Raw genomic sequence first — 72089 nt, forward strand, 5'->3', positions numbered from 1 at the left:
CCACCAACGATACCGGCCATCGATGTCCGGTGCAGAGAGGGCCACAGAGTGGCTCTCTCTGCATCGGATGGCCAGAAAGTGTTATTGCAGGATGCCTCGATGTCGAGGCATCACTGCAATAACCGGAAAGCAGCTGGAAGCGAGCAGGATCGCTTCCAGCTGCTTTCCAGACTGAGGACGTGCAGGGTACGTCCTTGGTCGTTAACTGACATTTTTTAGAGGGCGTACCCTGCACGTCCTCGGTCGTTAAGGGGTTAAGCATTCGATATGGAAAGCTATGTAAGCATAATCAGGTTAAGAAATCCCACCCCTTGTGGAGGTAGTAAAGAAAAGTACTGAATTGTTAATTTTCAATTGCTCTGTCTAAGAATCAAACTGGGGTAAGTTAAGGAGGTCTGTGTGTGGTTTTAGTGATAAAGAATTTGTATATTTTAATTCTATTGTTTAACCCTTTGATGACATGGTTAAGTTGTCTACATCAGAACAACGTTCTGATGTAACAAATTGAAATCCCACAATTGTGCATGTGATCACGAGATTTCAATGATGGGGTCGAGTAAGGGTGGCGTCCATATGACCCTAGGCACACCCTCCAGACCGTGATAGCGTCTTGGAAGCGCTGTTGTCTTCAGGACAGCCAAACCGTTAGGACGTTCTATTTCGTCCTAACGGCGCTAAAACCCATTGCGGTTTGGACAGAATAGAACGTCATAACGGAGCTAAAAGTTTAAAATAAACACCAAATATTTTTAAAAATTCGGGTATTTGTTTCCACTAAGTACTGTGATTTGTTATACAAAGATAAGGTAATACAGTATTTGTGTGTGTGTTGAAAGTTGTAAGGTAAGGTGCACCAATTTCCCTGCAAGCTCAATCCAATTTAATGGGTTGTGATTCCAAATAACAAAACCAGCAATCTTGTATGTAAAAATAAAGCTAAAAGAGTATTGCGTTACACATTGTATTTAACATTGTTATGGAGCATACAAATTACACTGTCCCGATTCCCTTTAAATTCTAAGTTGATTGTTAAACAGTTATGGTTGCACATGTTGTCACTGAAAAAGGTTATAGTTTCTCTGCGAGTGACGTCACATTCAGACCTGCAGACTAGACCAACTCACCGCACTATGTTTCAAAGTCATTTCTCAGCAGCACCCAAAGTACAACGCTCATGTAAGTTACGTAGAATTACAGCGCATCTCACAGCACTGAATTGCAACTACACTCGGCTTCCGTACAACTGGTTGTGTAAGTTATTTTGCATAACCATAATGCATTGCGATGTTCATTTTTACGAAAAAGAGCTTATTAGTACGCTATATGTTATTAACATTTATACATGTTTACATTTTGCATGCAGTGATTTTCTGTTCATATTGTTTATAGATGATAGGTACTCACTAGGAAGTTTCTTAATTCTCACTCTCAGTCAAAATGTCCCTGTATACAGGTAGGATAGAGCCCTGTGGAAAGAATTACCAGAAATATGGCTTGTGGACTCTTGCCGAAATTTTTGTAAGCCTTCAATTAGGCAAGCAGGCTGATAATAATAATAATAATAATAATAATAAAATACTTAATTACTGTATATACAGATGTACAGTTGAAACCATTAACCAAATAATTATTTTCTTTTTACAAACTTACTGTCGTTTTAGAATTCTCTATAATGAATAAGGTGGACCGATTATTAACACATTCCCGAAACGCTTACATTATTTATCTTTAACTGCTTTCTTCTCTTCGTATTTAGTATGGAGAAGCATATTTAGGTAGTCAAAAGAGCAATAGAGGGGGGCGTGTCCTAGCAGCCGCCATGATCAGTCACAGAAAGATAGGCTCCTCATAAACTTGAGAAAATCGGTTATTAACCGCTATACATATCTACTTTTCCTTACTACAACAGAATATCCTGGTAGAGGAAACTTAGCTGGATCGATTGTTATTAAGCATTACCATCATTCCTACTGCTATTACCATAACTAAACTCAAGAGGAGCGTTTCAATTTTGGCGGCTTAGATGGAGAGAAAAAACATCTACAACACCCCTCCCTCGGTTTTCCGGGGTTAGCAGGTCTAAGCAGCAGGTCTCAGTTAATCGGAGTTGGAGCTCAATTTGGGGTCTACTTGGACAGTGTCTTGCATCACAGCTATCACTTGTGGCGAAGATTGGAGGACATCTTTGAACTTAACATGGAGGCTCTAGCAGCCGTGGATGCCTGGGAGCACACTATACGCACTGCGATTTCACAAAGCTATGAGCAGCTGCAGAACGACCTTCGCTCACTAATTTTAGCTGTTATGGCTCAGTGTGCCGCACCCTCCCTGGAACCTTCTGAGCGATGCCTTTGATCAGATGAGAACTCTCCTTACCCGGAGCCACCGGTAAAGATTGGATGTCCCCCTGCTTACTGCTTTAAGGCTTGTGAGGTTGCTGCGTCACAGCGCCCTACTCACAGTCACAGTCCTTTTGGCACAGAAACTGAGGCGGCTGGTCCGTCTAACATAATGGAGACATGGCCCATCACCAAAAAGAAACCAGTTATATACCGGGACTGTGGAAACCAAGGTGATCTAGTAATTTCTATTTTTGAACGTAACAGGTCTGATCTGCTGGTGCTGGGGAAATCTATCTTTATTCTGCAGCTAGAGACTTCCATTACCCCTAGAGAACCCAAATATGAAGGTGATCCTACACAGTATGCCTGCTCCAGTGTTGCAACAAGCTGGCTTGATCAGCTGGTCATTGTCCCTAACCACATAAGGTTGGGTATCGGCTAAAAATTAATAACGGACAAGGAGGTTCAGTCATCCAGCCTGAGACAAGATGGACGCTAGTGACTGTCTTTGGCTTACTTTGGATTGGGTGCTCCGTTCTACTATACTAAATGTTTCTTTGTGGTAATATAGCTCCACCTTGCCCCATACGTCCCTTAAAATTCTTCCATACCAGTTCAATGTTTAATACTAAGTTAAAGTGTGGTTTTATGTTTATTCTGTTTCTTGCCTTCTTACATGTCTATTGGAGTTTGATTATGGATATATACAATCCAACTCATTTTCCAACAAGGTTTGGGTATACAGCTATATGTATAATTATTTTTTATAGAGTTTACATAACATATGCCCCTGAATTGTTGCAGTAACTATGTTAGTGTTAAGGGGGACTTCATATACCTCACTAGTTATCTCTATCCTTAGTTGCTTATGTTTTGTGTCTTAAGAGGTTGTCAAATGTGGGCTCCCGAATTTAAGCATTGTTGTAAGGGGATTGAGGTGATCTGGCATCCTTCCGTGCTGCCTGCGGCCGAGGCGGTGTGGTGAGCTGGGAGGTCTTTTGTAGCTTCAATCAGTAGCGCCCTTGCTTCAGTTGGATCTTAATATGGTCCCTTTGCGGTTTTAGGTTCACTTCCCCACATATATTGCTTACAGCTAATACTCTGGATTTAGTATAATATGATCCTACATATTAGGTAATGTCACCAGTTATCGTAGCTCTTTTATCTCTATAGATCCTTGGAACCTAACCTTGTTTAAGAATTATTCTTATTTTCAACTCCATACTTTGGACAGATTTGGCGCTTGCATTATACCAGCTTTAAATAGCCGTTACAAACATATTTATTTAATGTAAACCTGCTGTGTGAATGGTATAGTATTCATGGGGTCTCCTTGTGGCATCATGTTTAGTTCAATTTGAGTGTATGAAGCGCTGATGTTAGCACAGAACTGGTTCAGTATGAGCCTAGTTATTGGGGAAAATAGCTAACTACCACAGTCCCTTTACTCCTACAGAAGTCTCTGCACCCTAACCGTGGTTAAGCACCTCTCTTAGTTTTAACCTTATATTACTGACAACCTTTGCGCTACACCAGCCTTAAACAGCTCCTAAAAACATATATATCTGGCATAAACCTGATGGGATGTAGTTACAGCATTAACGGGGTCTTAGTGTGGCATTAATGAATATTTAGCCTGCTGCTGTTATTATAGGTATAGTATAGTGTGAGCCTGCTTGTTAAGTAGTATAACTAGTTACCGCATTTAATTATATGGGAATTCTTGCAACCTAACCATGTTCAAGCACTTCTTCTTTTAGTATTAACTCCATGCTACTGACAACTTCAACGCCCACTCTATGTCAGTCTTGAATGGCCCCTATAGACTTGTAACCTTAGTTTATGATTGCTATGGGGAAGATATAGTGACCAGTTATCTCAGACTCCTTACCATTTTGTTATGTAAGTTTATCATAAGCTGCTTAGCCTGCTATATTTTTCTTTGTTTTATTATTTTTACTTATCCAGGTCCAAGAGTGACCATGTTGAACATTAGAGCGCCTCCCTGAGTCTTTCAATCTGCACGGGCCCATGAGTGGCCCCTTTAAACAATGGAGGGGCAATCATTCGCTATATAATTAATCAGAAAATGTGAGGTTTATCTTTAGTACCATCTGCATACCTGTGAAGCAACAGATTTGATTGTACATTGTGACAATACGATTTCTATGTTTCTTCTTTGTTTATGTATGTGATTTTTGTACTTCAATATGCTTGTTATTGCACATTCTTAACCTCAATAAAAATTATTTAAAAAAAAAAGAGCAATAGAGCACTATCTGGAGCTAACTGCTAATTAATGACTGCACAAGTCTCTCATAGTTGGCTCATCTGAAGTGTTCAGCTAGCTCCCAGTAGTGTATTGATGCTCCTTCAACAAAACAATGCCAAGAGAATGAAATAAATTAGTTAATAAAAGTAAATTAGAAAGTTGCCAAGAGAATGAAATAAATTAGTTAATAAAAGTAAATTAGAAAGTTGCTTAAAAGTCAAAGCTCTATCAAAATCATGAAAGAAATCATTAAAGGGACACTGAACCCAAATGTTTTCCTTTGTGATTCAGACAGAACATGCAATTTTAAGCAACTTTCTAATTTGCTCCTATTATCAATTTTCTTCATTCTCTTGCTATCTTTATTTGAAAAAGAAGACATCTAAGCTTTTTTTTGGTTCAGACTGTGGACAGCACTTTTTTATTGGTGGATAAATGTATCCACCAATCAGCAAGAACAACCCAGATTGTTCATCAAATATAGGCCAGCACCTAAACTTACATTCTTGCATTTCAAATAAAGATACCAAGAGAATGAAGACAATTTGATAATAGGAGTAAATTAGAAAGTTGCTTAAAATTGCATTCTCTATCTGAATCACAAATAAAAAAAAATTGGGTTCAGTGTCCCTTTAAGCATTCAATATAGAAAGCTATGTAAGCATAATCAGGTTAAGAAATCCCACCCCTTGTGGGGGTAGTAAAGAAAAGTACTGAATTGTTAATTTTCAATTGCTCTGTCTAAGTATCAAACTGGGGTAAGTTAAGGAGGTTCTGTGTGTGGTTTTAGTGATAAAGAATTTGTATATTTTAATTCTATTGTTTAACCCTTTGATGACATGGTTAATTTGTCTACATCAGAACAACGTTCTGATGTAAACAAATTGAAATCCCACAATCGTGCATGTGATCAAGAGATTTCAATGATGGGGTCGAGTAAGGGTGGCGTCCATATGACCCTAGGCACACCCTCCAGACCGTGATAGCGTCTTGGAAGCGTGTTAAAATAAACACCAAATATTTTTAAAAATTCTGGTATTTGTTTCCACTAAGTGCTGTGATTTGTTATACACAGATAAGGTAATACAGTATTTGTGTGTGTTGAAAGTTTTAAGGTAAGGTGCACCAATTTCCCTGCAAGCTCAATCCAATTTAATGGGTTGTGATTCCAAATAACAAAACCAGCAATCTTGTATGTAAAAATAAAGCTAAAAGAGTATTGCGTTACACATTGTATTCAACATTGTTAAGGAGCATCCAAATGACACTGTCCCGACTCCCTTTAAATTGTAAGTTGATCGTTAAACAGTTATGGTTGCACATGTTGTCACTGAAACAGGTTATAGTTTCTCTGCGAGTGACGTCACATTCAGACCTGCAGACTAGACCAACTCGCCGCTCTATGTATCAGAGCAATTTCTCACCAGCACCCAAAGCTTTCGCTTTGAGACAGATGGGCACGTACAAAGCTTGTTTCCTTATTTACAGATCCATAATTGTAATATAACCTCAATAAACATAAATGTCTTCAGTTCTCACTCTCAGGCTTGTAAGTTTCTGCAAGGGCACTCATTCATTTCTAATAATATTTCTAGTGTCTCCTACTGGAACGTGTGATAAAAGGGAAATGATACTCAAATATTACAGCACATGAAAGCAACGCAGCACTGCTGTGCAAAGCTGACTAGAAAATATCACTTGACTATGTCTACAGGGAGTGCAGAATTATTAGGCAAATGAGTATTTTGACCACATCATCCTCTTTATGCATGTTGTCTTACTCCAAGCTGTATAGGCTCGAAAGCCTACTACCAATTAAGCATATTAGGTGATGTGCATCTCTGTAATGATAAGGGGTGTGGTCTAATGACATCAACACCCTATATCAGGTGTGCATAATTATTAGGCAACTTCCTTTCCTTTGGCAAAATGGGTCAAAAGAAGGACTTGACAGGCTCAGAAAAGTCAAAAATAGTGAGATATCTTGCAGAGGGATGCAGCACTCTTAAAATTGCAAAGCTTCTGAAGCGTGATCATCGAGCAATCAAGCGTTTCATTCAAAATAATCAACAGGGTCGCAAGAAGCGTGTGGAAAAACCAAGGCGCAAAATAACTGCCCATGAACTGAGAAAAGTCAAGCGTGCAGCTGCCAAGATGCCACTTGCCACCAGTTTGGCCATATTTCAGAGCTGCAACATCACTGGAGTGCCCAAAAGCACAAGGTGTGCAATACTCAGAGACATGGCCAAGGTAAGAAAGGCTGAAAGACGACCACCACTGAACAAGACACACAAGCTAAAACGTCAAGACTGGGCCAAGAAATATCTCAAGACTGATTTTTCTAAGGTTTTATGGACTGATGAAATGAGAGTGAGTCTTGATGGGCCAGATGGATTGGTAAAGGGCAGAGAGCTCCAGTCCGACTCAGACGCCAGCAAGGTGGAGGTGGAGTACTGGTTTGGGCTGGTATCATCAAAGATGAGCTTGTGGGGCCTTTTTGGGTTGAGGATGGAGTCAAGCTCAACTCCCAGTCCTACTGCCAGTTTCTGGAAGACACCTTCTTCAAGCAGTGGTACAGGAAGAAGTCTGCATCCTTCAAGAAAAACATGATTTTCATGCAGGACAATGCTCCATCACACGCGTCCAAGTACTCCACATCGTGGCTGGCAAGAAAGGGTATAAAAGAAGAAAATCTAATGACATGGCCTCCTTGTTCACCTGATCTGAACCCCATTGAGAACCTGTGGTCCATCATCAAATGTGAGATTTACAAGGAGGGAAAACAGTACACCTCTCTGAACAGTGTCTGGGAGGCTGTGGTTGCTGCTGCACGCAATGTTGATGGTGAACAGATCAAAACACTGACAGAATCCATGGATGGCAGGCTTTTGAGTGTCCTTGCAAAGAAAGGTGGCTATATTGGTCACTGATTTGTTTTTGTTTTGTTTTTGAATGTCAGAAATGTATATTTGTGAATGTTGAGATGTTATATTGGTTTCACTGGTAAAAATAAATAATTGAAATGGGTATATATTTGTTTTTTGTTAAGTTGCCTAATAATTATGCACAGTAATAGTCACCTGCTCACACAGATATCCCCCTAAAATAGCTATAACTAAAAACAAACTAAAAACTACTTCCAAAACTATTCAGCTTTGATATTAATGAGTTTTTTGGGTTCATTGAGAACATGGTTGTTGTTCAATAATAAAATTAATCCTCAAAAATACAACTTGCCTAATAATTCTGCACTCCCCCCTGTATGTGAAAAAGCAATAGGTTTTACCTCCTAAATATTCACATCCCACTGTAGAGACTTTAAGCAGCCAGTCAGAATGCTTGTCCCAGGACTTGCAATGGAAGTTGCGTCTGTCATGTGCAGCACAGTCATGTTATTATCCTATTTAGTTTTATGTTATATTTAAAAATTAATTTAAAAAAGAAGCTTCTCATTAATAAAAATCTTTGTTCAAATATATTACAGATTTCTTAAATGCTCAGTTTTCACTCAATCTGCAGCTGAATAATTATTTACAAAACTCCCCCGTGGGACTCATTATGTGATCATGGGGAGCTACCTAGGTAGCTGCAGTATCCGCCATCTTTAAGCTCATATGCGGCTTGTGATGTTAACCTGTCAGCTACGTCGGGGGGTGTTAGGCTTAGGTTTATGGTTATGCTAGGTTTAGGTGTTAATATAGTTTAATTTAGCTTGTTGCGATGTGGGGGGCTGGTGGTTTAGGGGTTAATAAATGTAGTATAGTGGCAGCGATATCTGGAGCGGCAGATTAGGGGTTAATAATTTTATTTAGGTAGCGGCGATATCGGGAGCGGCAGATTAGGGTTAAATAACTGTAGGCAGGCGTCAGCAATGTTGGGGGCAGCAGATTAGGGGTGTTTAGACGTAGGGTTTATGTTAGGTTTAAACTGTATTTTTATTTCCCCATAGACATCAATGGGGCTGCGTTACGGAACTTTTGTGTCCGCGATCGCAGGTGTTTCTTTTTTTTGCTGGCTCTCCCGCTTGATGTCTATGGGGAAATCGTACACGAGCACATCTCAACAGCGCTCTGATTGTGTGCGTTATGGAGCTCAATGCAACCCAATCGCACGCAAAAGGCGTATGTTTGAAAACTTGTAATAGCAGTGCTATAGGAAATTAAATAACTTAACTTTTGTTGCATTCGTTAATTTCTCTATAGCGCTCAAAACTCGTAATCTAGCTGTATACGTTTTTAACATTTATTCATGTTTACATTTTCTGTTCATATTGTTTATAGATGAACGGTACTCACCTAGGAAGTTTCTTAATTCTCACTCTCAGTGCAAATGTCCCTGTATACAGCTAGGATAGAGCCTTTTGGAAAGAAACACTAGAAATATGGCTTGTGGACTTTTGCCACTGCTTGAACAGACTTCACTCACAGTAGTTCCACTGCAGGAACTGACTTCACACACTCCAGATCCACTGCAAGAACAGACTGCACTCACTCTAAATCCACTGAAGGAACGGACTACACTCACTCTAGTTCCACTGCAGGAACTGACTTCACACACTCCAGATCCACTGCAGTAACTGACTTCACACACTCCAGATCCATTGCAGGAACAGACTTCACTCACTCTAGTTCCAAAGCAGGAACAGACTGCACTCACTCTAAATCCACTGAAGGAACAGACTTCACTCACTCTAGTTCCACTGCAGGAACAGACATCACTCACTCTAAATCCACTGAAGGAACAGACTTCACTCACTCTAGCTACACTGCAGGAACAGACTGCACTCACTCTAAATCCACTACAGGAACTGACTTTCCATACTCTAAATCCACTGCAGGAACTGACTTCACACACTCCAAATCCACTGCAGGAACAGATTTCACACAATGCAGATCCACTGCAGGAAAGGACTTCACACACTCCAGATCCACTGCAGGAAGATACTTAACTCACTCTAAAACCACTGCAGGAACAGACTTCACTCACTCTAAATGCACTGCACGAACTGACTTTACACAGGCCAGATCCACTGCAGGAACAAACTTCACACACTCCTGATCCACTGCAGGAACAACCCTCACTCACTCTAGCTCCACTGCAGGAACGTACTTCACTCATTCCAGATCCACTGCAGGAACTGACTTCACACACCTCAGATCCACTGCAGGAACAGACTTCACACACTCCAGATCCACTGCAGGAACAGACTTCACACACTCCAGATCCACTGCAGGAACGGACTTCACACACTCTAGTTCCACTGCAGGAACGGACTTTAGACACACTAGTTCCACTGCAGCAATGGACTTCACAGTCTCTAGTTCCACTGCAGGAATGGACTTATGTGAGTCCTATCATGGGGAGCTACCTAGGTAGCTGCAGTAGCCGCCATCTTTAAGCTCATATGCGGCTTGTGATGTTAACCTGTCAGCTACGTCAGGGGGTGTTAGGCTTAGGTTTATGGTTATGTTAGGGTTAGGTTTAGGGGTTAATATAGTTTAATTTAGCTTGTTGCGATGTGGGGGGCTGGCGGTTTAGGGGTTAATAAATGTAGTATAGTGGCAGCGAAATCTGGAGCGGCAGATTAGGGGTTAATAATTTTATTTAGGTAGCGGCGATATCGGGAGCGGCAGATTAGGGTTAAATAACTGTAGGCAGGCGTCAGCAATGTTGGGGGCAGCAGATTAGGGGCGTTTAGACGTAGGGTTTATGTTAGGGTGTTAGGTTTAAACTGTATTTTTATTTCCCCATAGACATCAATGGGGCTGCGTTACGGAACTTTTGTGTCCGCGATCGCAGGTGTTTCTTTTTTTTGCTGGCTCTCCCGCTTGATGTCTATGGGGAAATCGTGCACGAGCACATCTCAGCAGCGCTCTAATTGTGTGCGGTATGGAGCTCAATGCAACCCAATCGCACGCAAAAGGAGTATGTTTGAAAACTTGTAATAGCAGTGCTATAGGAAATTAAATAACGTAACTTTTGTTGCATTCGTTAATTTCTCTATAGCGCTCAAAACTCGTAATCTAGCTGTATAAGTTTTTAACATTTATACATGTTTACATTTTCTGTTCATATTGTTTATAGGTGAACGGTACTCACCTAGGAAGTGTCTTAATTCTCACTCTCAGTGCAAATGTCCCTGTATACAGCTAGGATAGAGCCTTTTGGAAAGAAACACTAGAAATATGGCTTGTGGACTTTTGCCACTGCTTGAACAGACTTCACTCACAGTAGTTCCACTGCAGGAACTGACTTCACACACTCCAGATCCACTGCAAGAACAGACTGCACTCACTCTAAATCCACTGAAGGAACAGACTACACTCACTCTAGTTCCACTGCAGGAACTGACTTCACACACTCCAGATCCACTGCAGTAACTGACTTCACACACTCCAGATCCATTGCAGGAACAGACTTCACTCACTCTAGTTCCAAAGCAGGAACAGACTGCACTCACTCTAAATCCACTGAAGGAACAGACTTCACTCACTCTAGTTCCACTGCAGGAACAGACATCACTCACTCTAAATCCACTAAAGGAACAGACTACACTCACTCTAGTTCCACTGCAGGAACTGACTTCACACACTCCAGATCCACTGCAGTAACTGACTTCACACACTCCAGATCCATTGCAGGAACAGACTTCACTCACTCTAAATCCACTACAGGAACTGACTTTCCATACTCTAAATCCACTGCAGGAACTGACTTCCCACACTCCAAATCCACTGCAGGAACAGACTTCACACAATGCAGATCCACTGCAGGAAAGGACTTCACACACTCCAGATCCACTGCAGGAACAGACTGCACTCACTCTAAAACCACTGCAGGAACAGACTTCACTCACTCTATATGCACTGCACGAACTGACTTTACACAGGCCAGATCCACTGCAGGAACAAACTTCACACACTCCTGATCCACTGCAGGAACAACCCTCACTCACTCTAGCTCCACTGCAGGAATGTACTTCACTCATTCCAGATCCACTGCAGGAACTGACTTCACACACCCCAGATCCACTGCAGGAACAGACTTCACACACTCCAGATCCACTGCAGGAACAGACTTCACACACTCCAGATCCACTGCAGGAACGGACTTCACACACTCTAGTTCCACTGCAGGAACGGACTTTAGACACACTAGTTCCACTGCAGCAATGGACTTCACAGTCTCTAGTTCCACTGCAGGAATGGACTTCAGACACTCTAGTTCCACTGCAGGAATGCACTTCACAGACTCTAGTTCCACTGCAGGAATGAACTTCAGACACTCTAGTTCCACTGCATGAATGAACTTCAGACACTCTAGTTCCACTGCAGGAATGCACTTCACAGACTCTAGTTCCACTGCAGGAATGAACTTCAGACAGTCTAGTTCCACTGCAGGAATGAACTTCAGACACCCTAGTTCCACTGCAGAAATGGACTTCACAGACTCTTGTTCCACTGCAGGAATGGACTTCAGAAACTCCAAATGATAGTATTAATTTATTTAACATACTACTATAGAATAAAATTTGCATATTGCAGACAATATAGACAATATCTTGTCTTCAACAAATATGTCTAAAATCTAAATTTTGGAAATAGATCTACGTTATACGGTACACATGACAATGTACTGCATGACATACATACATACATATATATATATATATATATATATATATATATATATATATATATATACATATATATATATATATACACGTCTTTTTGGCGCAAGGGGTTAAGGGACAGTGTACTGTAAAATGTTCTCCCCTTTAAAGCGTTTGTAATGATCCATTTTACCTTCTGGAGTGTATCAAATTGTTTGCAAATAGTTCCTATACCTTTATGTTGGCATTTGAAATAGCTGAGTTTGATGACTGCGCTTCCGGTTGGGCGGGGCATAGGAGCGTGCGGGTGAGACTCAATGTTGGAGCCTCATAGAAACCGCCGAGATCAGCCCCAGAGCATAGAGACCTAGGCGGCATAAAGCCGTCGGCGCTACCCGCAGCAAAAGAAGCTGCAACTTAACAACAGGAGGAGTCAATCGGGCTCCCACGACGGGAAGCAGTGCTGCTGGTGAGGAGGAGAAAGATCTGAAGACCAGCTAAAGAGCACCACAGACGGCAGAAAGGGAGGCTTTCTTTTTCAGCTTGTGAATTTTGAAGTACGGATCCTCAAAACAGTGCAGGAGTACAACCAGAAAAGCAGTGGCCGGATTGAGGACACAGGAAAGCAAGAAAAGAAAAAGGTAAACACAGAGTAAAGGAAAAGAAAAGAAAACGTAACACCAGGTACTGCACATATTTATTGAATAAAAACTGTGATACAAAACTTTTTTCTTTTGGGCCAACTGCTTGAAATGGTTGAACAGACATTGAGGGTCAAAGTGTAATTGAGGGCATTGTTAAACAAAAATGCTGTTATGAATAAACCAATACAAGTTCATAACATGGAATAAAAAACACAGCAGCCTATAAAACAAATACTGAAAATAGGAAATAGGCACTGTGTAACTGCATTTATTACCACGGGGTAGATAAACAAAAGAGGGCAGGTACTAACTTCCTGCTAGGGAGAAAAACGGGAAAGAGAAAAAAGGTAAAACTTTTCTTCATCATCAGATCGCAAAACTCAGGCTAAGAAAGATATGGTAGCCAGTACTTAATATAAAAAGATATCAAGAGAAAACTAGATGGAAAAGTACACTATCCCTCTTAATATGCCTCCCAAGGGAAAAATTGCAGAGAAAAAGAAATCTGTGAATCTACAATTACAGACAAGTAATGTCTCAATGGAAAGCTCAAGCATAGAGCAGGGAGATTCTAACCCCATAACGGCTCATCTAACTGACCTATCAGGGAAGATAGATAAAATCCAGACAGGATTAAAATACGTTATGCAAGAACTGAGGCAAATAATAACCAAAATAACAGAAATGGAACAAAGAATTTCTGATACAGAAGATCTACAGAGATATCAAGAAAACAAAATAGAGAAGATTCTGGAGGAAAACAAAATATTAACAACAAAAATAGAGGAACTAGAAAATCGCTCACGATTAAACAACCTAAGAGTTGTAGGTTTACCAGAATCGTTCCAATCTGAAAAATTAATGGAGTTTGCTGAGAACATATTACCACAGCTATTAAATTTAACAGGAGATTTCAGTGCAGAAAGGGCACACCGACTGGGGATAAAAAGAGATGACAACAATGTAAGGAGACCCAGAGTGGTAATAATAAAATACCTGAACTTTAAATCAAAGATGGAGATACTGAGAACATGCAGGAACCAAGGAAACCTACAATACAACAACAGCAAGCTCTTATTATTCCAAGACTATACAGCAGAGGTATCAAAGAATAGGAAGCAATTTTCAGCAATATGCTCCAAGCTGGTTGAGGAAAAGAGGCCCTTTGCACTGATGCATCCCGCGAAGCTGAAAATATTTACAGGACACAGTTCAATAACTTTTAATAGTCCAGAAGAAGCACAGAAATATATAGAAAATGAAGAAACAAAGAAGAAAGCTAAAGCAGCAGAGCCAACACCAAGAAGATAGAAAATGTTTTAATTAAAATTTAAATCTCTCCTGTAGAACTGCTGGGAGGCGGAGAGAGGGGGAGAATATATAGTTTTGTGCCATAAAATAATTTTAATTTTTTTTTTCTGGTTTTTACTACCCATTGTTTTTTTTTTGGGTAGCACTAGGGCACTATAGATTTACTTAAAAAAATTTCATCTTTTTGTCTATATAATTTTTTTTTCTCACCCACTGTTTATTGGGTAATATTAGAGTACCACGGACACACTTATTATACTTATTTTTTTTTTATTTTTTTTTTGGTTTTTACTACCCACTGTTTTTTGGGTAGCACTAGAGTATCACAAATTAACTTAATTCTTTTATTTTTTTTACTACCCAATGTTTTATGGGTAGCACCACTAGAGCACCCAGATATATTTAAATTTATACACATATAAATATATATATTTTTTTTCTTCATCATTTTGGGTTGCACTAGAGTGCCATAGGCACAAATATTTTGAATATATGATAATATGTTGTTGATGCAATTGAATATTAGAGTATGATACAGAGATTGACATGCTAAGAGTTAATGTAATTGAAATGAATGACAAGGTAAAAAAGGTTAAGATACATGACTCCTAGCTTGATAAAAATTCTGCACTTTTTTTTTTCTCTCACATTATTCACTGTTTTTTGGGTTGTACTAGACTGCCACAGATATAAGTATATTGAATACATGATAATATGATGTTGTTGTAATTGAATATAAGGCTATGATATAGAGATTGATACACGTTAAGAGCTAATTTACTTGAATTTTTTTTTCCTATGGCTATTAAGCTATATATAAAAATGAGAGGAATAAAAAAAGGTAGACTGTGCTGCACTTAGTAAAAAAACCTTATACAAATGATTACAAATACACAGTAGATGTTTCAGGTTTCATTGTCAATGTTTTATTGGTTTACGATTATTAGACAAGCTGTAATTCTGATATGAGAAAGAGATGAAAAACGTTTTTTAAAACTGAATTGTACTATAAAGCACAGTATGAGATACAGATATAATGGAACAATTGCAGCCTTTCTCCTTTTTTTTTTTCTCCTCTCCTTCTTCTTCCTCTCCCCCTCTGCCCACCTTGTTTTCTATCCCCTACATCAGTGCTTTCCAAACTGTGTGTCGTGACACATTAGTGTGTCGGCAGCAGTCTGTAGGTGTGTCCCTGCTTCAGCACAATTTTTTTTTAATTTAAATTATTTTTTGGAATCTGACTTTCTGCCTGCTTGCTACGCATATCACGTGGTTGACACGTGATTGATACCTAGTGGGTCACAGATCATCTTAACCTATTGGCGCAGCTCAGTGAGAACTGAAACTATTGCCATTGGCAGCTTTGGTGGCACATTGGCTCCTGACTGCACATGTAGTTTCCTCAATCGGCTCATGACTGCAAGTGTAGTCAGTGAGTGGGACAGCAGTGTGTTTGCAGCACGGGCAGTAGTCAGTCGGACTCACAGAGCTCTAAGGGCGGCAGCTTAAATGCTGAGCTGAAGTCAGAACTCAAAGTGTTTTTGTTTTTTTTGCAGCTAGCTCCCAGTAGTGCATTGCTGCTCCTGCTCTTGATATATGGATAGGAAGTGGAAGCTTAAAAATGCGAGTATCTTTATCTAATATTTCACCAAATATTCAGAAACTGTGTTCATCCAATCAACCTCATAAATCCCATTAAAATAGTAAGAAGCTATTGGTGTTATTAAACTTTTTTTTAATTCTTGCACATACATACTGTTACTTGTAAATACATTTTGTTATTATATCATTTATGTATGTTTCCGTATCTCTTAAAACAAGTTAGTTTAACCTCCTGTTTGCTAGTACAGCTGAATTACTGTGTCGCAAAATGATGTAGGTTTATTGTGTCACCAACATGAAACGTTTGGAAAGCTCTGCCCTACATGTTTAGTTGATGGCCACTAGCAGTGGTTTATCATAGAAAGGTAAAACAGGAAGAGATTAATAGCTTGGTAAATTATTAATGAAATAAATGACTAAACTAATAACATGGAATGTAGGGGGGATTAATTCCCCCATTAAAAGAAAAGCAATTATAACTCAATTAAGAAAACTCAATATTGATATCGCATGTCTCCAAGAGACACATTTAAACGATATAGAACATATTAAATTAAAGCAAAATTGGGTCAAAGAGGTACATTATTCATCATACAAAAAATCTACTAGAGGAGTGGCCATATTGATTAGTCAAAATCTAAGCTATAAGATAAAGAAAGTAAAAACGGACCAGCAAGGCCGCTATATAATTATAGTAATAGAAATAGATGGAAGAGAATTTTTGATTTGTAATGTATATGGCCCAAATAAAAAAGACAAGAAATTCTGGGAGAATATTCAGAAAGAATTAATAAAATTCTCAAACATGGACATAATAATGGCGGGGGATTTCAACATGGCCCCAAAGACACAATTAGACAGAAAAAGAAAGTATAATATAAAGAAAAATATAAACGGAAAAACTAATAAATATGAGGAAAAAACAATAAATGATATTTCTAACACGTTGGGTGTGGAAGACATATGGAGAACAATAAATCCAGATAGTTTGGAATATACACATATATCAAGAGTACACAATACACTGTCGAGGATAGATCTTATATTAACTTCTAAAAGCCTTTGTAGAAATATTACAGACGTGACTATTAGAGAAATGACCATATCTGACCATGCCCCAGTATCAATGACAATGAATCAAACAAGACAGAGAAAAAAAACAGATTCTTCTATCTAAACTACCTGAATAACTCAATAAAATGTAAAAAAAATTTAGAAGAAAAATGGGATGAATATAGAATAAATAACATAGAATATATTAACAAACCACAAATATTTTGGGAAGCACCTAAAGTGACGTTAAAAGCAGATATTACATCTTATGAAATACAGAATAATAAGAAAAGAATACACAAAGAAAGAAGGTTAGCAAGAGAACTAGCTCAAGCCTATGCGGAATATAGAGGAACACCTACACAAAAAAAGTAAAAAAACAAAGAAATTAACATATTTTGGAACAAACTCAGAATGATATAACACGGAATAGTGGAAAATTTTACAGATGGGGCAACAGATCTGGAAAGTATTTAGCAGCAATTACAAAAACCCAAAAACCTAAAAATAGCATAAAGACTATATTAATAGGAAAAGAGATAAGCACAGATAAAGAGATAATTATGGAAACATTTAGAGACTACTATCAAAAGCTCTATAATACAGAAAGGACTAATGACAATAAGAATAAAAATGTATGGGAAAAAATCAAATTACCTGAAATAACGAAAGAGCAACAAGATATGATAAATGCAAGAATAGAGAAAGAGGAAATACTAAACGCCATTAAGAATCTACCAGTAGCGAAAGCAGCAGAGCCAGATGGTCTTCCCATAGACTTTTATAAAACAATATCACAAAGTGATAGACCCATTATACAATACATTCATAAATATGTATAATGAAGAAGGCCCAATATCACAAGTATTTAAGTCAGCAAATATAGTGGTTATACCAAAAGAGGGAAAAGATCCAACACTACCACAATCTTATAGACCTCTATCCCTGATAAATACTGACTATAAGATTCTTATGAAGATAATAGCTAAAAGGATGAATAATATCATATCTGATATTATAGGAAGAGAGCAAGTGGGCTTTATAAATGGGAGATCATCTACAATGCACGTTAGGACCATATTGCAGATAATGGAAAAATACAGATTAAACAAAGAGAAGGGATTAGAGGGGAGTCTGACGTAGGCCTTCCTGCTGTCTTTGGACGCAGAGAAGGCCTTCGACAGAGTCGAATGGGAACATATTGTAACTTCACTCAAGAAGTTTAATTTTAATGGCTCATTTCTAAAATTTATCACAAAATTATACACCAAAGCAGAAACACAGATAATAATAAATGGAGAATTATCTGACCCTATAACACTGCTCCGTGGCACCCGGCAAGGCTGCCCTTTATCACCGTTATTATTTGATTTATCATTAGAACCATTAATACACTTACTGAAACAAATACCGTTTGGTATTATTTTTGAAGATGTTGAGATAAAAGCAGCTTTATATGCAGATGATTTGATGTTGTTTGTTGCAAACCCGCAAAAGCACATAAGTCAGATTATCTCAAATATAGAACAATACGGAGAGCTGTCGGGTTCTAGAATAAATATTGCAAAATCCAAAATTTACTGGTTATATAAAGGAAAAGATAATATGAAATACCTATTCGAAGTCGAAGACGACTATATAACATATTTGGGTATAAAAATAAACAATGATCCAACGAAGACATATAAGATAAATTATCACCCGCTTTTCACTCAGATTAAAAGAGATCTAGGGATATGGAGTAAATTATATTTAAACTTAACAGGCAGAATACAGTTAATTAAAATGATGATACTACCAAGGCTACTATATCCAATACAAATGTTACCATTTCTGTTAAAAAAGGCAGATCTATTAAGTATAAATAAAATAATTAAAAACTTCATCTGGAAAGATAAAAAAGCGAGGATAAGTCTAAAGAAGTTGCAGGCCTCTCAAGAACTTGGAGGTGCAGGAGTTCCTAATATACAGTATTATAACTGGGCAATTCTATTAAAATACGCAATAGAATGGATTACGGGTAAGGGCCAGACAGTATGGCCAGAACTAGAACAGAAATTAGCTAACCCAATGAAGCTAACTTTTTTATTATTTGCATCGGCAAGGGAACTAACAATGGAACAAAAGAATAATGTCATGATAAAGGACACGCTATGGGCATGGAAAAAAGTCAATAAACAACTAGAAACAAGAAGTGAGATCATAATGTATATGCCGATTCAGGGAAACCCCAGATTTGAACCAGGAAATTACTTCCCCTTTAAAAAAAAAGATGGTAGTCCAACAATCAGACAAGTAAAAGATGTAATGAATATGGTAGAAGGAAAAATTAAAACATTGTCGGAACTATCTAACCAAATTGACTCTTTTAAGGGACAGATTTTACCATACCTGCAAATAAAACATTTTATTCAAATAGAAGAAGAGAAGCTAGGAAGAAAATACAACAGAAAAGATAATGGAGAGTATTATTGAAAGAAGTAGAAAATCAAAATATAAACTATCAATTTTATATAAACAACTAATAAAAAAAGAATCAAAATTGTGTCTAAGGAATATAACAGGAAAATGGGACAGGGCTATTGATATAGATATAGGGGAAGAAAGAATATCAAATTGTATAAAGATAGTGAAGAAATCAACATTGGATATGGGGATAAGGGAATCTAATTTAAGATTATTGCACCACGACTATATTACACCCACAAGGAGAGCAAAATGGGACAACAGGACCAACCCAGTATGTATAAAATGTAACAAAAATACACCGGATATATTACACTATATCTGGCTTTGTCCAAAAATTAGACAATTTTGGTATCAGGTAGCAACACTCATATCACAAATTGTTAAAACTAAAATAACTTTAGAAGTAGAGAATATTTTGATCTTTAATATACCTAAAGAAATCAAAAAAGAAGAAATGAGATTAATAACAATGATTATATTATTGTCAAGAAAGTTAATATTTAAATTTTGGATAGAAAAAAGAAAGAAACCTACGATCAGATACTTAAAGAAAACTATAACGCAACAGATCAATATAGAAAGAGCGGATACTCTGGCAGATGTAAATAACAGAATTGGAATATTTTTTGAAAAATGGTCTCTATATGTTAAAAGTCAATCTATAGAAACTCAAAAGGAAATCTTAAAACCTTTTAGAAATATGGAATATTTTTTGGAAGCACAAATTATAGGTGAATGGAGTTCAATAGAGTATTGAGTGGTCGGAGGGGGAGAGGAATAAAATAGAGAGGTTAGTCGAGCCTATTTTTCTTCTTTTTTTTTTTCTCTCTCTCCTCTTCTTCTCCATTTTATTCTCTCTGTTTTGTTCCCTTACCCATATAGAACTCTATACAAAATCTGAAGGTGAAAGAAACATAATTTATGTAAGAACTTACCTGATAAATTCATTTCTTTCATATTAGCAAGAGTCCATGAGCTAGTGATGTATGGGATATACATTCCTACCAGGAGGGGCAAAGTTTCCCAAACCTTAAAATGCCTATAAATACACCCCTCACCACACCCACAATTCAGTTTAACGAATAGCCAAGAAGTGGGGTGATAAGAAAGGAGCGAAAGCATCAAAAAATAAGGAATTGGAATAATTGTGCTTTATACAAAAAAATCATAACCACCACAAAAAAGGGTGGGCCTCATGGACTCTTGCTAATATGAAAGAAATGAATTTATCAGGTAAGTTCTTACATAAATTATGTTTTCTTTCATGTAATTAGCAAGAGTCCATGAGCTAGTGACATATGGGATAGCAGATACCCAAGATGTGGAACTTCCACGCAAGAGTCACTAGAGAGGGGAGGGATAAAATAAAGACAGCCAATTCTGCTGAAAAAATAATCCACAACCCAAATCAAAAAGTTTTAATCTTATAAGAAAAAAACTGAAATCATAAGCAGAAGAATCAAACTGTAACAGCTGCCTGAAGAACTTTTCTATCAAAAACTGCTTCAGAAGAAGAAAAAACAACAAAATAGTAGAATTTAGTAAAAGTATGCAAAGAAGACCAAGTTGCTGCTTTGCAAATCTGATCAACAGAAGCTTCATTCCTAAAAGCCCAGGAAGTAGAAACTGACCTAGTAGAATGAGCCGTAATCCTTTGAGGCGGGGTTTTACCCGACTCCACATAAGCAAGATGAATCAAAGACTTTAACCAAGATGCCAAAGAAATGGCAGAAGCCTTCTGACCTTTCCTGGAACCAGAAAAGATGACAAATAGACTAGAAGTCTATCTAAAATCTTTAGTAGCTTCAACATAATATTTCAAAGCTCTTACTACATCCAAAGAATGTAAAGATCTTTCCAGAGAATTCTTAGGATTAGGACACAATGAAGGGAGAACAATTTCTCTACTAATGTTAGAATTCACAACCTTAGGTAAAAATTTAAATGAAGTCCGCAACACTGCCTTATCCTGATGAAAAATCAGAAAAGGAGATTCACAAGAAAGAGCAGATAACTCAGAAACTCTTCTAGCAGAAGAGTTGGCCAAAAGGAACAATACTTTCCAAGAAAGTAATTTAATGTCCAGAGTATGCATAGGCTCAAACGGAGGAGCCTGTAAAGCTGTCAAAACCAAATTAAGACTCCAAGGAGGAGATATTGACTTAATGACAGGTTTGATACGAACCAAAGCCTGTACAAAACAATGAATATCAGGAAGATTAGCGATCTTTCTGTGAAAACGAACAGAAAGAGCAGAGATTTGTCCTTTCAAAGAACTTGCAGACAAACCCTTATCCAAAGCATCCTGAAGAAATTGTAAAATTCTAGGAATTCTAAAAGAATGCCAAGAGAATTTATGAGAAGAACACCAAGAAATGTAAGTCTTCCAAACTCGGTAATAAATCTTTCTAGAGACAGATTTACGAGCCTGTAACATAGTATTAATCACTGAGTCAGAGAAACCTCTATGACTAAGAATCAAGCGTTCAATCTCCATACCTTCAAATTTAATGATTTGAGATCCTGATGGAAAAATGGGCCTTGAGATAGAAGATCTGGTCTTAACGGAAGTGTCCAAGGTTGGCAACTGGCCATCCGAATGAGATCCGCATACCAAAACCTGTGAGGCCATGCTGGAGCCACCAGCAGTACAAACGAACGCTCCATTAGAATCTTGGAAATTACTTTTGGAAGGAGAACTAGAGGCGGAAAGATATAGGCAGGATGATAATTCCAAGGAAGCGACAACGCATCCACTGCTTCCGCCTGAGGATCCCTGGATCTGGACAGATGCCTGGGAAGTTTCTTGTTTAGATGAGAGGCCATCAGATCTATTTCTGGAAGACCCCAGATTTGAACAATCTGAAGAAATACCTCTGGGTGAAGAGACCATTCGCCCGGATGTAACGTCTGGCAACTGAGATAATCCGCTTCCCAATTGTCTACACCTGGGATGTGAACCACAGAAATTAGACAAGAGCTGGATTCCGCCCATACAAGTATCCGAGATTCTTCTTTCATAGCTTGAGGACTGTGAGTCCCACCTTGATGATTGACATACGCCACGGTTGTGACATTGTCTGTCTGAAAACAAATAAACGATTCTCTCTTCAGAAGAGGCCAGAACTGAAGAGCTCTGAAAATCGCATGGAGTTCCAAAATGTTGATTGGTAATCTCGCCTCCTGAGATTCCCAAACCCCCTGCGCTGTCAGAGATCCCCATACAGCTCCCCAACCTGAAAGACTTGCATCTGTTGAGATCACAGTCCAGGTTGGACGAACAAAAGAGGCCCCTTGAATTAAACGATGGTGATTCAACCACCAAGTTAGAGAAGATCGAACACTGGGATTTAAGGATATTAATTGTGATATCTTTGTATAATCCCTGCACCACTGGTTCAGCATACAAAGTTGGAGAGGTCTCATGTGAAAACGAGCAAAAGGGATCGCGTCCGATGCAGCAGTCATGAGACCTAGAATTTCCATGCATAATGCTACCGAAGGGAACAATTGAGACTGAAGGTTTCGACAAGCTGAAACCAATTTCAGACGTCTCTTTTCTGTTAGAGACAAAGTCATGGACACTGAATCTATTTGGAAACCCAAAAAGGTTACCCTTGTCTGAGGAATCAAGGAACTCTTTGGTAAATTGATCCTCCAACCATGTCTTTGAAGAAACAACACCAGTTGATTCGTATGAGATTCTGCAGAATGTAAAGACTGAGCAAGTACCAAGATATTGTCCAAATAAGGAAATACCGCAATACCCTGGTCTCTGATTACAGAGAGAAGGCCACCGAGGACCTTAGAAAAGATCCTTGGAGCTGTTGCTAGGCCAAACGGAAGAGCAACAAACTGGTAATGCTTGTCTTGAAAAGAGAATCTCAGGAACTTATAGTGATCTGAATGAATCGGAATATGAAGATATGCATCCTGTAAGTCTATTGTAGACATATAATGCCCTTGCTGAACAAAAGGCAGAATAGTCCTTATAGTCACCATTTTGAATGTTGGTATCCTTACATAACGATTCAATATTTTTAGATCCAGAACTGGTCTGAAGGAATTCTCCTTCTTTGGAACAATGAATAGATTTGAGTAAAACCCCAGACCCCGTTCCAGAACTGGAACTGGCATAATTACCCCAGCCAACTCTAGGTCTGAAACACATTTCAGAAATGCCTGAGCCTTCACTGGATTTACTGGAATGCGTGAGAGAAAAAATCTCACAGGCGGCCTTACCTTGAAACCTATTCTGTACCCTTGTGAAACAATGTTCTGAATCCAAAGATTGTGAATTGAATTGATCCAAACATCTTTGAAAAATCGTAACCTGCCCCCTACCAGCTGTGCTGGAATGAGGGCCGCTCCTTCATGCGGATTTGGGAGCTGGTTTTGACTTTCTAAAAGGCTTGGATTTATTCCAGACTGGAGAAGGTTTCCCAACGGAAACCGTTCCTTTAGAGGAAGGGTCAGGCTTCTGCTCCTTATTCTGACGAAAGGAACCAAAACGATTAGCAGCCCTATATTTACCTTTAGATTTTTTGTCCTGAGGCAAAAAGGCTCCCTTCCCCCCAGTAACAGTTGAAATTATTGAATCCAACTGAGAACCAAACAATTTATTACCTTGGAAAGAGAGAGAAAGCAAGGTTGACTTAGAAGTCATATCTGCATTCCAAGTTTTAAGCCATAAAGCTCTTCTAGCTAAAATAGCTAAAGACATATACCTGACATCAATTCTAATGATATCAAAAATGGCATCACAAATAAAGTTATTAGCATGTTAAAGAAGTTTAACAATGCTATAAGCATTATGGTCTGACACTTGTTGCGCTAAAGCCTCCGACCAGAAAGGTGAAGCTGCAGCAACATCAGCCAAAGAAATAGCAGGTCTAAGAAGATTACCTGAACATAAATAAGCTCTCCTTAGAAAGGATTCAAGCTTCCTATCTAAAGGATCCTTAAACGAAGTACTATCTGCCGTAGGAATAGTAGTACGTTTAGCAAGAGTAGAGATAGCCCCATCAACTTTGGGGATTTTGTCCCAAAACTCTAATCTATCAGATGGTACAGGGTACAATTTCTTAAACCTTGGAGAAGGGGTAAAAGAAGTACCCAGACTATTCCATTCCCTAGAAATCAGTTCTGAAATAGCATCAGGGACTGGAAAAACTTCTGGAATAACCACATGAGGTTTATAAACCGAATTTAAGCGTTTAGCAGATTTAGTATCAAAAGGACTAGACTCCTCCATGTCTAATGCAATCAACACTTCTTTAAGTAAAGAACGAATAAACTCCATTTTAAACAAATATGAAGATTTATCAGTATCAATATCTGAGGCAGAATCTTCTGAACCAGATAGATCCTCATCAGAAACAGATAAGTCAGAATGATGGCGGTCACTTAAAAATTCATCCGAAATATGAGAAGTTTTAAAAGACCTTTTACGTTTACTGGAAGGAGGAATAACAGACAGAGCCTTCCTAATAGAATTAGAGACAAATTCTTTTACATTAACAGGAACATCCTGAACATTAGATGTTGAAGGAACAACAACAGGTAAAGGAATATTACTAATGGAGACACAATCTGCATTGGAAAGTTTATCATGGCAACTAACACAAACTACAGCCGGCGGAACAGTTACCACAAGTTTACAACAAATGCACTTAACTTTGGTAGAACCAGCATCAGGCAGCGTCTTTCCAGTAGTAGATTCTGATCCAGGGTCAGGATGTGACATCTTGCAATATGTAATAGAAAAAACAACATATAAAGCAAAATTATCAAATTCCTTAAATGACAGTTTCAGGAATGGGAAAAATGCAAAATAACAAGCCTCTAGTAACCAGAAGCAATGGAAAAATGAGACTTAAATAATGTGAGAAAAAAGTGGAACAAAAAAGACGCCCACATTTTTGGCGCCAAGTATGACGCCCACATTATTGGCGCCAAGTACAATGCCCATATTTTTTGGCGCCAAATATGACGCCACATCCTCTGACGCCGAAACCGACACCCACATTTTTTTGCGCAAAAAACGTCTGAATACACATGCGTAAAAAAAATGACGTAAACTAAAAAACAACTTCCGGCGTCAACTACGGCGCCGAAAATGACAAAATTTTGCGCCAAAAAAGTTCGCGCCAAGAATGACGCAATAAAATAAAGCATTTTCTGCCCCCGCAAGCCTAACAGCCCGCAGGGAAAAATCGTCAATTGAAAATTTTCAAGGTAAGAAAAAAATATTTATTTATATGCATTATCCCAAATAATGAAACTGACAGTCTGAATGAAGGCATACTGATTATCCTGAATCATGGCAAATATAAGTTTAAAGACATATATTTAGAACTTTACATATAAAGTGCCCAACCATAGCTTAGAGTGTCACAAAAAAAAAGACTTACTTACCCCAGGACACTCATCTACATATAGTAGATAGCCAAACCAGTACTGAAACGAGAATCAATAGAGGTAATGGTATATAAGAGTATATCGTCGATCTGAAAAGGGAGGTAGGAGAAGAAATCTCTACGACCGATAACAGAGAACCTATGAAATAGATCCCCTAGAGGAAGACCATTGTATTCAAATAGGCAATACTCTCTTCACATCCCTCTGACATTCACTGCACTCTGAGAGGAAAACCGGGCTTCAACCTGCTGCGAAGCGCATATCAACGTAGAATCTAGCACAAACTTTCTTCACCACCTCCATGGGAGGCAAAGTTTGTAAAACTGAATTGTGAGTGTGGTGAGGGGTGTATTTATAGGCATTTTAAGGTTTGGGAAACTTTGCCCCTACTGGTAGGAATGTATATCCCAAACGTCACTAGCTCATGGACTCTTGCTAATTACATGAAAGAAAAGATTGTTTAGTAGTCCTTAAAAGATACAACTAGTTATTTAACTAGTATAATTTGATCAGATAAAAGACGGAACTGTTAGAAAAATGAAAATGTTGCCATAACGTACTATGGATATTTGTTTGAGAATTGTTTTTTCATGATAATGTATTGTTTTTTTTTTACTTTTAATAATAAAAAAAAATAAAAAATAAATAAATAATAAAATACAATTTACTAAATTACAAAAAAATAAAAATTATCAAATTACAAATTACTCCTAATCTAATAGCCCTATCAAAATAAAAAAGCCCCCCCAAAATAAAAAAAACCCTAGCCTACACTAAAATGCCAATGGCCCTTAAAAGGACCTTTTGCAGGACATTGTCCCCAAAAAATCGGCTTTTACATTGCAATAAAAAATACAAACAACCCCCAACAGTAAAACCCACCCACCACCCACCCAACCAAACCCCCTAAATAAACCTAAGCTAACCATTGCCCTGAAAAGGCCATTTATCTCTTTTACGAATTGTCCAAAACCCTAACCTAAAAAAAACCCACCCAAAAAACCCTTAAAAAAACCTAACACTAACCCACGACGATCCACTTACAGTTATCGAAGTCCGGACATCCTTTTTCCTCCGGCCGGCGAAATCCTCATCCAAGCAGCAAGAAGTCTTCATCCATGCGGCCTCTTCGATCTTCATCCAGCTGGCGAAGTCCTCATCCAAGTGAGAAGAAGTCTTCATCCAGACGGCATCTTCTAGCTTCATCCATCCAGCGCGGAGCGGGTCCATCTTCAAGACATGTGGAGCGGAGCATCCTCTTCTTACGGTCGTCAGCGTTAACTGAAGGTTCCCTTTAAATGACGTCATCCAAGATGGCGTCCCTTACATTCATATTGGCCGAAAGATTAAAGGGGAAAAATCCTATTGGCTGTTGCAATCAGCCAATAGAATGAGAGCTCAATCCTATTAGCTGATTGCAACAGCTAATATGATTTTTTCCCTTTAATTCCTATTGTCTGATAGAAATCTTTCAGCCAATAGGAATGTAAGGGACGCCATCTTGGATGACGTCACTTAAAGGGAATCTTCAGTTGACGCCGACGACCATAAGAAGAGGATGCTCCGCCCTGGATGTCGTGAAGATGGACCAGCTCTGCGCCGGATGAAGATAGAAGATGCCGTCTGGATGAAGACTTCTTCTTGTTTGCATGAGGACTTCGCCAGATGGATGAAGATCGAAGAGGCCGCATGGATGAAGACTTCTTGTCGCTTGGATGAGGACTTCGCCAGCTGGAGGAGGATGGATGTCCAGACCGATAACTATATGTGGATCGTCGGGGGTTAGTGTTAGGTTTTTTAAGTGTTTTTTTTAAAAAAAGGTTAGGGTTTGGGGCAATTCGTAAAAGAGCTAAATTGCCCTTTTAAGGGCAATGGTTAGCTTAGGTTTATTTAGAAAGGTCTTTATTTGGGGGTTTGGTTGGGTGGGTTTTAATGTTTGTATTTTTTATTGCAATGTAAAAGAGCTGATTTCTTTGGGGCAATGCCCTGCAAAAGGCCCTTTTAAGGGCCATTGGCAGTTTAGTGTAGGCTATGGTTTTTTTTTATTTTGGGGGGGCTTTTTTATTTTGATAGGGCTATTAGATCAGGAGTAATTTGTTTTTATTTTTGATAATTTCGTTTTTTATTTTTTTGTAATTTAGTGGGGGGTTTTTGGAATTTAGAAAATTGTATTTTAATAATTTAATTTATTGTAATGTTAGTTTTTAGTGTAAGGCAGGTTAGGTTTTATTTTACACGTAACTTTGTATTTATTGTAACTAGGTAGTTAGTAAATAGTTAATAACTATTTACTAACTAGTCTAGCTAGTTAAAATAAATACAAACTTACCTGTGAAATAAAAATAAAAGCTAAGATAGATACAATATAACTATTAGTTATTTTGTAGATAGCTTAGATTTTATTTTACAGGAAAGTTTGTATTTAGTTTTAAATAGGAAGTATTTAGGTAATAATTGTAAGCTTTATTTTACTTATATTTAAGTTAGGGGGTGTTAGGGTTAGACTTAGGCTTACGTTAGGGTTTTGCTTAGGGTTAGGGTTACGTTAGGGTTAGGTTTAAGGGTTAATATATTTATTTAGTGTTAGTGATGTTGGAGGCCAGAGGTTAATAACTTTAGTATAGTGGCGGCGACATTTGGGGTGGCAGATTAGGGGTTAATAACTGTATGTAGGTGGCGGCGATATCGGGAGCGGCAGATTTAGGTGGCAGGGATGTTAAGGGCAGCAGATTAGGGGTTAATAACATTATGTAGGTGGCGGCGATGTCGGGGGCGGCAGATTAGGGGTGTTTAGACGTGGTTTTTATGTTAGGGTGTTAGGTTTAAACATAACTTTTTCTTTCCCTATAGACATCAATGGGGCTGCGTTACAGAGCTTTTCTTTCCGTGATCGCTGGTGTTAAGCTTTTTTTTTTGCCGGCTCTCCCCATTGATGTCTATGGAGAAATAGTGCACGAGCACGTCAAAGCAGTGCATGTATTTGGGTGCGGTATGGAGCTCAACGCAACCATATCGCCCGTACAAGCCTGCTTTTTGTAAACTTGTAATAGCAGCGCTATAGGGAGGTGAAATAATGCCACTTTTGTGGCGGTCGTTAAAATCCCTATAGCGCTCAAAACTCGTAAACTAGCTGTCTCAGAGCTATAGTTAACTGTTTTGCTACATTAAAAAGTTGCACAAAACACATAAGAGATACTTTACAATGTACAGTTACACTCATAACACCATCATCTAATAAAATTATTCAAAAAAATATTACACAAAAAAAGTTATAAGTGCACAAAAATATGAGGTCACAGGTGTTAGAAAAAAATGTCAGGCAAAGGACTTTAACATAGACATACATACATATCTAAAGATGTATATGTATGCGTGTGTATATTTATATATACATATACACAGTATATATATATATATATATATATATATATATATATACACAGTATATATATATATATAATATATACATACAGAGAAAAGTGCACTCACAGGAATGAACAACTGTCTCAAAACCATTGTTAGCCTGTTCTATGGTGATTTACCACCTGGGTGCAGCTTTTTAGCCCAGTAATGCTTTTCACAGAGTAGAATATCAGTCTGATCCCGCCTATTACGGTCAGTCCGGCGCCGAAATACCAGGCAATTCTTCTCTGAACTAGGAACACAGCAACCCCAGACAATCGATTTGGCCTTCATTGGGCCTCGTCAGTGAGGTGTAGCCATATTCCTCTAAGCACACTGAGCAAGGAGTCCATCTCTGGTTGCCCCTTTTTCCCATAGGTAGACTAAATACATACAGAGAAAAGTGCACTCACAGGAACGAACAACTGTCTCAAAACCATTGTTAGCCTGTTCTATGGCGATTTACCACCTGGGTGCAGCTTTTTAGCCCAGTAATGCTTTTCACAGAGTAGAACTTTCCTGTAGTATATAAGTATGATCCCGCCTATTACGGTCAGTCCAGCGCCGAAATACCAGGCGCTCAGTGTGCTTAGAGGAATATGGCTACACCTCACTGACGAGGCCCAATGAAGGCCGAAACGATTGTCTGGGATTGCTGTGTTCCTTGTTCAGAGAAGAATTGCCTGGTATTTTGGCGCTGGGCTGACCGTAATAGGCGGGCTCAGACTGATATACTACAGGAAAGTTCTTCTCTGTGAAAAGCATGACTGGGCTAAAAAGCTGCACCCAGGTGGTAAATCGCCATAGAACAGGCTAACAATGGTATTGAGCCAGTTGTTCGTTGCTGTGAGTGCACTTCTCTCTGTATGTATTTAGTCTCCCTATGGGAAAAAGGGGCAACCAGACGTGGACTCCTTGCTCAGTGTGCTTAGAGGAATATGGCTACACCTCACTGACGAGGCCCAATGAAAGCCGAAACGATCGTCTGGGGTTGCTGTGTTCCTTGTTCAGAGAATTGCCTGGTATTTCGGCGCTGGAGTTACCGTAATAGGCGGGATCAGACTGATATACTACAGGAAAGTTCTACTCTGTGAAAAGTATTACTGGGCTAAAAAGCTGCACCCAGGTGGTAAATCGCCATAGAACAGGCTAACAATGGTTTTGAGCCAGTTGTTCGTTCCTGTGAATGCACTTCTCTCTGTATGTATTTAGTCTCCCTATAGGAAAAAGGGGCAACCAGAGGAGGACTCCTTGCTCAGTGTGCTTAGAGGAATATGGCTACACCTCACTAACGAGGCCCAATGAAGGCCGAAACGATCATCTGGGGTTGCTGTGTTCCTAGTTCAGAGAATTGCCTGATATTTCGGCGCTGGAGTTACCGTAATAGGCGGGATCAGACTGATATACTACAGGAAAGTTCTACTCTGTGAAAAGCATTACTGGGCTAAAAAGCTGCACCCAGGTGGTAAATCGCCATACAACAGGCTAACAATGGTACTGAGCCAGCACTTCTCTCTGTATATATATATATATATATATATATATATATATATATATATATATATATATATATATATATATATATATATATATATATATATAATGTATATGTTATGGGTAAAGTCAGAAATCTAGGATTACCCTCTGGGTAAAGCCTGAAGTATTGTAATTCCCCATCAACACAATTTTTTTTTGCCTCAAGGAAGGCGCCCCGCTGATTCTCTGGCCCCCCTTGAAACCCCTCCCCCCCAGACAGAGGCAAAAATAGATAGTAAGAATTACAGTGCATTGTATATATGTTTGAAAAAACATAATTTATGCTTACTTGATAAATTTATTTCTCTTGTAGTGTGTTCAGTCCACGGGTCATCCATTACTTATGGGATATATTCTCCTTCCCAACAGGAAGTTGCAAGAGGATCACCCAAGCAGAGCTGCTATATAGCTCCTCCCCTCACATGTCATATCCAGTCATTCGACCGAAACAAGACGAGAAAGGAGAAACTATAGGGTGCAGTGGTGACTGGAGTTATAATTTAAAATTTAGAACCTGCCTCAAAAAAGACATGGCGGGCCGTGGACTGAACACACTACAAGAGAAATAAATTTATCAGGTAAGCATAAATTATGTTTTCTCTTGTTAAGTGTGTTCAGTCCACGGGTCATCCATTACTTATGGGATACCAATACCAAAGCTAAAGTACACGGATGATGGGAGGGACAAGGCAGGAACTTTAAACAGAAGGAACCACTGCCTGTAGAACCTTTCTCCCAAAAACAGCTTCCGAAGAAGCAAAAGTATCAAATTTGTAAAATTTGGAAAAAGTATGAAGTGAAGACCAAGTTGCAGCCTTGCAAATCTGTTCAACAGAGGCCTCATTCTTAAAGGCCCAAGTGGAAGCCACAGCTCTAGTGGAATGAGCTGTAATTCGTTCAGGAGGCTGCTGTCCAGCAGTCTCATAGGCTAAACATATTATGCTACGAAGCCAAAAAGAGAGAGAGGTAGCCGAAGCCTTTTGACCTCTCCTCTGTCCAGAGTAAACGACAAACAGAGAAGAAGTTTGCCGAAAATCTTTAGTTGCCTGTAAGTAGAACTTCAGGGCATGGACCACGTCTAGATTATGCAAAAGACGTTCCTTCTTTGAAGAAGGATTAGGACATAATGATGGAACAACAATCTCTTGATTGATATTCCTGTTAGAAACAACCTTAGGTAAAAACCCAGGTTTAGTACGCAGGACTACCTTGTCTGAATGAAAGATCAGATAAGGGGAATCACAATGTAAGGCAGATAACTCAGAGACTCTTCGAGCCGAGGAAATAGCCATCAAAAACAGAACTTTCCAAGATAAAAGTTTAATATCAATGGAATGAAGGGGTTCAAACGGAACACCCTGAAGAACTTTAAGAACCAAGTTTAAGCTCCAAGGAGGAGCAACAGTTTTAAACACAGGCTTAATTCTAGCCAAAGCCTGACAAAAGGCCTGGACGTCTGGATTCTCTGCCAGACGCTTGTGTAAAAGAATAGACAGAGCAGAAATCTGTCCCTTTAGTGAACTAGCGGATAAGCCCTTTTCTAAACCCTCTTGTAGAAAGGACAATATCCTAGGAATCCTAACCTTACTCCATGAGTAACTCTTGGATTCACACCAATATAAATATTTACGCCATATCTTATGGTAAATTTTTCTGGTAACAGGTTTCCGAGCCTGTATCAATGTATCAATAACCGAATCTGAAAACCCACGCTTTGATAGAATCAAGCGTTCAATTTCCAAGCAGTCAGCCTCAGAGAAATTAGGTTTGGATGGTTGAAAGGACCCTGAATTAGAAGGTCCTGCCTCAGGGGTAGAGACCATGGTGGACAGGACGACATGTCCACTAGGTCTGCATACCAGGCCCTGCGTGGCCACGCAGGCGCTATCAGAATCACCGATGCTCTCTCCTGTTTGATCCTGGCAATCAGTCGAGGTAGCAACGGAAAAGGTGGAAACACATAAGCTATGTTGAAAACCCAAGGGGCTGCTAGTGCATCTACCAGCACCGCTCCCGGGTCCCTGGATCCGTAACAAGGAAGCTTGGCGTTCTGGCGAGATGCCATGAGATCCAGATCCGGTTTGCCCCAACGACGAATCAGTTGAGCAAATACCTCCGGGTGAAGTTCCTACTCCCCCGGATGAAAAGTCTGGCGACTTAGAAAATCCGCCTCCCAGTTCTCCACGCCTGGGATGTAGATCGCTGACAGGTGGCAAAAGTGAGACTCTGCCCAGCGAATTATCTTCGAGACTTCCACCATCGCTAGGGAACTCCTGGTTCCCCCTTGATGATTGATGTAAGCCACAGTCGTGATGTTGTCCGACTGAAATCTGATGAACCTCAGTGTTGCTAACTGAGGCCAAGCTAGAAGAGCATTGAATATTGCTCTTAATTCTAGAATGTTTATTGGGAGGAGTTTCTCCTCCTGAGTCCACGATCCCTGAGCCTTCAGGGAGTTCCAGACTGCTCCCCAGCCTAGAAGGCTGGCATCTGTTGTTACAATCGTCCAATCTGGTCTGCGAAAGGTCATTCCTTCGGACAGATGAACCCGTGACAACCACCAGAGAAGAGAATCTCTGGTCTCCTGGTCCAGATTTAGCAAAGGGGACAGATCTGAGTAATCCCCGTTCCACTGACTTAGCATGCATAGTTGCAGCGGTCTGAGATGCAGGCGCGCAAATGGCACTATGTCCATTGCCGCGACCATTAAGCCGAATACTTCCATGCACTGAGCTACTGATGGGCTTGGAATGGAGTGAAGGACACGGCAAGCATTGAGAATCTTTGATAACCTGGACTCCGTCAGGTAAATCTTCATCTCTACAGAATCTATAAGAGTCCCTAGAAAAGGAACCCTTGTGAGTGGTAACAGAGAACTCTTTTCCACGTTCACTTTCCACCCATGCGACCTCAGAAATGCTAGAACTATCTCTGTATGAGACTTTGCATTTTGAAAACTTGACGCTTGTATCAGAATGTCGTCTAGGTACGGAGCCACCGCTATGCCTCGTGGTCTTAGTACCGCCAGAAGTGAGCCCAGAACCTTTGTAAAAATTCTCGGGGCCGTAGCTAACCCGAAGGGAAGAGCTACAAACTGGTAATGCCTGTCTAGAAAGGCAAACCTTAGGTACCGATAATGATGTTTGTGAATCGGTATGTGAAGGTAGGCATCCTTTAAGTCCACTGTGGTCATATATTGACCCTCTTGGATCATGGGTAGGATGGTCCGAATGGTTTCCATCTTGAACGATGGAACCCTTAGGAATTTGTTTAAGATTTTTAAGTCTAAGATTGGTCTGAAGGTTCCCTCTTTTTTGGGAACCACAAACAGATTTGAGTAAAACCCTTGCCCTTGTTCCGTTCGCGGAACTGGGTGAATCACTCCCATCACTAAGAGGTCTTGTACACATTGTAGAAATGCCTCTTTCTTTACTAGGTTTGTTGATAACCTTGACAGATGAAACCTCCCTTGTGGAGGAGAAGTTTTGAAATCCAGAAGGTATCCCTGAGATATAATCTCCAACGTCCAGGGATCCTGTACATCTCTTGCCCAAGCCTGGGCGAAGAGAGAAAGTCTGCCCCCCACTAGATCCGTCTCCGGAAAGGGGGCCCTGTCTTCATGCTGTCTTAGGGGCGGAAGTAGGCTTTCTGGCCTGCTTGCCCTTGTTCCATGACTGGTTGCCCTTCCAACCCTGTCTGTAACGAGCAGTAGTTCCTTCCTGTTTTGGAGCGGAGGAAGTTGATGCTGCTCCTGCCTTGAAATTACGAAAGGCACGAAAATTAGACTGTTTGGCCTTTGATTTGGCCGTGTCCTGAGGAAGGGTGTGGCCCTTACCTCCAGTAATGTCAGCAATAATTTCCTTCAAGCCGGGCCCGAATAAGGTCTGCCCTTTGAAAGGAATGTTCAGTAGTTTAGACTTAGAAGTTACATCTGCTGACCAGGATTTAAGCCATAGCGCTCTGCGCGCCTGTATGGCGAATCCGGAATTCTTAGCCGTAAGTTTGGTTAAATGCACTACGGCATCCGAAACAAACGCATTAGCCAGCTTAAGCGTTCTAAGCTTGCTCAAAGTCTCATCCAATGGTGCTGTGTGAATCGCCTCTTCCAGAGACTCAAACCAGAATGCCGCTGCAGCAGTGACAGGCGCAATGCATGCAAGAGGCTGTAATATAAAACCTTGTTGAACAAACATTTTCTTAAGGTAACCCTCTAATTTTTTATCCATTGGATCTGAGAAAGCACAGCTATCCTCCACCGGGATAGTGGTACGCTTGGCTAAAGTAGAAACTGCTCCCTCCACCTTAGGGACCGTCTGCCATAAGTCTCGTGTGGTGGCGTCTATAGGGAACATTTTTCTAAATATCGGAGGAGGGGAAAAAGGCACACCGGGTCTATCCCACTCCTTGCTTATAATCTCTGTAAGCCTTTTTGGTATAGGAAAAACGTCAGTACACACCGGTACCGCATAGTATTTATCCAGCCTACATAATTTCTCTGGGATTGCCACCGTGTCACAATCATTCAGAGCCGCTAACACCTCCCCTAGCAACACGCGGAGGTTCTCAAGCTTAAATTTAAAATGTGAAATTTCTGAATCCGGTCTCCCCGAATCAGAACCGTCACCCACAGAATGAAGCTCTCCGTCCTCATGTTCTGCAAATTGTGACGCAGTATCAGACATGGCTCTCGTGTCATCGGCGCGCTCTGTCCTTAACCCAGAGCTATCGCGCTTGCCTCTTAACTCGGGCATATTGTATAATACTTCTTTCATAACATTAGCCATATCATGTAAAGTGATTTGTAAGGGCCTTGATGTACTTGGCGCCTCAATCTCACGCACCTCCCGAGCGGGAGACGAAGGTACTGACACGTGAGGAGAGTTAGACGGCATAACTTCCCCCTCGTTGTCTGGTGATAATTTCTTTATCGGTACAGATTGACTTTTATTCAAAGTAATATCAATACAATTGGTACACATATTTCTATTGGGCTCCACATCGGCTTTTGAACATAATGAACAAGCAGATTCCTCTGTATCAGACATGTTTAAACAGACTAGCAATGAAGCTAGCAAGCTTGGAATTACTTTCAATAAAATTACAAGCAATATAAAAAACGCTGCAGCGCTTTTAACAAACACAGTTGAATAACAAAGAACTAATTCAGTATTAGTCAACAATTCTTAACGGTAAATGAATTAATTAGCAGAGGATTGCACCCATTAGCAAAAGGATGATTAACCCCTCAATACCCAAAAAAACGGATATCATTAAGATTTAACGCTTTTATCACAGTCAAACACACTGTCACAGGTCTGCTGTGACTGATTACCTCCCTCAAAAACAAATTTTGAAGACCCCTGAGCTCTCTAGAGACGTCCTGGATCAAGGAGGAAGAAGCAGGAAGACTGTGCTAGAATTTTAACTGCGCAACAAGGCGCTAAAAAGAAAAGGTCCCTCCCACTCATATTACAACAGTGGGAGACCTGATATAACGGTTTCTATGCAGAAAAATACGTTAGCCATGTGGAAAAAAATCATGCCCAAAAAGGATTTATCACCAAAGTACCTCACAAAACGAATAACATGCCAGTAAACGTTTTAAAACAAACTTTTTCAATGTCATGCAAAGTTATCAGTAATGACTGCGTTCTGTATAGAAACAAAAAAAGAAGAGGCGCTCTGGTGCAGATGATCCTTGGCTACAAATGATTCTAAACTAACAGTTCAGAGTAATACTCACAAAGATGTTTGCACATGCAGTGCAATAACAGGTGAGCCGAAGCTTCAGAGCCGCTCGGCTGACTCGCTAGAGGGTGAAATCAGCTGTTCACTGGGTAATCACTTCACCAACGATGTGGGGAAAAAGATACCTATGACATAAAATATAGATACCGCCCTTGGTGCAGATTATCCCAGGCACAGAATACACATACAACAGGTGTCGAGAAGTTATACTCACAAACGGAGTTGCACAAGCAGTGCAATATCAGGCGTGCCGAATCTTAAAGAGCCGTTCGGCTGACTCCCTGAGGCCTGTACAGCTGCTCCTGGATCGTTGGAGGAGTGGTGGAAAATAAAGGTGGATATGCCGATAGAGGTTAATCCAAGCAAGGGATCAATAAGGCAAATAGAACAATTCACCAGCAAGGTAGACAAAATAAAAGTATTTATTAAAAATATAAAAATTACTTAGCAACGCGTTTCTCGGCTAACATGCCGTTTCATCAGGCTACATAATTCTAAGAGCTACCTTGCTGACTTAAAAGGACTGACAGGACCAATCAAAACCCTGAAAATTCACACACCTCCCTTGCTCAGGTGTACTATCTGATTACAGGGTGTCGCCCTGAGATACATAGCACTTTTGTTAAAAATGAATACAATTTATACAAACTTCAAAAAAATCTTTCTATATATACAAGGGCAATTTAACATGAATCGATAGCAAGTTTTAATCTCAATAATTGTAACAATAATATTTAGATATTTCAGTCTTACAAACAATATAACAATATAAAAGAAATACGATATAATAATCAAATATTTATAAATATAATAGATGAATTCTCAGTAATAAATTTATAATAAACATATAAATCATATAATAACAAATTATATATAAATACAAGAATAAATACTAAAAAAAATATAAAAAAATAATTACTAAAAATATATATAAAGCCATATAATCGATCATATTACTACATCTAATGGTCGGATTAGAACTCACGACCTAGTGGCTGGGAAACCATCAACCCAGCCACTAGGCTATAAGCGGGCTTCTGATGCAAGTGTTCATAGTGTACTGAATGTATCTTGACAATGCTGTGACTGGTGCAAGTGGTGCATTATACAAAATAAACGTGTGTGTGAAAAAAGGTATATAAATGTGATGTACTTGTGCCTAACAGATAGTGGTATTTACCTTTATAGTGATGTACATATAAGGGAAGCAATGATGTACCATTATGTGATGGATTGCTATGTGTGGCCATAGCAGATATATGTGACGTGTTAGTTAACATACTAGTGTAATGGCTAAAAATAAAATAAGAATTGACTAAAAGCCAATATTGGAAGGGGAAACTAGTAATTATTATAGTGCTAATATGTTAATAATTTGCTAAAAAGATATTATGAATGATTATTAAGAATACTTGGTGTATTCATATGACATATTTACTATGTTAATGTATTCTTAATGTGACAGTATTAAGCCACTATATATAATGTGATATATATTAGTATTAAACATTGACAAGATTGGATGTCCCGACCTCATAGTATAAATATCTAACAAGCTAACCGCTAGGCCATAACTGCATGTGTGCAAAGAGTGGTCAAATAGTTAGAATACTAATGTGGTGCCTAAATATAAATATTGACTGATAGCCAATATCATAAATAATATTGATTATTAAAGTGCTAATGTATTAAAAGATTTTTAACTATAAAGATATTGTGGGTGAATATTAAGAATGCTCCGTTTACTCGTGTGACATGTTTGATATGCTAAATATATTCCTGATATAGCAAACTTGTGCGTCTATATTGTTAGTTTAAAAAATAAAAAATTAATTAAATAAAAAAAAAAAAAAATATATAAATAAAATTTAGTATAAATTAATACTAATAAACAATAATGGCCAGATTTGAACTCCTGACCTCATAATATAGAGACTATCAACCTAACCACTAGGCCACAACTGCATGTGTACCAAAATTGGTTGAATTTTCTTATAATCAGCTGTGTATGGTCTATTAAGATTATTCATATGCTAATTCAATACTATACTAATACATAAGATAGGGGTAATTTTGATAGGCAGAGAGAGATTATATAACAGCTTTATACTTTTAGTTAATAAATATAATCTAGAGGGCTGCCAAATCTACATTAATCTAAAAGGCTGCCAGATCTACATTAAGGTTAAGTCCTAATGGGTGTAAAGTTTTTAGTTTATGAATCCAAAAAGTCTCTCTCTGCCTAAGCCTCAAAAATCTATTATATGTATGGGATGGTATAATTTCTTCTATGGGTATTATAGTGTAACAATTGGGGTTCCCTTTGTGATTTTTTTGGCAGTGTTTAATAACACTGTGTGATTTCTTGTTTTTTAAAACACTGCAATAATGCTCTGACCACCTATGGCTCAATTGTCTAATAGTTCGGCCGATATATTGAATCCCACAAACACAAGAGATAAGATAAACTACATATTTTGAAGCACAAGTCATTCTACTTTTGATCTTGTAAGTTTTTTTGTCTACAAAGGATTAAAACACACGAGTACCATGTCCTATGTGATCACACATTTTACATCTGGATGCTCTACATTTGTATATTCCTCTGCCCTTTATTTGGGAATTCAAATTTCTTCTGTTCTTAGATTTATGATTTTCTTGTTTGGCCTTGTGTTTCACTACTTTACTAGGTGCCAAAATATTTTTAAGATTTGGGGCCTTTCTATACACAATGGAGGGAGTATCTCCAATTAGATCCTTTAAAATAGGGTCTCTTTTCAGGATTCTCCAATGTTTTTGGAAAATTTCACTTATATGTTTATAATTACAGTTATACTGTGTAATACATCTTATTTCAATAGGTTTATCATCTCCCCGTTGGATATTATGGTTTTTGTTAAAGTATGTCTCTCTATTTTCATTTCTAGCTCTTTGATAACTAGAATTAATAAGGTCTGTTGGATAATGCTTTTCCATGAATCTCTCTTTGAGCGTCGTACTCTGCTTATCATAATCCGATATTAGGCTACAATTGCGCCTTATCCGTTTAAATTGTCCGTATGGGACATTCTTTTTCCAAGGATAGTGGTGATTACTTCTAAAATCTAGATAGCTGTTGCTATCAACAGTTTTGAAATGGGTTGAACTATCTATTCCACCCAAATTATTAAAACGCAGGGATAAATCTAAGAAAACCACACTCTCCTTATGTATACAACTAGTAAATTTCAATCCTCTGTTATTGAGGTTCAGGTGGTCTACAAATTCTAAAGCTCTATCTTGAGTGCCATTCCAAATGAAAATTAAATCGTCTATGGATGTATATTTCCTAACCATATGACTGTGGTGACTATTGTTATGTATTTGTATTTATAATTATACAGTTCATATTGTTTATTTTTTGTAAGATATAACACTTAGGATCTATCCATATTATCACTTTTTTTAAATAGCATAAATTAGGCGCACCTTATTTCTGGACACACTACTTAGATATAGTAGAGCCCCATTGTTTTTGTTAAAGTTATCAGTAAGCCTGCTACCAGTCGCTTCTACTGCAGATAAGGCTTAAGCATTATTTCAGTATTAACAGTATTTTCTCAGTCAAATTCTAGTCCCTAGAAAATAACTCAACTGCGCATACATTTATCAGCCTGATACCAGTCGTTACTACTGCATTTAAGGCTGTACTTACATCATATGGGTAACAGCAGTGTTTTCTTAGTCAATTCCATTCCCAGAAAATATTGTACTGCACATACCTCATTTGCGGGGGACCCCGCATGCTATTCCCCGCATGCTATTCCCCTTTTCTGAAGTTACCCTACTCCTCAGAATGTCGAGAACAGCCAGTGGATCTTAGTTACGCCTGCTAAGATCATAGAAAATGCAGGCAGATTCTTCTTCCAAATACTGCCTGAGATAGAAAAAACAGCACACTCCGGTGCCATTTAAAATAACAAACTTTTGATTGAAGAATAATTAAGTAAAAACTCCAACTCCTCTCGCGACCTCCTTCTTTGTTGAGGGTTGCAAGAGAATGACTGGATATGACATGTGAGGGGAGGAGCTATATAGCAGCTCTGCTTGGGTGATCCTCTTGCAACTTCCTGTTGGGAAGGAGAATATATCCCATAAGTAATGGATGACCCGTGGACTGAACACACTTAACAAGAGAAATGTATTTGTCATTGAAATGTGCTAAAAAGCAGGTCATTTTTTTCTTTAATCATATATATAGAATATGTGGGAATTACAGTGCAATGTATATATGTTTGATGCGGTGAGTCGATGAGTAGATTTATGATGTTACATGGGGCTTTACCCACAGCTCTGAGTAGACTTATGATGTTACTTCGGATTTTACTCAGAGCTGCTTGGGTAATCCTAGGATTTCTCGGGTAATGCTAGGATTACCCAATTTCTGACTTTACCCGCAACATATATATATATATATGTGTGTGTACATATGTATTTATATGTGTATATATGTATTTACAGACATATATACACACACATATAAATACACACTGTGTATTTATTGTAAATTTTAAAATAGATATTCCTATATATATATATATATATATATACACACACACACCTATGCCTCATGTATATTCAGTTAGGTCCGTAAATAATTGGATACTGACACAATTTTCATAAATCTGTCTCTGTACGCCACCACAACGGATTTGAAATTAAACAACCAAGATGCAATTGAAGTGCAGACTTTCATCTTTAATTTAAGGGGTTGAACAAAAATATTGTAATAAACATTTAGGATTTGCAACCATTTTCATACACAGTCCCCTAATTTCAGGGGCTTAAATGTAATTGGACAAATTAACAAATCATAAATACAATGTTAATTATTATTAATTCATTGAGAATCCTTTGCAGGCAATGACTGCTTGAAGTCTGGAACGAATGGACATCACCAAACGTTGGGTTTCATCCTTTGTGATGCTTTGCCAGGCATTTACTGCAGCTGTCTTCAGTTATTGTTTGTTCATAGGTTTTTCTGCCATAAGTTTTGTCTTCAGCAAGTGAAATGCATGCTCGATTGACTCGGCCATTGCAGAATATTACACTTCTCTGCTTTAAATTTTTTTTAGTCATTGTCGATCTGTAAAGTAAAGCGTCGTCCAATTACCTTTGCTGAATTTGGCTGAATCTGAGCAGACAATAAATCCCTTTACACTTTAGAATTTATCAGACTGCTTCTGTCACTTCAATAAACACTAGCGACCCATTGCCATTGGAAGCCATGCATGCCCTTGCCATCACACAGCATCCGCCGTGTTTTACAGATAAAGTGGTATGCTTCAGATAATGAGCTGTTCTAAGCCTCCTCCATACTTTTTTCTTCCCATCATTCTGGTACAAGGTGATCTTAGTTTCATCTGTCTAAAGAAAGTTGTCCAGAACTAGGCTGGCTTTTTTTTTTTTATAGATATTTTTTGGCATAGTCTAATTTGGCCTTTCTATTCTTGAGGTATACGAATGGTTTGCACCTTGTGGGGAACCTTCTATTTTTGCTCTTGAGAAGTCTTCTCTTTATGGTAGACTAGGATGATATGCCTACCTCCTGGAGAGTGTTCTTCACTTGGCTGGATGTTGTGAAGGGGTTTTTCTTTACCATGGAAAGTATCCTACGTTCATCCACCACTGGCCAGGCATTTTTGTGTTGCAGAGCTCACCAGTGCGTTCTTTTTTTCTCAAAATGTACCAAATTGTTGATTTGGCCACTCCTAATGTTCCTGCTATCTCTCTGATGGATTTCTTTTTATTACCATTTAAATAAACAAGGTTGTAAACAATACAGTGAGATTTTTTTTTCAACTCTATAGTCAATACTGTTGTGGATCTATAGTTGTATTAGGCAACATTTCTAAAATAAGCAGAAAACATAAATTATGCTTACCTGATAATTTTCTTTTCTTCTGATGGAAAGAGTCCACAGCTGCATTCATTACTTTTGGGAAATAAGAACCTGGCCACCAGGAGGAGGCAAATACACCCCAGCAAAAGGCTTAAATACTCCTCCTACTTCCCTCATCCCCCATTCATTCTGCAGAGGAACAAGGAACAGTAGAAGAAATATCTGGGTGAAAAGGTGCCAGAAGAATAAAAAACAAAGACGCCCAATATAAAAAAAGACGGGTGGGGAGCTGTGGACTCTTTTCATCGGAAGAAAAGAAAATTATCAGGTAAGCATAATTTATGTTTTTCTTCCTAAATGGAAAGAGTCCACAGCTGCATTCATTACTTTTGGAAAAACAATACCCAAGCTATAGAGGACACTGAATGCTAAAATGGGAGGGTACAATAGGCGGCCCATTCTGAGGGCACCAGGCCTGAAAACCACTAACCAACAAAAAAACCCTGCTTCGTCCGAAGCAGAGAAAAACAGAAAGGGAAAAGGCCCCAAGGACACTGACCAGCAGATAGCCCGGAACCCTAGGTAGAGACCGCAACATCAGACACAACTGAGCCAACAGTCCTCCAGAAGACACAGTCGCCCAACAGTTGGTTCCCCACCACACACCCTTTACTAGCGAAGGGAACCCCCGCCGAAACTCCCAAAGGAATAAGGCACGTAAGAACCAAATGGGAACCGAAAGGTACCACAAACTCCATAAAAGGAAAAAACCCCAATCAAACCAAGCTCGCAAGACCTAAAAGGGTCCTGACAACAACGGGAGGCAACGCCCAATCCAAATAGAAACCACAAGGTTTAGAACCGGAAGCAGAACAGAGAAAAAGTTCTCCCAACATCCTGCAAGGATTGGAACAGCTAGCTAACACTCGTCAAAGAGCAACCCTTCACTTGCCAGGCAGCAAGTCAATCAGCGCCTAGGAACAACTGAAAAAAGAGACCAAACATCATCCGAACTCAGAACCTTGAGGAGTTCTGGCAAAATTACATGTAGCAGACCAGGACGAGGTAAACACCTGAGTCAAGAATACGCAGCCATCCTCAGAATGACACAGAAGAAATTGCTTGCTAGAAGCGGCTACCAAAATGTAGAGTTCTAAACCTCCTTTACAGAAGGCACACTTTAGGCAACCGAAACCGCCAGACCTACACATAGGTCCCGAAATAAAAGGAGAGCACAGAATCTCAACGAGGACCAATGCGCCCCCCAACATCTGAGAGAACAACAGATCTCAGGATCTGCCTCCTGCCGGGCCAGCCCAAGCATTGACAGGTCTGAAACCAGGGGACCAGAAAACCCCCAGGCTCAAACAACGAGCGGAAAAAATGGCACAGCCATTACAATAGTGCTCGGGTGTCAACCCGGAATACCACATGGAGACCGTCGACAAGGCCTTAGACCTAGAGGTCTAGCTAAAGTCCCAACATAGACTCAAGGCGGAGCAAGCAATTCTCGAAATGGACAGAACAACCCAGAGCGCGTACCTCTCTCCGAAATGGATTAACCCGTCTGTCCTAACCTCCTGAAGCCAGAAGAAGCCCTAAGATAGGGACCACACTTCCGAAAGAAGGATATAAGCCCCCCAAGACAAAGGGGGGCTGGCAAGCGGGCCGGAAGGATAGAGCACCTGCCCCCAGGACACAGCCGTAGGCTGAACCGAGAGAACAAAACTCCAATGCCCTAACCTGGAAGGAATCCCCTGAAGATCTAACTGGCTAGCACACAAAGTACCATAGCTGCAGTGGTTCCACAGCGAACCCCTTTGCTTGCAGAGCAGCAAAGTCATCACACTATTTCAGCAAGCCAACCAAGGGAAACTGACCATAGGCAAAATGCAAGCCCAAGGGTCAACGGCACCTAGACAAACCTGGTCTACTGAACCAGATCAACTAACTCAACCAAAAGACACTGCCCAAGTTTCCTGGAACTGGGGAGCCCGGGCCAGCTCTAGATCCTAACAGTCCGGTACAACCCACAACAGTATCCACAAAGGAAATGCCGAGTGAAAAACTCATCCACCGGAAGAGCCAGAGCGAGGAGAGGTCCGAGCCCCCAAAATAAACAAGAACCCGGAAACTGAAATTCCCCATCTGATAAAAAAACAGACCCCCAGGAGATACCATACAATGTCCAAAGTAAAATGGACAACGAGAAAAACTTGCACATCCCGACCAGAAGACGAGACCCCCTTGCCAGAGTCCAACACTCCAAGGAGCTAAGGAAGCAAAGGTCGAAACAAGGTCACTAGAGCCATAGGTGCAACAGCCACCTATGACCAAGAGCAAGGGGGATACCTCGAGGACAACGTCTCTCGAACAAAGGTTAGCCTCCACATCACCCCCAAAAATCAGAGGAGAAGAAAGATGCAGAGCATCCCCCAGGTCCGGGTAGAACCCTAATCAGAGCTCAAGGAGACCACACTGCACATGTCCCTACAAAGGAACCAACTCCCGAAGGGAACCAGGTTCCCCTAAGGAACCCGAGGAATGGACGAAGTCCGCAAGGTCTCAAGAAGAGGACCACAGCAGGAAAAGTCCAAGGACAATTCCAGAACCTCAGAAGGCAGAACCACTCAAACAGCAGTAAGGAGGTGATAAGCCCCCAATCATCCCCAGAGAGGAAAGAAACTCTATGCCCCAATAAAATCGGAGCAAAGAGAGCGATGCAGCAGAACTCCACTGACCCAGTCACCAGATTGAGTGCTGAATAAGGATCCTTTTAGAGTGTTTAGCTGAACTTGTAAATAAAAACAAGACACACAAATAATGTGAGCACTCAGCGCCCCACCGGACCAGCCAGGCAGAACAGGCGCCATGTGTCTGAACAAGCCACAGGACAGAAGATCTGAATTCCAGCAAGACCAGCCGCAGCTGGGGTCATAACTGTGAAGTTGGCTAAATCCTCCCTCAGAGGGGAAGGTAAAACAGACAAACCTAGGACTAATGTGTACCTTAACAAGCTTCCGAAGAAGCAACCAGAGAGAATTGATCCCAGAAGTTCCTGAAGGAAACACAATCAAAATTTTAAAAAAATATAAAGGCAACCCGTAGGTTAACACCCCCAGGAAGAAAACAGGCATAACCGCAGGACCCGCCAAACGGAACCCTGATCTTCCAACAAAAATCTGGGAAAGATCTCAATAAGCAGACAATTTGGAAATTACGTCATCCTCTCATGTCTAATGAGGTGAGCCATTCGAAGTAGAATACAGCGGATTCCCGTATCTGTTAAGGATAGAATCCTACAATAACTCAAAAATGTGTCTGAGTAAAACGTGAAGCGCTATTCTGTAACGAAAGGCACAACAATCAGGAACAGCTACACCCGCAGGGTACTGTATAGGCCCACCCAAGGTTGGTAGACTCGGGATGATCAGGCACGAGCACAAACGCAAATAAACGTCTGGACTTTGCAGATGCATAATCGCCAAAAATATGTGAAAGTGAAAATGAGCTGCAACCTCCGGGGGGAACAAGCCGCCCTGTAAGGAGGGATAAACATAATCTGGGTTACCCGCATGTGTAGTAGTAGGGAGCGGTAGGGAACTCGCCTCTCGGAAGACAGAACACCCAGAGGCGGATGGCTCATCAGACCCCTGATTCCCCGAGCCCGAGGAACAGGGTGCTCTATCACGGCATATTGAACATAACTGATTGACCTGTATCAACGGGGCCAAATCGCATTCTTCACAAGTCAGCATCAGAATACTCCATACTTAGAAAGAGAATATAATATTATGGACTAAGAAAAAACTTAAACGGTACCTGACACCCACAATGGCTGAGGCACTAACCACCTCCTAGAACCAGACACAAGCAGACTCTAATTTTTCAATCGCCACATGGTCAGGAGTGCGGAAATGGAAGACCAGAACGCAAACACGTCCAGTCACAAGGTGAACCGCACAGTCCAAAAAAAGTGCACCCAACCAGAAGGTTGCGTCACTTCCAAAGGCCTTTATGTTCTAAGCTAAGAGCCCAGTTAACACTACATATAAGCAGATTGAATCACATAACAAACATGATTAAAAAAAACCCTGTCCAATAATCCCCCTCAGGAGATATTAACCCTCGATTCCAAGATATCAAAGGAGCCACACTGAGGCCCTATAAACATACTTAGTAAGTCCTGCAAGATAGTTCCTTACGGGAAACATTAATAAGTTACAGTACATTCTGATGAAGTAAAATGAAACAATCTTACCGGAATCTACACCATGGAACAGGCACACAGCCCTTCAAGTGTGACGAATAGAAGCAGCGCCTCCGCCATGGACTAGAGGGAGAAAAGCAGGCAGCGAAGCGAATTTCGACAACGCTGATTGCTTGTGGAGCTGTTAATATGAGTTGTGATGGTTTCGCAGAAAGACTCTCCCTGCATCTCTGGACTCTAACTTTCATCCAGGCTCTCACTGAGAGACTGATAGGATTACTTAAATACTAATATATACAAGAATAGGGGAGTCAGGCCGTAGAAATACACCAGGTATAGTGATTAACCTGGTTTAAACCTCATGTATAGGATTAGAATGCAGACCCTTTAAATATTATAACACTATTAATCAAAGAGAGAATGTGTAGTGTCAAAAATAAATAACTACACAAAAGACAGGGATTTCAGCATTCAATTTTTTATTTTTGGGTCATAATGCCCAAAAAATTCAACAGTGCAGTATTGTTCCTACAAACATGTGACAGGTTAGCAACCAAATAGATAAATGAATAGCCTATAACTATGCACAGGAGCTGTTTCAAAATAGTACATTGGATGCGTATGCTAGGTATCTTGAAACTGAAGTCTGAGACCTAAGCCTATTTATGTACTGAGACTTTTGCCTATTATAGTACAGAATAACCTATACCGCAAACAACACCTCCACCAGAGGTTGGCATGCAATAAATTGCACAAATCAGCCAACTTAGTATACCATGAGGATCTATGTTTGTGTGACACACCTCTATATATAGTGAATAGAGCACAGTAAATGTCATAGAGTTTTGCAAATTCAGATAATTTAACCAAAAAATGCATTAGGTCATAACGAAATAAATACATAAATAGAGCATGCTCTAAGAGGTAGGTTTGGACCGGAAGGTACCTAACAACACCATTTCAGAGGGCACCACTATTTATCATAGTATCTGGTGTCATGAAAAATAATAATTAGGATCTATGTTAGGTCCCCCACTCCAAGGTCCAAAGTATACCAATATTATGTTGCAACTATGAATGAAGAGGATACAAACATTATTCAATAACAAGCAGATTGAACAGTATATTAAAGTTCTCCTGTCTTGGGAGCTACTGTGAGTCGTATCTTATTTCCAGGAACACAAAACAGATGAAATAACAGTTCCTAGGCTTTTCCAATTTGCCAAAATACCTTTCATAGATACCGTCCATATGAGACAGAATGAAATGCTTCTAACAAATGAGCCATATAGTTATGTGTGCAGAGGGGTAAAAGTATTCCATCCCTCCGTTCCAATAGCACACAACATGAATTAGCACAAAGCTCCAGGCTTCCGAGAGGTAGAACTGGTGTATCTTAATTGAAACCGCCAACTTTTGTTTCCTTCAGGTGCAACAAAGTATCAAACTTGTTTGTCTCAAGGCCGAGCCATCCGCTCCAATTACGTCACTTGCCAACACGCGTTTCACCCACCACGTGACCACAGCGTCATGGGGTTTCCTCAGGGCATTACTTAAATACTCCTGTCCCATGTCGAAGAGTACTACCCTCCATAAGAGACAACTTATGACACTTCGCTGCCAACCTCTTGGGACGAAAGGCAAAGAATGCCTGGGGGGATGAGGGAAGTGGGAGGAGTATTTAAGCCTTTGGCTGGGGTGTCTTTGCCTCCTCCTGGTGGCCAGGTTCTTATTTCCCAAAAGTAATCAATGCAGCTGTGGACTCTTTCCATTTAGGAAGAAAATTAAAAATATTATGGAGGCTCAAGGTGATCACTTGGCTATTCAAACATACAAAGGGACCCTGGATTCCCCCCGGATGGCAAATACACTGGGTCACACAGGGTGGATAAAAATTTAAATAGGATTTATTTTTTTAAATGCTTTCTGAGGAAAAATCCATCTAAAGATAGTTGCTATTCAATATACATTATAATCCAAAGGTTATTCATAATGAAATATATATTAGTTTTTAATTATATAGCAAGATGCCGTTTATTCATTGCTGTAATGTTTTGTATGAATTTTTTGATATGTAATAAAGATTTGTTTTCAGGCTAAAACATTTTCCACAGTCAGAACATGAAATTGCCTTTTTCTGCTGTATGAATTTTCTGATGCATAATAAGATTTGATTTCCGAGTAAAACATTTTCCACAGTCAGAACATGAAAATGATTTTTCTCCTGTATGAATTTTCTGATGCATAAGAAGAGTTGATTTCCGAGTAAAACATTTTCCACAGTCAGAACATGAAAATGCCCTTTCTCCTGAATGAATTTTCTGATGCATAATTAGATTTGATTTCCGAGTAAAACATTTTCCACAGTCAGAACATGAAAATGCTTTATCCCCTGTATGAATTTTCTGATGCATAATAAGATTTGATTTCTGATTAAAACATTTCCCACAGTCAGAACATGAAAATCCTTTCTCCCCTGTATGAATTTTCTGATGCGTAATGAGATTTGATTTAAGAGTAAAACATTTCCCACAGTCAGAACATGAAAATCCTTTCTCCCCTGTATGAATTTTCTGATGTGTAATAAGATTTGATTTCTGAGTAAAACATTTCTCACAGTCAGAACATGAAAATCTGTTCTCCCCTTTATGAATTTTCTGATGCCTAATAAGAGTTAGTTTCAGAGTAAAACATTTTTCACAGTCAGAACATGAAAATCCTTTCTTCCCTATATGAATTTTCTGATGACGAATAAGATTTGATTTCTGAGTAAAGCATTTCCCACAATCAGAACATGAAAATTCTTTTTCTCCTGTATGAATTTTCTGATGAGCAACAATACTCTTTTTACAGTTAAAACAATTCCCACATATAGGACAGGAAAACGTTTTTCCTGTATGAATTTTTAGATGTTTAAGAAGATGTGATTTCTTAAGAAAACATTTCCCACATTCAGAACATAAATTTCCCATGTGGCTTCTTTGATTTTGCAGTCTGATCATGATTATTGCAGTTCGTGAATTCCCCTGTCAATAAGAAACACAATGGGAGTAATGTTATTAATTAAATAAATTATTTTATAATGAGAACATAAAACTGTTCTGATTTAGTCATTCCCCTACACTTGTAGTAGACACTGTGAGAACTAGACATTTTTTCAGCTTCCATGCTAAGGCTTAAGGGCAATTTACTGGACATTAGGGACCATTTCTAAGAATTCACACTTAGTCAAAACCAAACTAAATAGAAATGAATGTTGTTTTTCTACTTAGTGTATCTAGTCCTTTTAAAAATTATGTCCACAGAAACTTTTAGTAATATAAAGATAGTTTTATGGGTTGAAATAATTGTAACTAATGCTTGCTTGCTTTTGGTTAAAACAAGGATGACTCTAGAACAACAAAAACAAAGAAAATGGCCCCAGGTGGTGTAGTATATCTAAGCAATATAAAAATCTTCATTAGAGAGAAGAATCTCACTCACGTGTCAACTACACCTTCTGGGATAATCAGCAGCTCCCCAGCCAGCTGTGTTACTCAGCAATTCTGTTATATCATTTAGATGATGAAGATTATTTAGCTGAAAAAGCTTAAAGTGAAGATAAACATTGATGAATCAAAACCCGTTTTTTAAAAATACTATTAAAAACAGGGGCACTCTCATTCATCAAAGTTAACAAAGCAGCCGTTTTGATTAAAAACTTACCTCTCTCTCTTCTTTGCACAGCCAGAGCAGCTTCCCCTTCCTGGAAATCCTCTCTTCATATGTCACCAATGACTAATCCGGCTTCCTCCAATTAAAGCATGGCCTCAGGCAATGACTACCCTGGGGGGAAAGCCATGACTCGAGGAAACCAGATTAGTCATTACTGACATGTGAAGAGAGGAAATACAGGTGGGGTAAGCTGCTCTAGCTGTGAAAAGAAAAAAGGTACGTTTTTTTAATAAAAATGGCTGCTTTGTAAACTTTGATGAATGAAAGTGTCCCTGTTTTTAATAGTATTTTTAAAAAACGGGCTTTCATTCATCAAAGTTTACCTTCACTTTAAAGACCCCAATACAGCTAAACCAAAAAGATATCAACTTGTGACAAATCTCCAAAATAACATCAAACCACCACAGTTAGTGAATTAACTCTAAATAGACTGAGCATTTACATCACAGCAATGTGGGTTAAGTGTAAAAGCGCTTTAATATGCAACATAAATTATTGTTTATTGTTTAAGAATGTTACATTTATGCCATATATTCTTTACTTGTAATAAAGACCAGATTATCCTTTTTTTTATAAAAAGTAATATGTAAACTAAACTATATTAGTGAACATACACATCACACGTACACTCACTTGTGCCCTGTATGCGTGTGATGTGCATGTTCACTAATATGTACACGCATCTCTGCCGTTTCCCAAGACCCGTCACACACCCACTCACTTGTGCCGTTTCCCACAGACACATCTCACACTTACATTCAACTGTGCCATGCAATCTCACACGTCACACACATACACTATCTGTGCCCTGTCTCCCACAGACATGTCACACACAAACACTTACATGTGCCCTACATCCCTCTAAAGTGTCAAACACGTACACTCACATTTGCCCTGATTTCCTCAGACATGTCACACACGTACACTCAAATGTACCCTACTTCCCAAAGACATGTCACACACGTACACTCAACTGTGCCCTGTTTCCCACAGACATGTCAGTTACACTCACCCATGCCCTGCATCCCTCTCACGTGCCACATACACTCACTTGTGCCTTGTTTCTCTTAGACATAACACCTGTATACTCACATGTGCCCTGCTTTCCTCAAATATGTCATACATGTACACTCACCTATCCCCTGCTTTCCACAGACATGTCACACACTTACACTCACCTGTGCCCTGCATCCCTCTCATGTGTCACTTATATACACTCACCTGTGTATATACACTCAAATACACTCACGTGTCACTCACCTACCTGTACTTATATTGTCACATATTTCCTGCTCTGCAGCTTCTGCCATATTTCTTTGCCACTGATCTTCTGTTTGTTCCATGTTACATGAAATTTTAGCATAATTTTCACCTGAAGAAAAAAAAATAAAAATAAATAAATAAATAACTCTTTACAATTTCTGTAGTATCTTTTTAAAAAATGGTTTAAAATAAAATGTGAAAAATTGTGTAATTTAAGCTAAATACGCCTGAGCCTACACTACTAGCAGTCACATCAGTAAGAAACAACAGTAAATACAACCGGTGTCATGCAGTAAAGTGAGTTAATTAGTATCAGTTATTTTACTTGCTGCAAATACAGACCCAATTGTAACCAATTCCTATGTGAGACGTATTATAGGGTTTTGTGAATTTTTAAAATAATATCCATTCTCCCTTGCTTATTAAAATCTCACTATAGCCCATTTAAATTATCTTAATTACGGAAATTGCGGGTAACTCGAGGGCGGCAGACATTCTGTGGGACCCAGAGGCACTCACTAAATCGGGGAATAATAGGTCACCTATAACACTAGAGGCCATATGCCTGTGGAATAAGATAGCGAGAGGGATGGACTTGTGTAGGTCAGACTCAATGTTAAGGCCTGTTAAGCTCTTGCTGCCAAAAGACCTGAGTAGATTAGTAGATAAGTGGGTGAATAAGGGTCTATATAGGGTGGCTGACTTTCTACCTAGCTCCAAAATGATCACGTTTAACCAGATGAGGGAACAAATTGAGCCGGAAACGTTACACTGGTTTATGTACTTACAAGTTAGTTCAGCAATAGCAGCATACACGTCAAATAAGAGGCCACGTCAGGTCACAGAGCTGGAAAGAATGGTAATGGCACCAAATAGGGGGAAAAAACTGATTTCTAGGATTTATATTTTAATACAGAAAGCTAAACACGAGTCTAAACTAGCTATGACAGAGAGATGGGAGGAAGACACATCAGAAAGGTGGGAGATCAGTGAGTGGAATGAAATGTTAAATTCTTATAAGGGTCTGGTTAGTGCTGACATGAGAGAAAATTGCATCAAGGTGATGTATAGATGGTACCTGACACCCGAAAGAACAGCTCACTTTGTCTCATCGCATAGTGGGCATTGTTATAGGGAATGTAAGGAAAGAGGTACATTTAGGCACATGTGGTGGGATTGTCAGGGAGTTCAGGCACTATGGGGGCAGCTATCAGAATTGATAAGTAGACTGCTGGAGGAAAGGGTGACCCTCACGATGTCGCAAGCCTTATTACACGAGGAGGTAAAACCATTCAACTCGACGGTTAACAGGTTTATCAGAATACTATGCACATGCCTGAGAATATGCATAGCTCTGCACTGGAAAGTTGGGGTGCCGTCGTGGCAAGAGGTTGTAGGAAAAATAACAGATACATACACCATGTCAGAATTAGCTGCTTGGACGTTGGGACAACCAGAGCAGTTCCAGAAGACATGGTTTTATTGGATTCTGAGATCAGAACCATATATGAGGGAGGGGGAACGGAGATAACCATATAGATGGCGAGGGATGGAAGTATTAGACCCATACGAGTGTGAAGGCTTGAGATAGGGATATACCTCTAGAAGAGTAGTAGAGGATAGATCTAGGCATACTTATAATATAAGGCTTACAAAATTTTAGTTAATTATATTGGCACCTCCTGGAGGGGGGGAGGGATGGTAGTTGGGGTGGGGGGAGGGTGGGGTTAATTATTGTAGTACGCTGTTAAATGTACTAGGCTGGCTCGTTATTTTATAAGATTATAGAGGCACAAGGTCATGGCCATTGGACTACTATTATGAGTAACAGTGATGTTGTATCCAGCATATGACGCCTCTCTTAGCAAGACAGCCTATGCAAACACGTGATTGTGAATGATGTTGCTGTTGTTTTAACAATTTTATACTCGATAAAAATTATTTCAACATAAATTATCTTAATTATGGTCTTCAATGATTTGGATAGAACATACAATTTTAAAAAACTTTCTAATTTACTTCTATTATCAAATTTGCTACATTATCTTGTTAGCCTTTGCTGAAGGAACAGCATTGCACAGCTAGATGAACACATCTAGTTAATCAATCACAACAGACAAATGTATGCAGACACCAATAAGCAGCTAGCTCCCACTAGTGTAGGATATGTGTGTATTCCTTTTCAACAAGGGATACCAAGAGAACAAAGCACATTTGAAAATAGAAGTGACTTAAAAACATAATTTATGCTTACCTGATAAATTCCTTTCTTCTGTTGTGTGATCAGTCCACGGGTCATCATTACTTCTGGGATATAACTCCTCCCCAACAGGAAATGCAAGAGGATTCACCCAGCAGAGCTGCATATAGCTCCTCCCCTCTACGTCAGTCCCAGTCATTCGACCAAGAATCAACGAGAAAGGAGTAACCAAGGGTGAAGTGGTGACTGGAGTATAATTTAAAAGATATTTACCTGCCTTAAAACAGGGCGGGCCGTGGACTGATCACACAACAGAAGAAAGGAATTTATCAGGTAAGCATAAATTATGTTTTCTTCTGTTATGTGTGATCAGTCCACGGGTCATCATTACTTCTGGGATACCAATACCAAAGCAAAAGTACACGGATGACGGGAGGGATAGGCAGGCTCATTATACAGAAGGAACCACTGCCTGAAGAACCTTTCTCCCAAAAATAGCCTCCGAAGAAGCAAAAGTGTCAAATTTGTAAAATTTGGAAAAAGTATGAAGCGAAGACCAAGTTGCAGCCTTGCAAATCTGTTCAACAGAGGCCTCATTCTTAAAGGCCCAAGTGGAAGCCACAGCTCTAGTGGAGTGAGCTGTAATTCTTTCAGGAGGCTGCTGTCCAGCAGTCTCATAGGCTAAACGTATTATGCTACGAAGCCAAAAAGAGAGAGAGGTAGCAGAAGCTTTTTGACCTCTCCTCTGTCCAGAATAAACGACAAACAGGGAAGAAGTTTGGCGAAAATCTTTAGTTGCCTGCAAGTAGAACTTGAGGGCACGAACTACATCCAGATTGTGTAGAAGACGTTCCTTCTTTGAAGAAGGATTTGGACACAAGGATGGAACAACAATCTCTTGATTGATATTCCTGTTAGTGACTACCTTAGGTAAGAACCCAGGTTTAGTACGCAGAACTACCTTGTCTGAGTGAAAAATCAGATAAGGAGAATCACAATGTAAGGCTGATAACTCAGAGACTCTTCGAGCCGAGGCAATAGCCATTAAAAACAGAACTTTCCAAGATAACAATTTTATATCAATGGAATGAAGGGGTTCAAACGGAACACCCTGTAAAACGTTGAGAACTAAGTTTAAACTCCATGGCGGAGCAACAGCTTTAAACACAGGCTTGATCCTAGCTAAAGCCTGACAAAAGGCCTGGACGTCCGGATTTTCTGACAGACGCCTGTGAAACAAGATGGACAGAGCTGAAATCTGTCCCTTTAATGAACTAGCTGATAAACCCTTTTCTAAACCTTCTTGTAGAAAGGACAATATCCTAGGGATCCTAACCTTACTCCAGGAGTAACCCTTGGATTCGCACCAGTATAGGTATTTACGCCATATTTTATGGTAAATCCTTCTGGTAACAGGCTTCCTAGCCTGTATCAGGGTATCAATAACCGACTCAGAAAAACCACGTTTTGATAAAATCAAGCGTTCAATTTCCAAGCAGTCAGCTTCAGAGAAGTTAGATTTTGATGTTTGAATGGACCCTGTATCAGAAGGTCCTGTCTTAGAGGCAGAGACCAAGGCGGACAGGATGACATGTCCACTAGATCCGCATACCAAGTCCTGCGTGGCCATGCAGGCGCTATTAGAATCACTGATGCTCTCTCCTGTTTGATTTTGGCAATCAATCGAGGAAGCAGCGGGAAGGGTGGAAACACATAAGCCATCCCGAAGTTCCAAGGTGCTGTCAAAGCATCTATCAGAACCGCTCCCGGATCCCTGGATCTGGACCCGTAGTGAGGAAGTTTGGCGTTCTGGCGAGACGCCATGAGATCTATCTCTGGTTTGCCCCAACGTCGAAGTATTTGGGCAAAGACCTCCGGATGAAGTTCCCACTCCCCCGGATGAAAGGTCTGGCGACTCAAGAAATCCGCCTCCCAGTTCTCCACTCCCGGGATGTGGATTGCTGACAGGTGGCAAGAGTGAGACTCTGCCCAGCGAATTATCTTTGATACTTCCATCATTGCTAGGGAGCTTCTTGTCCCTCCCTGATGGTTGATGTAAGCTACAGTCGTGATGTTGTCCGACTGAAACCTGATGAACCCCCGAGTTGTTAATTGGGGCCAAGCCAGAAGGGCATTGAGAACTGCTCTCAATTCCAGAATGTTTATTGGAAGGAGACTCTCCTCCTGATTCCATAGTCCCTGAGCTTTCAGAGAATTCCAGACAGCGCCCCAACCTAGTAGGCTGGCGTCTGTTGTTACAATTGTCCAGTCTGGCCTGCTGAATGGCATCCCCCTGGACAGGTGTGGCCGATAAAGCCACCATAGAAGAGAATTTCTGGTCTCTTGATTCAGATTCAGAGTAGGGGACAAATCTGAGTAATCCCCATTCCACTGACTTAGCATGCACAATTGCAGCGGTCTGAGGTGTAGGCGTGCAAAAGGTACTATGTCCATTGCCGCTACCATTAAGCCGATCACCTCCATGCATTGAGCTACTGACGGGTGTTGAATGGAATGAAGGACACGGCATGCATTTTGAAGCTTTGTTAACCTGTCTTCTGTCAGGTAAATCTTCATTTCTACAGAATCTATAAGAGTCCCCAAGAATGGAACTCTTGTGAGAGGAAAAAGAGAACTCTTCTTTTCGTTCACTTTCCATCCATGCAACCTTAGAAATGCCAGAACTAACTCTGTATGAGACTTGGCAGTTTGAAAGCTTGAAGCTTGTATTAGAATGTCGTCTAGGTACGGAGCTACCGAAATCCCTCGCGGTCTTAGTACCGCCAGAAGGGCACCCAGAACCTTTGTGAAGATTCTTGGAGCCGTAGCCAATCCGAATGGAAGAGCTACAAACTGGTAGTGCCTGTCTAGGAAGGCAAACCGTAGATACCGGTGATGATCTTTGTGAATCGGTATGTGAAGGTAAGCATCTTTTAAATCCACTGTGGTCATGTACTGACCCTTTTGGATCATGGGTAAGATTGTCCGAATAGTTTCCATTTTGAACGATGGAACTCTTAGGAATTTGTTTAGAATCTTTAAATCTAAGATTGGCCTGAAAGTTCCCTCTTTTTTGGGAACCACAAACAGGTTTGAGTAGAACCCTTGTCCTTGTTCCGACCGCGGAACCGGATGGATCACTCCCATTAATAACAGATCTTGTACACAGCGTAGAAACGCTTCTTTCTTTATCTGGTTTGTTGACAACCTTGACAGATGAAATCTCCCTCTTGGGGGAGATAATTTGAAGTCTAGAAGGTATCCCTGAGATATGATCTCTAGCGCCCAGGGATCCTGAACATCTCTTGCCCAGGCCTGGGCGAAGAGAGAAAGTCTGCCCCCCACTAGATCCGGTCCCGGATCGGGGGCTCTCGGTTCATGCTGTCTTTGGGGCAGCAGCAGGTTTCCTGGCCTGCTTGCCCTTGTTCCAGGACTGGTTAGGCTTCCAGCCTTGCCTGTAACGAGCAACAGCTCCCTCCTGTTTTGGTGCAGTGGAGGTTGATGCTGCTCCTGTTTTGAAATTCCGAAAGGGACGAAAATTAGACTGTCTAGCCTTAGCTTTGGCTTTGTCTTGAGGTAGGGCGTGGCCCTTACCTCCTGTAATGTCAGCGATAATTTCTTTCAAACCGGGCCCAAATAAAGACTGCCCCTTGAAAGGTATATTAAGTAATTTGGACTTAGAAGTAACATCAGCTGACCAGGATTTTAGCCACAGCGCCCTACGTGCCTGGATGGCGAATCCTGAGTTCTTAGCCGTAAGTTTGGTTAAATGTACTACGGCCTCCGAAATGAATGAATTAGCTAGTTTAAGGACTCTAAGCCTGTCCGTAATGTCGTCTAGCGTAGATGAACTAAGGTTCTCTTCCAGAGAATCAATCCAAAATGCTGCCGCAGCCGTAATCGGCGCGATACATGCAAGGGGTTGCAATATAAAACCTTGTTGAACAAACATTTTCTTAAGGTAACCCTCTAATTTTTTATCCATTGGATCTGAAAAAGCACAGCTATCCTCCACCGGGATAGTGGTACGCTTAGCTAAAGTAGAAACTGCTCCCTCCACCTTAGGGACCGTTTGCCATAAGTCCCGAGTGGTGGCGTCTATTGGAAACATCTTTCTAAATATTGGAGGGGGTGAGAACGGCACACCGGGTCTATCCCACTCCTTAGTAACAATTTCAGTTAGTCTCTTAGGTATAGGAAAAACGTCAGTACTCGCCGGTACCGCAAAGTATTTATCCAACCTACACAGTTTCTCTGGTATTGCAACGGTGTTACAATCATTGAGAGCTGCTAAAACCTCCCCTAGTAATACACGGAGGTTCTCCAATTTAAATTTAAAATTTGAAATATCTGAATCCAATCTGTTTGGATCAGAACCGTCACCCACAGAATGAAGCTCTCCGTCCTCATGCTCTGCAAGCTGTGACGCAGTATCAGACATGGCCCTAGTATTGTCAGCGCACTCTGTTCTCACCCCAGAGTGATCACGCTTGCCTCTTAGTTCTGGTAATTTAGACAAAACTTCAGTCATAACAGTAGCCATATCTTGTAATGTTATCTGTAATGGCCGCCCAGATGTACAAGGCGCCATAATATCACGCACCTCCCGGGCGGGAGATGCAGGTACTGCCGCGTGAGGCGAGTTAGTCGGCATAACTCTCCCTTCGCTGTTTGGTGAAATTTGTTCAAATTGTACAGATTGACTTTTATTTAAAGTAGCATCAATACAGTTAGTACATAAATTTCTATTGGGCTCCACCTTGGCATTGGAACAAATGACACAGATATCTTCCTCTGAGTCAGACATGTTTAACACACTAGCAATAAACTTGCAACTTGGTTATAATCTATTTTAGCAAAAACGTACTGTGCCTCAAAGAGGTACTAAACGATTAAATGACAGTTGAAATAATGAACTGAAAAAACAGTTATAGCATCAAACTTTAAAACAACACAACTTTTAGCAAAGGTTTGTTCCCATAGTAAAATAACAATAATTAAATTTGACATAAAAATTACAGAGCAACGTTTTTATTCACAGTCAATATAAAATTCTCACAGCTCTGCTGAGAGAATCTACCTCCCTCTAAAGAAGTTTGAAGACCCCTGAGATCTGTCGGAGATGAACCGGATCATGCAGGAAATATAAGAGTAACTGACTGGAAATTTTTGATGCGCAGCAAAGAGCGCCAAAAACGGCCCCTCCCTCACACACAGCAGTGAAGAGAAACGAAACTGTCACAATTAAAACCAAACAACTGCCAAGTGGAAAATAATGCCCAAATATTTATTCACTCAGTACCTCAGAAATGTAAACGATTCTACATTCCAGCAAAAACGTTTAACATGATAAATACTTATTAAAAGGATTAGTGACTTTTAACAGAGTAGTTCCGGTGAAATACCATCCCCAGAATACTGAAGTGTATACATACATGTCATTATAACGGTATGGCAGGATTTTCTCATCAATTCCATTCAGAAAATAAAAACTGCTACATACCTCAATGCAGATTCATCTGCCCGCTGTCCCCTGATCTGAAGCTTTTACCTCCCTCAGATGGCCGAGAACAGCAATATGATCTTAACTACTCCGGTTAAAATCATAGTAAAAAACTCTGGTAGATTCTTCCTCAAACTCTGCCAGAGAAGTAATAACACGCTCCGGTGCTATTGTAAAATAACAAACTTTTGATTGAAGTCATAAAAACTAAGTATAATCACCATAGTCCTCTCACACATCCTATCTAGTCGTTGGGTGCAAGAGAATGACTGGGACTGACGTAGAGGGGAGGAGCTATATGCAGCTCTGCTGGGTGAATCCTCTTGCATTTCCTGTTGGGGAGGAGTTATATCCCAGAAGTAATGATGACCCGTGGACTGATCACACATAACAGAAGAAAAGGGTATTAAAATGTTATGCTCTATCTGAATCATGCAAGTTTAATTTTGACTTTCCCTGCTGAGCCATTTAATACCCTTGTGCTGAAGCGGTTTTCAGTCTTTTGCTATAATTATATCTAGAATTCAGCCCTACATAAGCTATATCACAATCACCACACATAAAAACATAATTTATGTAAGAACTTACCTGATAAATTAATTTCTTTCATATTGGCAAGAGTGAGCTAGTGACTTATGGGATATACAATCCTACTAGGAGGGGCAAAGTTTCCCAAACCTCAAAATGCCTATAAATACACCCCTCACCACACCCCCAATTCAGTTTAACGAATAGCCAAGTAGTGGGGTGATAAAGAAAGGAGTAAAACACATCAACAAAGGAATTTGGAAATAATTGTGCTTTATACAAAAAAATCATAACCACCACAAAAAAGGGTGGGCCTCATGGACTCTTGCCAATATGAAAGAAATTAATTTATGAGGTAAGTTCTTACATAAATTATGTTTTCTTTCATGTAACTGGCAAGAGTCCATGAGCTAGTGACGTATGGGATAGCAATACCCAAGATGTGGAACTCCACGTAAGAGTCACTAGAGAGGGAGGGATAAAAATAAAAACAGCCATTTTTTGCCTTAAAAAAATTAATCCACAACCCAAAATATAAGTTTATTCTCATAAATGAAAAGAAAAACTTAAAACATAAGCAGAAGAATCAAATTGAAACAGCTGCCTGAAGAACTTTTCTACCAAAAACTGCTTCCGAAGAAGCAAATACATAAAAATGGTAGAATTTAGAGACCAAGTTGCTGCTTTGCAAATCTGATCAACTGAAACTTCATTCTTAAAAGCCCACGAAGTGGAGACTGATCTAGTAGAATTAGCTGTAATTCTCTGAGGGGGCTTGACCCGACTCCAAATAAGCTTGATGAATCAAAAGCTTTAACCGCAATGCCAAAGAAACGGCAGAAGCCTTCTGACCTTTCCTAGAACCAGAAAAGATAACAAATAGACTAGAAGTCTTCCTAAAATCTTTAGTAGCTTCAACATAATATTTCAAAGCTCTAACCACATCCAAAGAATGTAATGATCTCACCAAAGAATTCTTAGGATTAGGACACAAGGAAGGGACAACACTTTCTCTAATAATGATGTCAGAATTCACAACCTTAGGTAAGAATTAAAATGAAGTCCGCAAAACCGCCTTAACCTGATGAAAAATCAAAAAAGGAGATTCAAGAGCATATAATTCTGAAACTCTTCTAGCAGAAGAGATGGCCAAAAGGAACAACAATTTCCAAGAAAGTAGTTTAATGTCCAAAGAGTGCATAGGCTCAAATGGAGGAGCATATAAAGCCTTCAAAACCAAATTAAGACTCCAAGGAGAAGAGATTGATTTAATGACAGGCTTGAACCAAAACCTGTACAAAACAGTGAATATCAGGAAGCTTAGAAATCTTTCTGTAAAATAAAACAGAAAGAGCAGAGATTTGTCCCTTCAATGAACTTGCAGACAAACCCTTATCCAAACCATCCTGAAGAAACTGTAAAATTCTAGGAATTCTGAAAGAATGCCAAGAGAATTTATGAAAAGATCACCATGAAATATAACTCTTCCAAACGCGATAATAAATCTTTCTAGAAACAGATTTACGAGCATGTAACATAGTATTAATCACTGAGTCAGAGAAACCTGTATGACTAAACACTAGGCGTTCAATTTCCATACCTTCAAATTGAATAATTTGAGATCCTAATGGAAAAACGGACCTTGAGACAGAAGGTCCGGCCTTAATGGAAGTGGCAAAGGTTGGCAACTGGACATCCGAACAAGATCCGCATACCAAAACCTGTGAGGCCATGCTGGAGCCACCAGCAACACAAACGATTGCTCCATGATGATTTTGGAGATCACTCTTGGAAGAAGAACTAAAGGCGGGAAAATATAAGCAGGTTGATAACATCAAGGAAGTGTCAACGCATTCACTGCTTCCGCCTGAGGATCCCTGGACCTAGACAGGTACCTGGGAAGTTTCTTGTTTAGATGAGAAGCCATCAGATCTATTTCTGGAAGACCCCACATCTAAACAACCTGAGAAAACACATCTGGATGGAGGGACCACTCCCCCGGATGTAAAGTCTGACGGCTGATATAATCCACTTCCCAATTGTCTATACCTGGGATATGAACCGCAGAAATTAGACAGGAGCTGGATTCCGCCCAAGCAAGTATCCAAGATACTTCTTTCATAGCTTGGGGACTATGAGTCCCACCCTGATGATTGACATATGCCACAGTTGTGATATTGTCTGTCTGAAAACAAATGAACGGTTCTCTCTTCAACAAAGGCCAAATCTGAAGAGCCCTGAAAATCGCACGGAGTTCCAAAATATTTATTGGTAATCTTGCCTCTTGAGATTTCCAAACCCCTTGTGCTGTCAGAGATCCCCAAACAGCTGCCCAACCTGAAAGACTCGCATCTGTTGTGATCATAGTCCAGATTGGATGAAATAAAGAGGCCCCTAGAACTATACGATGGTGATCTAACCACCAAGTCAGAGATAGTCTAACATTGGGATTTAAGGATATTAATTGTGAGATCCTTGTATAATCCCTGCAACATTGGTGCAGCATACAAAGCTGGAGAGGTCTCATATGAAAATGAGCAAAGGGGATCGCGTCCGATGCTGCAGTCATGAGACCTAAAACTTCCATGCACATAGCTACTGAAGGGAATGACTGAGACTGAAGGTTCCGACAGGCTGAAACCAATTTTAAAACGTCTCTTGTCTGTTAGAGACAGAGTCATAGACACTGAATCTATCTGTTAACCTAAAAAGGAGACCCTTGTCTGAGGAATCAAAGAACTTTTTGGTAAATTGATCCTCCAACCATGTTTTCGAAGAAACAGCACTAGTTGATTTGTGTGAGATTCTGCAGAATGTAAAGACTGAGCTAGTACCAAGATATCGTCCAAATAAGGAAACACTGCAATACCCTGCTCTCTGATTAAAGAGAGTAGGGCACCAAGAACCTTAGAAAAGATTCTTTGAGCTGTCGCTAAGCCAAAAGGAAGAGCGACAAATTGGTAATGCTTGTCTAGAAAAGAGAATCTCAGAAATTGATAATGATCTGGATGAATCGGAATATGAAGTACCAGGCCTATTCCATTCCTTAGAAATCATATCAGAAATAGCATCAGAAACTGGAAAAACCTCTAGGGTAACCACAGGAGGTTTATAAACAGAATTTAAATGTTTACTAGTTTTAGTATCAAGAGGACTAGTTTCCTCAATATCCAATGTAATCAACACTTCTTTTAACAAAGAAAGAAAATACTCCATTTTAAATAAATAAGTAGATTTGTCAGTGTCAATATCTGAGGAAGGATCTTCTGAATCAGATAAATCCTCATCAGAGGAGGATAATTCAGTATGTTGTCGGTCATTTGAAATTTCATCAACTTTATGAGAAGTTTTAAAAGACCTTTTACGTTTATTAGAAGGCGGATGGCAGACAAAGCCTTCTGAATAGAATCAGAAATAAATTCTTTTAAATTCACAGGTATAACTTGTACATTAGATGTTGAAGGAACAGCAACAGGCAATGTACTATTACTGATGGACACATTCTCTGCATGTAAAAGTTTATCATAACACTCCACATCTGGAGATATAATCTCCACAAGTTTACAACAAATGTACTTAGCTTTGGTAGAACTGTTATCAGGCAGCAGGGTTCTAACGGTGATTTCTGAGACAGGATCAGATTGAAACATCTTGCAAATGTAAGAGAAAAAACAACATATAAAGCAAAATTATCAATTTTCTTATATGGCAGTTTCAGGAATGGGAAAAAATACAAACAGCATAGCCCTCTGATAGAGAAAAAAGTCACGAGGCATTTAGGAATAGGGTTTAAAAAATGAAAATATTTGGCGCCAAGTATAACGCACAACAAACAGAATTTTTTGTTTGGCTCTAACAACAAATGGAAATGACACACTCGCGTCATTGAAGACGCAACACTGTGAAAGGACTCGGTGTCGACTAATACCCCGGAAATTACGAATTTGCGTCATTGAACGTAGCTTCGCGGCAAAAATTACGCAATATACTTTGGCATTTCGCGCCCTCGCAAGCCTAATTCTGCCCGCGAATTTAAAATGACAGTCAATTGAAAAAAGACTATACCCCAGGTAAGTAATACATTTTTCCTAAAAAATGCATTTCTCATATATGAAACTGAGAGTCTGCAAAGGAAATATACTGAAACCTGAATCATGGCAAATATAAAGTACAATACATATATTTAGAACTTTATATAAATACATAAAGTGCCAAGACACCCATCCACATATAGCAGATAGCCAAAACAGTACTGAAACGGTTATCAGTAGAGGTAATGGAATATTAGAGTATATTGTCGATCTGAAAAGGGAGGTACGAGATGAATCTCTATGACCGATAACAGAGAACCTATGAAATAGATCTCCCGTGAGGAAAACCATTGCATTCAATAGGTGATACTCCCTTCACATCCCTCTGTCATTCACTGTACTCTGAGAGGAATCGGGCTTCAAAAAATGCAGAGAAGCGCATGTCAACGTAGAAATCTTAGCACAAACTTACTTCATCACCTTCATAGGAGGCAAAGTTTGTAAAACTGAATTGTGGGTGTGGTGAGAGGTGTATTTATAGGCATTTTGAGGTTTGGGAAATTTTGCCCCTCCTGGTAGGATTGTATATCCCATACGTCACTAGCTCATGGACTCTTGCCAATTACATGAAAGAAAGGTGAGTTTTCATCTATGTGTTTTATTGGGTTGGGAGTAGTAGAACTAAAAGTGAGACACATCACACAAATACACTTACCTGTGCCCTGAAGAGACAGGTCACCCAGGTAGGTACATTCACCTGTGCCCCATTTCGCTCAGACACGTCACACACGTATATATATATATATATATATATATATATATATATATATATATAGAGAGAGAGAGAGAGAGAGAGAGAGAGAGAGAGAGAGAGAGAGAGAGAGAGAGAGAGAGAGAGAGAGAGAGAGAGAGAGAGAGAGAGAGAGAGAGAGAGAGAGAGAGAGAGAGAGAGAGAGAGAGAGAGAGAGAGAGAGAGAGAGAGAGAGAGAGAGAGAGAGAGAGAGAGAGAGAGAGAGAGAGAGAGAGAGAGAGAGAGAGAGAGAGAGAGAGAGAGAGAGAGAGAGAGAGAGAACAGTAAAGATTATTGAAACTTTTAAATCCAGAGAGTGCATTTTCTTTATTCACTTATTGTATCCTTAATGCACCCTGGTCTGTATATTGCTCAGTCTGTAAGAGTTTGTGAGAGTGCTGCAATCTTCAAATTGGATATATATATATATATATATATATATATATATATATATATATATATCAATGTAAATATTTGCATAGGAAATTAGTACATCTAAGCAAGTATCCCCGCTTGCCCCCAGAAATTCTTAATATGCAATGTTTCCAATGCACAAGAGAATTGTGGGTAAGATATGCAAATTAGGTATGCAAATTCTCAGTTTTTTTGCTTCAAAATACTGTTTTAACACAGTGATCCTTTTAAACAGGAATATGACAGCAAACCAGAAATCACTCACTATACAAGCCTGTTTCGTTCTTTTTAGAACTCATCAGTAGGAGATAGATTTCTGATTGCTGCATTGGAAAAGCTATTTTCATGGTTAAACCAAAATTCATTAAAATTATGGGGGGGGGGATAAAAAACTGAAATTAAAATCCTCCATGTCTCAAAATTGAATCAATGTAAATATTTGCATAGGAAATTAGTACATCTAAGCAAGTATCCCCGCTTGCCCCCAGAAATTCTTAATATGCAATGTTTCCAATGCACAAGAGAATTGTGGGTAAGATATGCAAATTAGGTATGCAAATTCTCAGTTTTTTTGCTTCAAAATACTGTTTTAACACAGTGATCCTTTTAAACAGGAATATGACAGCAAACCAGAAATCACTCACTATACAAGCCTGTTTCGTTCTTTTTAGTTTTTTATCTCCCCCCCCATAATTTTAATGAATTTTGGTTTAACCATGAAAATAGCTTTTCCAATGCAGCAATCAGAAATCTATCTCCTACTGATGAGTTCTAAAAAGAACGAAACAGGCTTGTATAGTGAGTGATTTCTGGTTTGCTGTCATATTCCTGTTTAAAAGGATCACTGTGTTAAAACAGTATTTTGAAGCAAAAAAACTGAGAATTTGCATACCTAATTTGCATATCTTACCCACAATTCTCTTGTGCATTGGAAACATTGCATATTAAGAATTTCTGGGGGCAAGCGGGGATACTTGCTTAGATGTACTAATTTCCTATGCAAATATTTACATTGATTCAATTTTGAGACATGGAGGATTTTAATTTCAGTTTTTTATCCCCCCCCCCATAATTTTAATGAATTTTGGTTTAACCATGAAAATAGCTTTTCCAATGCAGCAATCAGAAATCTATCTCCTACTGATGAGTTCTAAAAAGAACGAAACAGGCTTGTATAGTGAGTGATTTCTGGTTTGCTGTCATATTCCTGTTTAAAAGGATCACTGTGTTAAAACAGTATTTTGAAGCAAAAAAACTGAGAATTTGCATACCTAATTTGCATATCTTACCCACAATTCTCTTGTGCATTGGAAACATTGCATATTAAGAATTTCTGGGGGCAAGCGGGGATACTTGCTTAGATGTACTAATTTCCTATGCAAATATTTACATTGATTCAATTTTGAGACATGGAGGATTTTAATTTCAGTTTTTTATCTCCCCCCCCATAATTTTAATGAATTTTGGTTTAACCATGAAAATAGCTTTTCCAATGCAGCAATCAGAAATCTATCTCCTACTGATGAGTTCTAAAAAGAACGAAACAGGCTTGTATAGTGAGTGATTTCTGGTTTGCTGTCATATTCCTGTTTAAAAGGATCACTGTGTTAAAACAGTATTTTGAAGCAAAAAAACTGAGAATTTGCATACCTAATTTGCATATCTTACCCACAATTCTCTTGTGCATTGGAAACATTGCATATTAAGAATTTCTGGGGGCAAGCGGGGATACTTGCTTAGATGTACTAATTTCCTATGCAAATATTTACATTGATTCAATTTTGAGACATGGAGGATTTTAATTTCAGTTTTTTATCTCCCCCCCCATAATTTTAATGAATTTTATATATATATATATATATATATATATATATACATACACATATACATACATACATATATATATATAATCCAATGTAGTAAAAGGGCACTCTCAGGGTTTGTATAGAAGCAAAAATAATATCTTTATTCATAAAGTCAGTGAGACATTGTCGATGTTTGGGCCCTCAGTTGTGCCTTCATCAGGACTTATGTAATCTGTAAACTGCTAAAAAGCAGCGTTCCCAATCATAGCAGATCAGAGCGAATCACACACACATATATATATATATATATATATATATACATACAAGCCTCAAAATGTCAAGCCCTAAGCTACTAGCTTTTGATCCCGCACACTACCTACCCATACCACACCCACTAACCCGCCCCCTTTTTGCATGTATAGCCAATGTGAAACACCTTATTGTGAAGTTTTTTTTAATATTGTTTATGTTTTATACCATAAATTAAATATATCAAGTAGGAGAAGGTCTGAGGAAGGGGAGTGTCCCCCCTAAACATCACGCTTTTGAAATAAAGTACACTTGAAAATACCAATGAGTGCCTTCTCCTACTTCCGGAGGATGCTGGGTGTGGCGGCCAGCCGGTAGATTCAGGGGCTCGGCCGGCCTGAGAGATATGGTCGGTCAGAGACCAGCTCTTTCAAGATCAGATTTTACATAACCAAAACATGAGCTCTGGAAGATCATGGTTGCTCTGAGGAGCCCAAAACCGCCAAGTTACAAAAGGGGGGTAGGTGGTAGGAGTTTAACATCATTGACAGGGATAATACAGTACTAGTATTCCATCAGCACCCTATACCTGACATGGGGACAATATAGCACTAGTTTTACAACTGCCTCTATACCTGACATGGGGACAATACAACACTAGTATTCCAGCAGTCAAATCCTAATTACTTTATACAAACATGTACAATATTACAGAGGTTTGTGGTCTTCCTTATTAAATGTATCTAAAATAAATGTGCCACCAATGGGCTGCATCCCTGCATTAACACGTGTGTGTCCATGTGAACAGCTAATTACAACACGCAAGTTGACTGGGTACACTATTTCACACTTATACAATTTCTATGGTCATCATTGCTGCCACTTATCACCTGGTTAAGCATCACTAATATTGCCTTTTTTGCACGTGTGTATTGTGCTCTCTGCATCTGTTTGGTTGGTTCTGTGTTTAATGCTGTGGCTTGCTGGCAGAGTACAATGTCCCTTTTAAAATGTTCTATTTAAAAATTAATATAATGAGCATGCTGCCCTTCTGGTCGTTCACATCCTTTAACTCACAATATACAGACAGAACATACAGATGAGCAGCTTAAAAAATGACAGCGCTGTGACATTTATTTTATTTCTACTACAAAGTGCTACCTATGTATTTGCAACTAATAAGATCACAATGATTATACTCTGGCAGATATAAATGACAGCAGCTATATAGGGCTTGGGTGTCATGTGATCAGGATAAACTCTACAAATTTGACAACAGTCAGTGAGTATCAGGCTATATTGTACTGTGACACTGAGTGTGTGATTGAGGAGACACCCTGCCCAGTGATATAATGTACAGTACTTACAGACAACAAACCACTTCAGTCATCAACTACTTCAGTCATCAATTTAAAATAATAATTAGATTGCAAAATACCAGTTGCTAATGTATTCCTATATTAATTCATATAGCGCCAATATGACTGAATTCCCAATAAAACATAATTTATGCTTACCTGATAAATTTATTTCTCTTGTAGTGTATCCAGTCCACGGATCATACATTACTTATGGAATATATTCTCCTTCCCAACAGGAAGCTGCAAGAGTCCACCCACAGCAAAGCTGCTATATAGCTCCTCCCCTAACTGCCATATTCAGTCATTCGACCGAAAACATGCAGAGAAAGGAAAAACCATAGGGTGCAGTGGTGACTGTAGTTCAAATGAAAAAATTACCTGCCTTAAAGTGACAGGGCGGGCCGTGGACTGGATACACTACAAGAGAAATAAATTTATCAGGTAAGCATAAATTATGTTTTCTCTTGTTAAGTGTATCCAGTCCACGGATCATCCATTACTTATGGAATACCAATACCAAAGCTAAAGTACACGGATGATGGGAGGGACAAGGCAGGTACTTAAACGGAAGTTACCACTGCCTGTAAAAAACCCTTTCTCCCAAAAATAGCCTCCGAAGAAGCAAGGTATCAAATTTGTTAAATTTGAAAAGTATGAAGCGCAGACCAAGACTCCGTCTTGTAAATCTGTTCAACAGAAGCCACATTTAAAAAAGGTCCAAGTGAAAACCACAGCTCTAGTAGAATGAGCTGTAATCCCTTCAGGAGGCTGCTGTCCAGCAGTCTCATAAGCTAAATGAATTATGCTTTTTAACCAAAATGACAGAGAGGCTGCTGAAGTCTTTTGACCTCTCCTCTGTCCAGAATAGACAACAAACAAGGTGAACGTTTGATGAAAACTGTAGTAGCTTGTAAGTAAAACTTTAAAGCACAAACCACGTCCAATATTGTGTAATAGACGTTCCTTCTTTGAGGAAGGATTAGGATACAAGCATGGAACAACTATCTCTTGAGTGATGTACTTGTTAGATACCACCTTAGGAAAAAACCCAGGTTGGTACGCAGGACTACCTTATCCGTACGAAGGACCAGATAAGGAGAATCACATTGTAACACAGATAACTTTGAGACTCTACGAGTCGAGGAATTAGCTACCCAAAAGGAACTTTCCAAGATAAAGATTGATATCTATGGAACAAAAAAGGTTCAAACGGAACTTCTTGAAGAACCTTAAGAATCAGGTTTAAGCTCCATGGCGGAGCAACAGTTTTAAACACAGGCTTGGATCTAACCAAAGCCTGACCAAATGCCTGAACGTCTAGAATACCTGCCAGACGCTTGTGCAAAAAAATAGACAGAGTAAAAATCTGTCCCCTTTTAAGGAATTAGCTGACAACCCTTTTCTCAAAAACATCTTGGAGAAAAGATAATATCCTGGGAATCCAGACTTTACTCCATGAGTAACCCTTGGATTCATAACAATCAGATATTTACACCATATCTATGTTCAATTTTCCTAGAGACAGGCTTTCATGTCTGTATTAAGGTATCAATGACTGACTCGGAGAAGCCATGCTTTGATAACATCAAGCGTTCAGTCTCCAGGCAGTCCATCTCAGATTGATTCTATTTAGATGGTTGAAAGGACCCTGAGGTAGAGGGACCTGTCTCTGAAGCAGAGACCGTGATGGAAAGGATGACATGTCCACCAGATCTGCATACCAGGTCCTGCGTGGCTACGCAGGCGCTGTCAAAAACACCAAAGCCCTCTCCTGCTTGGTCTTGACCTCCGGAGGAAATCCCACTCCCCCGGAAGAAAAGTCTGACGACTTAGAAAATCCACCTCCCAGTTCTCAACACCTGGGATATGGATAGCTGATAGACAAGAGTGAGTCTCTGTCCAGTAAATTATTGTAAGACTTCTAACATCGCTAGGGAACTTCTGTTCCCCCTTGATGGCTGATGTAAGCCACAGTCGTGTATATTGTCCGACTGAGTATGATGTACCTCAGAGTTGCTAACTGAGGCCAAGTCTGAAGAGCATGGAATATCACTCCCAGTTCCAGAATATTTATTAGAAGGAGGGTCTCCTCCTAAGTCCACTATCCCTGAGCCTTCAGGGAGTTCCAGACTGCATCCCAACCTAAAAGGCTGGCATCTATTGTAACAATTGTCCCATCTGACCTGCGGAAGGTCATACCCTTGGACAGATGGACCCGACATAGTCACCAGAGAAGAGAATCTCTGGTCTCTTGGTCCAGGTTTAACAGGGGGACAAATCTGTGTAATCCCCGTTCCTCTGACTGAGCATGCATAGTTGCAGCGGTCTGAAATGTAGACGTGCAAACGGTACTATGTCCCTTGCCGCTACCATTAAGCCGATTTCATTCATGTACTGAGCCACCGAAGGGCGCGGATGGGATGAAAAAAACACGGCAGAAATTTAGAAACTTTGACAACCTGGACTCCGTCTGATAGATTCTGTAGAAATGAAAATTTACCTGAGTCCCTAGGAGGGAAACCCTTGAGATTGGGGATAGAGAACTCTTTCCTTGTTCACTTTCCACCCATGTGATCTCAGAAATGCCAGTACTACGTCCGTATGAGACTGGGCAATTTGGATGTTTGACGCCTGTATCAGGATGTCGTCTAAATAAGGGGCCACTTCTATGCCCCGCGGTCTAAGGACCGCCAAAGCGACCCCAGAACCTCCATAAAGATTCTTGGGGCTGTAGATATCCCAAAGGAAAGAGCTACAAACTGGTAATGCCTGTCTAGAAAGGCAAACCTGAAAAACGATGGTGATCTTTATGCATCACAATGTGAGGATAAGCATCCTTCAAATCCATTGTAGTCCTCTATTGACTCTCCTGGATCATAGTTAAGATGGTACGAATAGTTTCCATCTTAAATGACGGAATTCTGAGGAATTTGTTTAAGATCTTTAAATCCAAAATAGGTCTGAAGGTTCCCTCTCCTTGGGAACCACAAACAGATTTGAGTAAAAACTCTGTCCCTGTTCCTCTCTTGGAACTGGATGGATCTCGTACACAATGTAAGAATGCCTCCTTCTTTATCTGGTTTGCAGATAATTGTGAAAGGCGAAATCTCCCCTTTTTTTGGGGGGGAATCTTTGAAATCCAGAAGATATCTCTGGGATATAAATTCCAATGCCTAGGGATCCTGGGCATCTCTTGCCCACGCCTGGGCAAAGAATGAAAGTCTGCCCCCTATAGGATCCGTTACCGGATAGGGGTCCGTTCCTTCATGCTGCCTTAGAGGCAGCAGCAGGCTCCTTGGCCTGCTTATCTTTGTTCCAGGTCCGATTGTCTCCAGACCGCCTTGGACTGAGCAAAAATTCCCTCTTGTTTTGCCTTAGAGGAAGAGGATGCCACACCTGCCCTGAAGTTTTTAAAAGGTACGAAAATTAGACTTTTTTTTTTTTTTGCCCTTGATTTAGACCTATCCTGAGGAAGGGCATGACCTTTTCCTCCAGTGATATAAGCAATAATCTCCTTCAAACCAGGCCCGAATCGGGTCTGCCCCTTGAAGGGAAGTTAAGTAGCTTATTTATTAAAGTCACGACAGCTGACCATGATATAAGCCATAGCGCTCTGCGCGCCAGTATAGTAAAAAACAGAATTCTTAGCCGTTAGTCTAGTCAAATGAACAAGGCATCAGAAAACAAAGGAATTGGCTAGCATAAGCTTGTCAAATATATTCATCCAAT

General features: G+C 39.7%; 1 long non-coding RNA gene across 1 annotated transcript; it reads right to left on the reverse strand.

The window, feature by feature from the left end:
• Positions 1 to 41127: 41127 nt before the first annotated feature.
• Positions 41128 to 51597, reverse strand: LOC128657087 (uncharacterized). The gene is made up of 2 exons (XR_008402085.1): positions 51481 to 51597; positions 41128 to 49528 (listed from the first exon to the last, which is right to left on the reverse strand). It is a non-coding gene; the product is annotated as an uncharacterized LOC128657087 (long non-coding RNA).
• Between the last annotated feature and the right edge of the window lie 20492 nt (positions 51598 to 72089).

Source organism: Bombina bombina, chromosome 4 (genome assembly GCF_027579735.1).
Source record: "Bombina bombina isolate aBomBom1 chromosome 4, aBomBom1.pri, whole genome shotgun sequence".
Taxonomy (NCBI): Eukaryota; Metazoa; Chordata; class Amphibia; order Anura; family Bombinatoridae; genus Bombina; species Bombina bombina.